At 37.9% G+C, this 72,089-nt stretch overlaps 1 protein-coding gene across 1 annotated transcript; it reads left to right on the forward strand.

Annotated features, from left to right (window-relative positions):
* The first annotated feature begins 2,848 nt into the window (after window positions 1–2,848).
* Window positions 2,849–57,638, forward strand: LOC131050951 (uncharacterized). Its single transcript, XM_057985275.2, has 7 exons — window positions 2,849–3,214; window positions 3,323–3,363; window positions 10,547–10,604; window positions 11,167–11,260; window positions 56,816–56,900; window positions 57,011–57,076; window positions 57,242–57,638. Exons 1-7 carry the CDS (start codon window positions 3,085–3,087, stop codon window positions 57,335–57,337), a joined length of 570 nt encoding a protein of 189 aa, XP_057841258.1. The 5' UTR covers window positions 2,849–3,084; the 3' UTR covers window positions 57,338–57,638.
* The last annotated feature ends 14,451 nt before the right edge of the window (window positions 57,639–72,089 follow it).

The following is a 72,089-nucleotide window of genomic DNA, read 5'->3' on the forward strand; positions in this document are numbered from 1 at the left end:
ATCTACACCTTGGGGTTGAATATATTTTATTTTATCTTAGTTAATCCTTGTATTTAATCGAACCTTTCTCTTGGGTGAATAACTTGATTAAACATTTAAGTTCATAAATCTATTACTTTGAATGCTTTCCAATCATGTACCTTGCGTATTGGGAACCTTCGTTGTTCATCAAAGTAACTTTCAAATGAGATCGAGATATAAGATATATATAGTTCTAGTTTTTATCTATGTTTGATGTGACCTAGCTTTTTCTAGGGCCTTTTTTTCTAGCCAATTCTTCCTTGACTACTAGCCACTAAGAGAAGCATGCGATTCATTTAATATTTAGTCACTTAAGTCAATACTTGTTTACTATTTTGTTCTAATGTATATTCCTAAAAGAACAAACAAAACTTTTCTTTGAAATGTAGGTGGATAATTCTCTTTATCCTTTTGAAATTGTAAGATGACGATTCTATTTTCCTTTGAAACTATAAATTGATCATTATATTTCCCTATACAATGATGATTTTTTTCTTTGCTAAACTACCATTAGTTTGTTTCTTAGATTGCTATTATTTTTTTGTTAGTTTTCTATCCAAGAGATTACTCATTTCCTTGGATTTGAACTCCTTGATGATTTATAGGGACAATGTACAATAATTGTCACTGTTGCAACTATACTAGGCTATAAGTATAGTAGTTCAAATGTGATGGTATTACATGGAAAGGTGAACAAGAGACACCATTGATACTAAATGCTACAATTTTTTTAGTTTTCATATCTCATTTAAGTTATTAAAATAAATTATTTCAATACTTTTTTTAACAACATAGAAACAATGAATCATTGAACAAAAGATAATGGAATTTTGCATCATCGATAACTTGAAATCAATCCAACTTCTAAAAGAAACATCAATCTCAATCCATAATAATTCATTTAAAGAAAATCAACCTCTTGATACCAATTAAACGTGTTAACAAATTAGATAATAGTATGCCTATAACCAAAATTTATATATTTTTTCCGCTTTGGTCATATCTTCTTCAGTGGTCATTGGTTGCCTTTCGCCTTGTCTTCCTATTGTTACCCGTTTGTTTGATGTTTGTCTCCCTGAGGGGGGTCCTCTTATTCTTTCCCCTCCTTGTGGGATTTTAGATGATAGTATTGCTTGGACTATAGTTCGTAGAAGGAAGAAATGTCATGTTACATCTTCTCTCTCTCCTTCTTTTGTTGAGAAAGAGAAGTTCTCAATCTAGGGTGGGGACCCTTGTTTCCCATTGGTTCTTAACTCTAGTCAAAAGCTTTGTTTGCTTGGTTTAGGTTTCTTAATCTCATAGCTTATGAGATTCATCCTTCTTGCCTTGATGGTGGTTTTTGTAAAGGGTTCAGGTTCTTCTTGCTTTATCTAATCAAAACTATAAAATCATATCTATAACTATACGTATACCTATGCGTTTACTCAAGCCTTGACCTTCATCAACCCTCTCTTCTTGATGATAGATGGCATATTCAGCTAGTGTTTAAATATACATCATTATCAACTTGACATCTTTAAAGTTAATGCTATATTTGGTTGGCTTTGTTATAAATACAACTCATGAAAAAATTGTTTACCTTAATAAATTATTACATCCATGAAATTGTTATAAACTAAAAATAAAACATAAAATATTAAAACTAAATTATTGATAGACACAAATATTTATACACAATGCCACTTCCTCACTTGTATATCTATAAACTTGCTCTTGAGCTAACAACCATTTGACACTTGCACATTTAGTGAGAATGAAAATGTCATCACATATTGCCACCTACATCATCTTCCTTGCCTAGATCACCCACCACCAATGTTGATGTGCACCATCTTGGGCAACCAAGGAGCAAAATGATTAGCACACAAGTCTATTGCTATAGTCTTGGTTGTTGATAATTAGTCACCACACCATTGAAAACTTCCACTTAAATAAAAGAGTGATTGTCCATAATAAGGCACCAATGAATAAAAGGAAAAGTGGAGTAGAAGGAATCAAATAACATAGATATTGAACTAGCCTATCATTAGAGAACAATGAAGCTCAATTCAAATCTCTTAGATTGATTATCATTGTCAAGATATCAAAACATTTGTCAAGATATCAAAGCATTATAAACCACCATGGAAAGTCAACTGCAAGATTGGTGTCAATATATTGTTTATAAATTAGTGTTGACATGCGAATATATGCATCACACATACAATAAAATAAAATGATCATATTAGTTAATTTTTTTCATATCGTATTCATTGTTTTGAAACAAATATAGTGTTATTGGGAAAATATATATCTTAATTTTTATTTTATTTTTGAATTTGTTCTTCTTACAATTAAAACTTATTATCAATATTAGATAACTTGTGAAAAAAATGTTTATATTAATAAATTATCACAGCCACAAAATTGTTATAAATCTAAAATAAAATATAAATATGTTAAAACTAAATAACTAACAGACACTAACCTATATTCATAGAAAATAAAATTAATTGACACAAATATTTATAATCCTATAAATAAAATAACATATTAAAAACTCTAATAATTGATAAAACTATAAATATTCACTTATAAATATTGAGAAAAATGATAAGTAATTTTATAAATTGTTTTCTATCCTTTTCATTTGTCTCCAATTTTTTCTGCCAAAATTAACCATATTTTAATCTTAAAAGATTTAAATATTCCTGACATCATAAACTTCAGAACTAACTAATCTTAACTGTAAATTTTCATTTGTTTCCAAATTTTTTTTCTAAAATTAACCATATTTTAAAGATATATATATTCCTGAAAGCATGAACTTCACAAATTACAAGTATAAAATTTGTACCGTGACTACTGACTACTAACCAAAATCCCACCTGCCTTTGAATTATCCATCCATTCAAAATACCTTTAATTCATATTTGTTATTGGGGCTCTTTTAACAAAAGTTCCATTCCATTCCAGAATCAGAACAATGAGGTTTGAATAGAGCAACCATAACTGCCCCAACAGAAGAGAAAAAACCAGGAAAAAAACAAGCCAACAGGTTTTGGAACCGAAGAACGAGATAAAATGTCTGAGTCGGCAGGTTCTTCCTACAGTTATAAACACAAAGGCAAATCCCTCCAGAAATCAGGAATGCTGACGAGGCAACAGCTCCTCCATCTCTTTGACCTCTTTGCAATCGAACTCGGCAAAGCAGGTCTCGCTTAACATTCTCACTTCCGTCATTTTCACCATAAAATTTATAATAATCATAATCGTTTTCATTTACAAATTGGATTTTTGTGTATAACTTGAAATTGAACAGAAGTGAAGAAGCGGATCGCGGATGCCGTCAGGGACAATCAAGTAGGTTTATTTTACTTCAATTGTTGTTTTGATGAGTACAAAGGTTCTGGGAAATAAATAGATCGGAAACCTTGATGGATCAACCTTGCACCCAGATTTTCGAACAGTTTTGTACTCTATCATTATATTTGAAAATCTTATGCTCTTAATTGTTGTATTTCTCGTAAAGTTTTGCTCCGAGTAAATTGTCCCCTTTTTGCATACATTCCGCTTCGGTAATGTACTAATTTAATAGGAGGCGTTTGGAAGAAAAAATCGTAATGATATGCAGTAAAATCGGGAAGTTGCCATCCAGCCATTAGGATGCACCAATGCGTAAGTGATTGTGTATGAGGACAATTTATGCATTGGTGCATCTTTGCTGGATAGGCATTTCCGTAAAATCATCCCTTGAAAATTTCAACTACTCTGCTGTAATTTTTCTCAGCATTGATGAAAAATTCGCCACTTGCATTTGGAGTGACACTTCAAAATTCTTTCAAGGGGGAGTTACTACTGAAACTGAGCTAAGCAACAATACAAGAGGAGAGAGTTGCATCCAAAAATACTTAACTACTCTTTACACACACATACACAAACAAAGAACTAGAGTTTTACTGAAAGACTCAAACTTCTACAGTAATTAACTTACCTGTGTTTCTACCCTTAGTCTACAACTAATCTACTATTACTAGGACATATATAATAGCTACCTACATACACAACAGTAGTCCTTAAGTATATATTAATAATTTGTTACATTTATGTATTGGAGCATTATACTCTAATGCCCTCTCTTAACACTACATTACTAAACCGGACAACATAAATTCAAGTTTAAATCTTCATCTTTATCAGTTTTACCCCTTTCACAAATCAGACAAACTCCATCAAGTTGTCTTGCACCCCTCATGGAGGTGTAATTCCCAAGTTCCCACTCTGATGAATTCTTGATTTCCTGAAAAGGACCTCCTAGGTCTCCTGAATTATTGGACAGCATTCCTAGTGAATTAAACCTCATATTCTTCCTCTGGCATCGGAGAGTCATCTTCTTCAGAATAAGAAATCATTTCCTATTCTACCGTTATCATCTTCATCATTTGATTCGTAAACAGCGGTTGATTCTATCATGTGTGCAACAATTTAAACGTCTGTTACTAATAATTTTTTTTAATGAAATGAAACTAAAATAACTGCTTTCGGTATTCTGGAATAAAAGTTCTTCCATAAATTTTCCTATTCTAGTGAGATGGTGAATTATGGGTTACAGCAGTTAGGGTTTTCTTTCCTCTAACTGACTTTCTTCATCATTCTACCAAGGGAAAAAAATTTCCTACTCTAGGACTAGAGATTCTTTCCACAATTTAGCTACTCTCTCTAATCTATTCCCACTCTTAAGGAGGAATGCATTTCTCACTGATCCATGATCCAGGAACCTCTCCGAAGAGAGTCAGGCCTGAGTCCAAGCTCTAAATTCTCGTAAATTACTTTACCACTCTTTATTCAGTGATGATATATTTATATTTTACACACAAATAGAGAACTAGAGTCCTATTGGAAGGCTCCAACTTATACAGTGACTAGATTTCCTATTTTTACTATTAAACAGCTAATCTACTATTATCAGCACATATTTATGAGCTGTCTACATACACAACAGAAATCCCTAAATATAGACTATTACATTGATGTATTAGAGCTTTATGCTCCAACAGTTGCATATAGACTATTACATTGATGTATTTGAGCTTTATGCTCCAACAGTTGCATAATATACAGTCTAAAAATGCTTCAAAAAAAAAATCAGTACATTGATTTTAGGTTTTGAAGAGACTCTTTTTCTGAGTTACGATACTGGTTTTCTCTCATTTTTTAGCAGAAAACAAGAAAGAACAACTCTTAACACTGCCTGAAGGGTTCTATATATCACCCCAGACATAGGAGAGCATAGAGGAACTATTTTTGACCAAAATTCAAAGCTCTAAAATTGGTCAACCTACTTTGCACGCCCAAGAAGTCCTAGCTTGAGTTGCCTTCTTCAAAATGAGTTGGTTGACCCCTTCAAGCTCCTACAAATCGGCTACAGCTGGTCCACAAGCTCCTAGATCCTTGGGAGGATTTGAAACTGCTGCTAGATGCCTGGAAAAGACTCAAAATCTGCCTTCAATGCCCTCCAACTGATCAAAACTGCCTCATAACTTTTCCTATGTTTGCTCCACCTGCCCCTATATGCTTGGATGATGTCTCCATGCTGCTCAGCTTACTCAACTGCCTCTCCAAGGCCATGTGTTCTTTGTGATGTTGGAGTTGAAAAACCATTAGGGTAGTATAGAAAGGAAATAGGTCATTTAAGACCTTCCAAACTACCCCAAACTGAGTGATTATGGCTTGAAACTGCCCTTCGAAAGTATCCACATCCATTGGGCATCTTTACACATGTCAAAAAGTCATTTAAGAGTTTCAAAACTGTTCTTTTCCTCTCCATTTACACCTCTGATATCTGCGCTTTGTCACATATGCCCTACCTCATGGGTTTTTTGTGCCTATTCATGGACTATCATATCATAACAGTCCCTTTATACCCTTGCTGTTTTCTTTTTAAAGTTTAGGACTGTCACACTTGAGGAAGACTGTCTATCTAGTCCTTGACATGACTAGTTTGTGCTTCTAGCATGATATCACCCCTTGATAACTTATGCTTGAGTTCCTTTTCAAGACATTGTCTGGTAACATACCCCTGCCCTTTGTCTTTTCCATACTCTCCGTAAGACTGCTTACTGCCTTCTGTGCTCTCATGACCATGTATTGATGTTAAGGTCTTTAGACTATGTATGGTATTCGTGTTCCTTAGTGGACTGCCATCTCAAACAGCAAATTGTCCACTTGAAGTTCTTGATGGAGTTGTCTTTAAGTATGTCCCATGGTACTTTCCTTTATAATTTTGACCCTTCTCACTATCTTCTCATTCCTCTGTCATTGTCATTATCTTCAAGAACACTGCCATGACTTTCTCTTATTACTCTTCATTGTATTTTGGCTATCTTATTTCTGTGATCTGCATCTTAAAGACTGTCATGCTTTGCCAAGAAGATCTTCTTGTCAAAGGGTCTCTATCATATTGGGCTGCTTATTACTCTTGGCTTTGAGTTTCGCATCACTGTTTACTGTGCAAGTCATAATGTCATATGATTCATTTGCAGGTCACTGCTATGACAGTCCTTTCACACTTGACTGCCATATGTAACTTTTCTCATCATAGCTTCTTGACCTTTTTGAGTCAAAAGTCTGATTATGAGTACTGAGAACAGTATCTAACTCTTGAGTGTGTTGAATTAGACCTTATTGTTGCACAACTTGCCAAAAAATATCTTTAGACGAGGCAGCTTGTACAGTACATGGCGAGTGGAAGTGGCATTGTAACTCATTTTGGTTCAAGTGGAATGGAACCAAATGTTAGACTTTGATGCTTTTGATGGAGTGTACTATGAAGATTATTAAATATTGATTGTAATTTTCATTGTGTATTGACATATGACAAATCATTGAATTATGAATTTATGAAGTTTTTCATTTTTACAAATTATGAGGTATTTAAATATTTTTCTATTGGCAATTCTGAGCATACATATATTTATATATATTCTCTTACCAGTACCCAAGGAATTTTTTTGCCATACCATTATACTGGGTTTCGGTACTCGTACGAGTCGTACCCACACCCATATTGGAACCTGGTGCAGTCACGACAGGAGTAAGTCCTCAAAGAGAACAGTCCAGACCGTGCAGCTTGAGTTACACAGCAGAAACAACACAATCGTGATGGAGGCAATGCAGATCAGACTTTATTATATCATGAAATTCAATTACAAATTGCCAGCAACATGCGGGCGTACAAGATTCGGCACATAGGCCTGATTACATACATGCTCAAATACTATATCCGGGCTCAAGCAAGCATGCGAGCCAACTCCAGACCTCCTAACCTTCAGATTGATCTTCTATCTTCTAAAAAGTTGATTCTAAATGCTTAATTACATTGATTTATATGATCAAGGATGATCCACATCGGCCCAAGATGAAACAATAGCTGATGAACATGAAGAACAACAAGGTCGGCTCCGCCAAAGAGATCCCTCCGGAAAATCCATAGAAGTGCAGACCCAAGGGAAGGTCGGCCACATGCCAAGGAACGTTGGAAACAACTAATTGAAGCTCCGCAAGCTACGGGAAAGATCCGCAAGATTTGCCAATAGCAATTAGGTCCAGGGGGTTCCGGTGCTCCAAGCCAGAAAATTGTCCCAAATTCTGGAAGCAATAACTTGCTGGAAAAAGATCCAAACGTCCCGCGGACCAAGGATAAGGTAGATGAACATGCCCACAAACAAAATCCAGTTCCGCAAGATCCGAGGAGCAAATGAAAAGAAATGTAGAAAGAAATGCGGAAATTGCAAAACAGGAAACAAACTGAAAAGAAAATGTTTTTTGGTTGATGCAAGATTGCCAAGAACTAGGGATGCTCCTGCATCAGAACCGGTAATCTAGGTTTTAAAGAATAGTTGAAATGTTCTAATCACTTTAAGAAACAATATACTTCACGTCAATAGAGAGGGTTTGAGCTCTTTTATGCTCCTAATAAGTTGAATCATCTTCTCCAATAGAGGGGAGAAACTCATTGAGTTAAGTTTCGATATTAACACAATTCATTGATGAATTAGGGATAGTGACACCATTAGTTTATCTCATTAAATTTTATTGTTAGCCTTGGACATTTCTTTGAATACTTTAGTTGTCAAACTCAGTTTCTTTTAATGAATTTGGGGCCACTGTTATGAGAATGGCAAGGTTGTTTCAATAGTAGTATGTAATTAATGTCATCGCAGTTACCAATTGAAACGACTTAAATTTAAACCTTACAAAGACCATACTTACAAAGTATGAGGCAAATTTCTCTAATTATCCTGCTTATGAACCTTATCTGGGTTTAACTTATATATTTACTTTCTTATTTCTTGATCTAATTTTTCTATCCAATATGATGCAGGAACCTCCAGTTCTAGAAGTTGTGTCTTTTCCTAGAGAACAAGAAAAGTAATTTTAAAGTTTATTTTCTTACAAGCAAGAAATATAGCTCTAGATTTTTTTTTCTCCATAAAGGGAACAATCAATTTATTATAAAGAAAAGAGGCATATAAAGCATTTAAATCCTTAGTGCATAAAAAGGAGGTGAGCTGTTATATTCTTATTAGATAGAATGTTGCATTTGAACAATTGATAAAAGAGGATTTAAAGAGATTTTGATTTACTATCTCTGGAAGAGTCTGTGGATGTAAATTCATTGTAGGATTATTCTCTTTCTATATGCTCTCTAGTTTCTTGCTTCCACTACATCATTGGTGTTAGAATCAAGTTCTTCCTTGTAAGTTGAGAAGTAGTCTAACTATTAAGCAGAATGGTTCAAGATGAGTGAGTTGTTGAAGTCATGGAAATGGCGGAATTGGTCTAAATTGGGAAAGAGATGAGAGGAATGCAGGGAACTTTCATGATTTGGTGAATTCATTGAAATACTTGAGGCTCTTAAAACTAGGGTGCTGCATTGGAATCGTTCTAAAGAAGAGGAAGAAATTTCAAGGACTCAAATGTTGTGCTTGATCCATAGAGAAGCTTATTGAAGCTTTCAGAAACTATGGTACTAAAAGCAAGGTATAAACCTTAAATGTTTACGGAGTGGGTTCAATATCCAAAAACCTATGTTGAGATGGAGAATATTGATGAAGGTAATCCTCAAACTGAAGAATATCTCATTTTAGGAAAGAATTCTCAACACTGCTCTTTGGTGGGGTAATTGCAATTTTGCGCAAAAGGCTTGCACAATAGGCAAATAATTTTCAAATAATTTTAAGTTGGCCTAAGCATATTGGATTGGGTTTCCATAATAGCATAATTGGTGAATGAATTGGAGGTAGGAATATTGTTTATTTTCATACAGGTTTTATCGTTGGTAGTAGGCATACTTGGATTGGCTTTTACAGGAGAGAAGTCTCAAATCTCAGTTCTTAAACTAAAGATTTTTTAAAACCAATCTGGAGCAACAGATACAAGTACAACCAGATTGTTTATATCTGTATTTCACCAAGTACCCACATAATACTGATATTCAAATAGGAAAATATAAATAACACTGGAATAGGGAAGGGGAGCTGAGGGGTGGCAAGGTACCCTATGGAACTAGCAGAAAAATCCCCATTTTTTGGAATGTTATCTTCTACCTTATAAGGGAAAGGGTCTCAACTGAAATGTTCACTTCCTTGTTTATCCTCTCCTTGCTGCTTCCGCCCCTCTTGCAGGTTGCCTCTGTCAAATAAGTTGAAAATCTTCAAATTGCTGAAAGTTGAAAACAATGCAGGCATGGCTGACATGAATGAATTTCATCCTATGTATGTAACATCCCATGCACAATCCTGTCACTATTACTCTGTGCGAACTATGTCACCTTCCTGGTAGGTGAAATACTTGTTATATATATTAAACTAAAAAAAAATTCTCTTTTCTGGAAGTCCCAAAAAAGTTGAAACAATCCAATTCCACCAAGGACTTTTTACGTATGGGCTTAATGCCTTGAACAGAGGCCAAAAACGGCAAGAGGAAACATGTGCAAGCTAAAGCTCAAAGCCTCAAAGCCTCAAAGCATGCAAGAGTAGACTTAAATCATCTCTTAGTGCACAATCGACAAAGTTGTTTTGCTTCCTAAATTTTGTTTCTTCTATTGTACTTCTGAATCCTTGGTCTCTAATTAGCCAGTTACATTCCTTGATAAGCATCAGATATATTGTTAGTCTATTGCATACTACTTATCAATAGGAATATTGTTTTCTTTATGGTTTAAAGTTTAAACCTTCCTAGAAACGAGATTGTAGGCTGTATTGAGTTATCAGCTAATTTGTTTCCAATGAATTTCAATAGAAGTTCTTGTGGGAGAACTTATTGAACATATGGTTGTCAAACAATTGGTATTTCAAATAATGAGTTTGTACTTTGTTCCAAATAAATTTTAATTCATAGCTAATAAGTGTGTTAGTAAAAAAACAAAACATGAAATTATATAACATGAAATGCTACATAAGTAGAAATCTTAAGTTTGTGCAATTCCATTTCAAATTTCACACTATTGGTTTATGCTATTTATTCTCTGGATGGATACTGACAGGAACCAGTGGCTATCACTACCGAGATACAAGAGGAGCTTCTTTTGAAGATGGACATTGGTATGGATATTATAATGTGCAACTAGTGGATGCATCAATTAGATGAATCTAGTAATGTTTTAATTTTTTCTTTTTACATGTTTTGTAGAAGCAATTCTATACAATTCATCTATGTAAACATACAGATTCACAGAATCTGTTTCTGGTCTTTGTGGGCGGATACTAAAGATGTCAACCTTGAAAATATTGTATTCTTCTTTTGCTGTAAATTCTTGATTCTCGGTATGCGTGTAACCTGATCTCTTGTCTCTTTTGTTCCCTATTTAAAGCAAGCCAACATCGTTGAGATTTGATTTTTTTCCAATTTAGAATGACATAAGAAATCTAGTATTTTTGATATCTTTGCCATTCCCCAATTTACAATATAATTTTCTGATTTAAAAGATTCTACTTAAAAGAAAATATCGAGTCTTGATATGACATATATCCAGGTACTTGAATTCTATTGAATGGATTGTTACATTAGCCATATGGTGTTCCAGTGCAACATAAGTTCCCTATAAATAAGTCATTTTGATGCTGTGTGTTACATTTATCTGGTACTTATACTTGTTAGTTGCAGATCCACAATTTGGCATTTCTTGCTTGGGGAAGATTAACACTGTTTATGAGAATGATCGTGAATTAATGCTCCAGTTCTATGACTTTGTTGCAAAGTGAGTTCTAAAGGTTTCTCTATGTTCATTTATGTAGTTCTTGCTTATGAGATTATCATACATTTTCTGTAAAATTGACGTTCTTGAAAGGTACACCGTACTATGATTGTGAGTTGATGCTTCAATTTTTTGACTTAGTTGCATGGTGAGTTCTAAAGGTTTTTCTATGTTCAATTATGTCGCACTTGCTCTTGGGCTTATCATATATTTTGAGTACATTGATTTACTCGAAAGTTCGACCATACTATGATTGAATCATAATCTTGTTGTCCAGATGAATTTTACATAATGCAAAATAACTTATACATTAGACAATCATAGATACGCTCTTGAAGAGCTTTCAAATAACTGCAAATGTTTTTGTTTTCGTAGTTTTCCAAACATCTAAATTGACTTCAGAAAATATTCTTCCTTCACCCTTGACACAATTTCAGTGAAGAAGTTTTGTAGAGAGAGAGAAGCACACGTATTCATCTTTCAGCTTGGCTACTCATATAAAAATAGCTAACAAGTTGTGATGATTGTGTAGTGGTTTCAAACATTGTTTTCATTCTATATTGTCAATTAGATAAACTTTGCAATGAAATTGGATAGATACCCTAAGGGCTGTAATACTTTGATAATAATGGCTTTGACTGATGCCACAACCCAGGTCATGAATAAAATCAAAATTTCTATTGTTTGAAGATATATATTCTTTTCAATGTTCTTTACTCTCCTATCTCATAAAATGAATACTTGAAATAATGAATAGAATTAATAATGCATACTAAATAGAGGAGTAAAAGTATATCTTTATTCGAACATGAAGTGATTAGAAGTAGATAGAGAGGTCAACCAAGGAGTAGAGTTGATCTGATTAGATTATGCTGCTCTCCTTGATAGTACAAAATCTATTTAAAGGACCTAATGTTTGCCAAGAGGAACATTGTTGGTTGAAAATTTTGTAATCAGGGGATGATTACAAAATGTGCTTTTCAGCCATAGTGTGATGAGATTAAATCTCTTCTCGCAAAGGGGAGGCTGCCTTCTTATTGCTTTTTACCAATTAACTCTTGACTTAGAATTAAAACTAAACTAACTACTTGGGCATTACAATCATCAGTTCCTCTTATTTCAGGATTGATGTTTCTCCTATTCTCTTATTTCAGAATAAGTTATCTCTTTTCAAGACTTGCAAATAAGAATGGTAATAAATAATAATAACTAATAGCCACAAGATTATACAAATTAGATAACAAAGATGCAATATATAGCAGCACAAAGATTTCCAAGTATATTGCAGCTCCAAACTTATGAAGGAAAGAAAATTTGAAGCTCAAAGACTTAAAACCTTCTCGAATTAAAATGCTGATCACTATCTCTAAATCCAGTATTACAGCTCAAAGACTGTAAAAATCAGATTTAAAACCACTTTAAACTTAATAGCCACAACACAATACCTCAAGCTAATTCTAGGTTATGTAATCACAATGACACAAGAACACTGTAATCTCATAAGAAAATGCTCCAATTCAAAGATTGAATGCACAATTGCTCCTTTCTATTCACTTGAAATTGGTTTGCAAAATAAAATTGAAGTCCTACAGAAATTGGCAGAGTTTTGTTGTTATGCATAAAGATGATTATTTACAAATGCGCACCCTCATATATATTGGGGGGGGCTATGAGAAAAATTTAGAAAATGTTCAACTATGACTTATTCAATAGTACAGTCCTACTTGACTTTGACTTGTACTATGGCTACATGTATTTACATTTTTTTGAATATGTAGAATGTCAAAAAAAATTTACAAAATGCATATACTAATGACATGAAAATAAATTGTTCGGAGACACGCCTTCAACATCAACATCCTTTGTCAAGTTGTCCTTATATTGTTGCAAGGTAGCTTGTGCTTCGAAGTCATCTGGTCTTGATATAGGGAATATGACATCTGGAATGGAGTTGCAATATTGAGTTGAAGAATCCCTAGAGAGAGAAAAATTCTGACACAATAGATCAAAAACTGCAAATCGGGGTTTAAAACTTGATTTGGAACAAGAATGGGTCAAAACATCCAAATTGGGTTTCAAAACCTGATTTACACTTAGGTTGGATAAATGTGCATTTCGGGTTTTAAAATCCAAAATGCATGTTAGTGGGCAAAGATGTGCATTTCGGGTTTTAAAACCCGAAATGCAAGTGACAATGCATAAACATGTCACTTGGGTTTTGAAATCCGTTTGACATGTAAGTTGCAGTGAAGGTTGCACATCGGGTTTTAAAATCCGATGTGTATGTGATGCAAAAGGTGCACGTCGGGTTTTAAAACCTAATGTGCAAGTGACAATGATAGTGGGATGTAAATCGTGGTTTAAAACCCGATTTGCATGTGATAATGCATAAGATGTATTTCGATTTTTAAAACGATTTACTTGAAATCAGAAAAACTAACTTGCCAATTTTTGAAGAGGCAAATTAAGGGACCCAAATGAGACAATTTCTTGACGCATGAGAGGGTTTAACAAGCGCCTCGACATGTGTGCTTAGAGGGTGTGGGCTATGAAATGGACAAATTTCGTAAGGGTTATCCCACAATTTGAGTGAGTCAAAATCGAGGATAACCAACATTACTGCTGACTAACTCTTATAACTACCCAAAGTTGACAAACATTTAATACACTAAGTTACCGGACTCATCCTTGAGAGGCTAGAATTGAGGTTGGGTATGGTTTTGATTCGGGCTTGGGTTCGTCTAGGGTTTGGCCTAGGGTGAATCCTGAGTGAACTCGGGTGTTTTTGATGCCATGTGCATCCAAAAAAGGGCCCCACAATTCAAAAAAACAATTTAAAAACTAATAAAGTCTGTCCAACCCTAATTTTGCCCTGCTTTGCCTTCTTTTGTCATTTCACCTCATTTCTTCAACACAAAATTTGCATTCTTACCATTTTTTCCCTCTAAGCTGGTTTTGGAGATTGCTGCATTTTTTTTTTGAAGATGAAGGCTAAGGAGTAAGACAGACACCAAAGGCTTAGGAATCATTGGACAAAGGTGAGTAAATTTTCATTTTTTTCAAGTTTTCAATAATTTTTTCAAGATTTTTCAAGTTTTTAAAAAGATTTTCAATTTTTTTTAATTTTTAAAAAAGTTTTGAATATCGTTTAAAACTTTTTATGCATAAGGGGCTATAATGCCGTCTTTTTTTAATTCTTTTTCAATAATGTTTTCCATTTTAGGTTCATTATTCATATATAATGGTTGGAATTGGAAGATCTAGTTTAGTTGCTCGAGGCCAAAATGAAGAGACTTTTTTAAAAATTGATGCAGCTTCACCACTTTGGTGTTATACAACAATGATTAAGCAAATGTTTGGTGGTATGAGTTTTCTTTGGTGGTGTAACCATTGCAACAAAGAGCATACTAGCTCATACTATAGAATAAAAGGTCACTTATGTGCCATCCCTAGACATGAAATAGAAGCTTGTTTGAGGCCAAATGGCAAAGGGCTACCACAAGATCTAATAATTATTTATATTAAATAACAAGAGGAAGCTGACATGAAAAGCAACAAATCAAAGATTGATCATCCTTTTGCCAAGAAAAGCTTGAAGAAACCTCCTGGTGGCTTGACACAACCAGCTGGTCCACATCCTTTCATGCAATGCCACCACCTTTTGAATCGGAGAATGTTTTGGTTACATGAAAAATAGGCCCATTGGATAGTGTTGTGTTGTAAACACACACTCCCCATTGCAAATGGGGACCCCTCTTTTTTGCTTGTTAGCTTAGTTGTTTAGCTTTGTTTTGCTTAGGTTTGGCAATAATTTTAGTCTCTAGCCTTAGAATGAAGGGTTTTGTTTTGTCAAGTCTAGGATTGAGTCAAGGAACGAAATTGTGAAATCAAGTCTTGTGTAAATATGGGGATGAGGTAGAGAATTATGAAATTTTGATTTGGGGAAGTGAATGCAAAAGTTTGAAGTTTGAAAGTAAAAATTGAAAGAGCGAGAGTGTGAAAGTGACGTGCAAGGAAGTGGTTTAAAATTTGCAATAAATTCCAATTTTTTTGAGATACATTGTGCAAAATTGCAAGTGTAGGCTTCCAATCTTGCTCAAAATTGCAATTAAATGGGTGAAGTGCCAATACAAATTGTAAGATTGCCTTGCAATTCCGCTTGGATTTGCAAGCATCATATACATTTCCGCTTGAAATTGTAAGGTCACTTTGCAACTTCGTTCAAAAATGTAAAACCTAAGTGAATTTTCATTTGAAATTGCAAGCATTATGTTAAAATTAGCTTGAAATTGTTGAGTGAACTTGCATTTCCATTTTCAAATCGTTGAACAACCTATGAATCCCGATTCAAAATGTTGAATTCCTTGCATTTTCCATCCAAAAATGTTGCACAACCTACAATCTCTGCTCAACATTTGTGCGACACAAACTTGCATTTCTGCCCCACATTGTTGATCCACCTCGAAATCCTGCTCGGCATTTTGCATTTTTTGTGCATGCACAACCAAGATTTCCGCCCAACATTGCAAGACACCCTTGCAATTCAGCCCAACATTGCAGGACACCCTTGAAATTATGTCCAAAAATGCAAGACAATATCAAAATTCTGCTTGGAAAAAATGCAAAACCACCTCAAACTTCCGCTGGAAAATGGATGAAATCCTGACCAAGAATGCATGCATAAGGCAGAAATCTGCTAGGAAATGCAAGCCTAAGTCAAATTTCCACACATGAATTGAATTCCAAGAAAGTGAGTGCTCAACCTTACATACATATCATTCAAGACATGGTAAAATCAAGATGCAGAAGGCTGACCTGAATGGAAAAACAAAAATTGCTTAGAAATATTCAATTTTGTTTGCAAGGAAGAGGGCCGACTTGAAGGATAGAAGTTGCAATTAAAAAAACAAGCCAACCCTTGTCAAGGGGTGCAATTACCTAATGAACGCCTATAAGGCAAGATGGGAAATCATTTCTATATCATTCAATGCAATTCAATTCAAGAGCGAATTAGGAGCAGAATAGGGAGCAAATTCACATCAGAGGAGAGCAGAAGTGGGATATGGCAGCAGATAGGTACGAATGTGGACAAGACAAATCAGATCCAAGCAAGTGTTGAAGGAGACAAATGATCTATCATTAAAAGACCCTAGAGAGAAGTGATTCTTGCAGAAAATTTAAGAATTTTATGTGCAGACCTGAATGTATCTATTCACAAATTGAGCAGATCCAGGTTTCAAAACAAGAGAAAACGCTTTAAAACTTGAAGTAAAATTGTTTGAAATCAATTTCCACAAGAGATTCCAAGCTAAGTGTTGCTGCTGTCAGCAAAAAGGAGGCAAATTGTGAGGGAAAAACTAGCGATTTACATGCAGACCTGGGTAAATTTCCTTCACCAATTTGAGCATTTCCAGTTTAAAACATCATTTCAGAATTTTCCAAGTCAAGAATTCCCAGCTTAAAAGTGAATTCCATATTTATAAAGGAAAAATCAGAAGTTATTGAGATTAATTTTCTGGAAAATTTTATGCAAAGAGGTGAAAACAAGGGTTTGTGATGCAATTTTTGTGAATTGTTGATGACATATTTAAATACAAACGAGTTTGTTCCTTTAAGATGCAAATGTGTTTCACAATTGAAGAGGGTTTTATCTTGAATTTTTTTTTTGAAGTGCTTCAAGATGAATTAAGAATGCAAGATTTTAACTTTCATTTTTCTAATCATAAATTTCTTGCATTTCACTTAAGGAATTCCATAAAATTAATATAGGATTTCATTTGCAGCTTTATTCCAAGGATTCTTTCCCTTTTTTTAGGTGATGCAAGGAAGCGGATGGAATGATGAAGAATGATAGAAAAGAAGAACTCAACTACGTAAGGCAAGATGATATGAAGTCATGAAATTTGCTAAGGGTGAAGAGACAAGAACGAGGAATGGACATGCGAAAGAGAAGACCAAGGAAAGCGTTTTAAGGAAGTAGTTTTCGCTCTTGTGCAGATAGTTTTAGAAGAGTACCAAGATGTGAAAAGGTCAAGATCAAGAGCCTTCAAGAATGAAGAAGAGGGATATCAAGTGCAAAGATGGGAATCTGAAATGAAGAACAAAATGAACATGTTGAAGGACACAAGTTAGGATTTGAGAGAAGAAAGTTTCCAATACGTGCACAAGCTGAGGTGGCGCCTACCCACCTCCACCAATCAAATAATCCAAGGACAATATGTCCAGATTCATTGAACCTGACTCATCCAAAAAGGAAGAGATGGATGTGTAGAAAAACATTGAATATAATATTACAATTCATTTTCTCATTGGTTGATACCAAATGTATGAGGTGTTAGTTATAACTACCTCCACTTAGGGTTTCATTGAATAATCTCGTCCATTGATTTAGAATCAATTTGGGCCCTTCATTTTGTAACTCAAAGTCTATATAAGGCTTGGCCTTTTCATTTCTAAAGGTTAATTGTTATAAATAGAATAGTGGTAGGAATAGTAGTAGTAGTAGCGGGAGATTGGAAATTGTTGCTAAAACTATGTTGGAATCAATACATAATTTTCATTAAAGATATGGTGGATCTTTGTATGAGTTTCAACATTTTGCATGGTTTCTACTTCTTAAATTTTAGTTAAAGTTCATTGATTGTAATGGTAAGTGTGAAGATATTCGATGGATTTCCAATTCATACCATTTGTAGTTTGTTGATTGCAAATTGTAGTGTATGGTTAGTTTGAACTTATTATGATCTTAGTTCGATTATGGATGTTCATTTGGATTGCGCTAGCATTGGTATTTGGATGGATGTTTATAATATAAAAATCTTTTATTACCTTTGGAGATCACATTAGTTTTGTGTAGTTGTTATCATGGCAAAGAAAAGCTTGATTTAAGGAATCCGTCTATCTAAACTACTATCCACTATCATTATTGTTCATAGGTCTTAGATTAGATTCTCTAACCCCGATCCTTTTGATCTTTGTTTGGTAGAAGTTTGAGTTAGTTTAGGAAGAAAGCATCACCTAAATTGCTATATCAATTGTTCAAGTTCCAATTGCTTTGTAGAAGTGAAAAGCGTAAGTCCCTTTGTGAGAACAACAAATCACATCAATTCACCGAGTCTATCCATTGCAACATCAAGATTTAACATTTGTAAACCTTGGAATTACCTTATTTGATGACATTGTCTAGCATTTGAGGTTTCCTTGTTCAAGAGAGGATAGAATACTTGGTATTTTATTTTGTGTTGGAGAGTGTCGCAAAACAAACATCAACAAATAAGACCTTCAAAAATGAAATCAGAGAGGTTGCAAATCAAAGCATTGCTTGTTGCTGTCATGTCCCCTCTTTAGTATGACATGACACTTTACGTGGATTTGCCTATTCCAGACTCTCGTAGGCAGATGGTTGTGGTGAGAGAGTCATTTTGGCGTTTATTTGGTGAATGGATGGCTCATTATGCTCTTGGAGACATTATATTTTATTATTTGGGGCCAAGATGTTATATTTTTAAATTGAGGTGCACTTTTTATTTTATGAAGTAACTTTTTATCTAAAAAGTGCAATGAGGCTTCTAGAAGATTCTATTATGGATACTTCTAGAAAGTCATGGATACTTCTAGAAAGACTAAGAGGCTTCTAGAAGATTCTATTATGTGTATAAATAGACCCCATGGGTCTCTCATTTGGCATCCAAGTTTATTTTTCTCTAGTGCATCTACTTGAGCATTTGTGGAGCTTGAAGGTCTACAAGTATTCAGCTGAATCATTGGGAACGATACCTCCCAAGTGATTGCATAACTGAGGGGGTGAAAGATCCTCTGAAGGGTTGCTCTTCGGAATTGGTACTCAGCCAATTCAGGTGTGCTTAATTGGAATACTATCTTGTCAGGGTTCGATTTAGAGATCAGTTGCAAACTTACATCTTTGTTCATGTATCAATGAATGTCATTGTCTATCTTAGAAAGTCTGAAATAGTGATCAGAAATTAATTGCAACAGTTGTATACTTCAAACTCCCATATTTCTGAAGCATGTATGACATCTATTTGACATAATGTCAATTCTAGTATTGATGAAAAATTGAGTTGTTCCCTTGGTAGTTAAATTGATATATGTTTCCTATATACTTTGCAAATCAGTAAAGTGCTTAGTTGTAGATTGTATGTAACTTGTTGGACAATATTCCTTGAATCAAAATCATCAATTCTTCCATACATAAGCAAGGGATACTACAGTGGTATCAGAGCGGTTTCCTGCCAGCCTGATAGGGTTTATGCGGTCACCGTACAATCAAGTTTACAACAGAGGTAGCAGGGCTCTATTTACACCAGGTAAGGACATGGGTGATAGGCAATCACAAAGCCCACCTAGAAACAGGAGGGATGATGAGATTATGCAACGTTTGGAACAAATGGCCACAACCCAGGATAGAACCCTACAGAACATTGAAGCTTTGATGCGCCATTTGGTTAGGGGGAATAGGAGAAATGACCATAATGATGACCGTGATGACAGGAGCATAGCAGGATCACAACACGAACAGGGAACACGGTCTACCACAGCAAATAGACCCACACGTCCTACATTCCGTCCGGAAACACCACCACCCACACCTAATGATTTGGAAAGAGATATTAGAGATGAGCTCAGACTGGCAAGGCAAGAGTGGGAAGATTTACCAGGATATGTACAGAATGGGTGGACTTTTGACAGGTATCTGAATTATAGGGCTAACAGACAGAAACAGGTGGAAAAACAGAGTGAATCGCAACAGGTCACTAACAAGTTGACATTACCCACATTTGATGGAAGTGGGAAAATGACTGCTCGGGCATGGATTCATAAAGTGGATACCTTTTTATCTTTGAAGACTATGACAGAATTCGAAGCACTCAGGTATGCCACTTTACACCTGGACGGGGCAGCTCATGATTGGTGGATGCACGGCATGATCACGTTGCAGCACAATCAGGTAACCACTTACCAGAAGTTCGTGGATAAGCTGATAGAAAGGTTTGATAAGAAGGATCCTGAGGTATATTTCCGGGAATTAGCGCAGCTCAGACAGACAGGAGGTTTAGAGCAGTTTATTAATGACTTCCAAAAGCTTGCAGTAATGGTACCTGATATTTCAGAGCGGAGGCTAGTCATTTTATTTACAGAAGGGTTGACTGAACCACTCAAGGGGTGGGTTAAGGCCTTTGATCCTCTCACATTACAGGAAGCCATGAAGAAAGCTCGTAGCATGGAACTTGCAGCGCCAGCAAATAGGTTTGGTTCGAAGGGCTCTTCATCATTCAGAGATAATAGAGGGGCATTCAACAAAGGTAAGGAAAAGGTTGATGACACAAAGGGCAAGTCAGCTGCACCTCTGGATAGGGAGACACTTAATGACTTGCGTAAGAAGAAGTTATGCTTCTTTTGCAAGGGTCCCTATGAGTTTGGACATGACTGTCCTATGAGGCCTAAGGGAAAGGCCAACAGGGTGATGTGGGCTTATTACGAGGGCTCAGACTCAGATAGCTCAGAATACCATGATCCTGATGATGCAGAGCAGGAACAGGAGGTAGATAATGCTGAACAGAAGGAGGAACCAGAGGCACGTCTATCTAGTATTCAGAGAGAGGGATCTTTCAGACTTAGAGGTGTCTTGGCTGGACAGAAGGTTATTACACTATTAGATACAGGTGCCATGCATAATTTTATTGATGCACGCTTTGTGGAGAGACGTGGACTCATCACTGAGGAGTTTGAGGGATTGAGAGTTAAGGTGGCTGATGGATATACACTTCGATGTGACAGGATGGTGTGTGATCTACCCCTACGCCTGAACAACTATGAGTTCAAGGCGGATTACCATGTGGTCAACATGGGTGACATGGACATAGTACTTGGGATGCAGTGGCTACATTCTTTGGAGGAGGTTACACTGAGACTGAAGGATATGGAGATACGATTCGAGGTGGATGGCAGGACTCACGTGCTGAAGGCTATCCGTAATGGTGATATTAGGACTATCTCATTTAGGCGGATGGAGAGATTAGCCAGGCATGATGATATAGAGTGGGCGGCAATATGCACCTTGATGCCTCCCCAGGAGGGGCAACATAAGACTGAATATCATCCGGATATTCAGAAATTGAGAATCAAGTATGAGAAGGTATTCAGCGAGATTCCACCAGGTAGGCCACCAGACAGAGGCATTGAGCACATTATCGAGCTGGAGGAAGGCGCTAAGCCTGTCATGATCACACCATACCGGCACCCAAAGCGACTCAAGGATGAGATCGAGAGGACCATCAAGGAGTTGCTAGCAATGGGACACATCCGACCCAGTAAGTCACCTTTTGCATCTTTTGTTGTTTTGGTTAAAAAGAAGGATGGTACTCTTCGGATGTGTATTGATTACAGGGTGTTAAACAAGAGAACCATTAAGAACAGATATCCTATCCCACGCATTGATGAGTTGATAGATGAATTGCATGGGGCTTGTTATTTCTCAAAGATTGATTTGAGATCAGGATATCATCAGATCAGAGTGAGAGAGCAGGACATTGAGAAAACTGCTTTCAGATGTCACTGTGGGCATTTTGAGTTTGTAGTCATGCCTTTTGGTTTGACTAATGCACCTGCCACTTTCCAGTCCACGATGAACAAGGTTTTTCACCATCAACTAAGGAAATTTGTACTGGTGTTCTTTGATGACATTTTGGTATACAGCAGATCATGGCAGGAACATCTTGAGCATCTGGAGATAGTATTGAGCATATTGCAGAAGGAGTCCTTGTATGCTAAGGAGTCCAAGTGCGATTTAGGCATGACTGAGCTTCTATACTTAGGACACATCATTAGTGCGGATGGAGTGCGGATGGATCCTGAAAAGATCCGCGCTATTGTTGATTGGCCTCCACCAGAGAACCTTACACAGTTGAGGGGGTTCCTTGGTCTATGTGGTTTTTATCGCAGATTCGTCAACGGCTACTCACGGCACGCAGCACCCATGACGGCTTTGTTGAAGAAAGGGGCATTTGTGTGGACTCCGGAGGCATAGGATTGTTTCTTGAGATTCAAGGAGATAATGACTACATGCCCAGTTCTAGCACTGCCTGATTTTACGAAGCCATTTGAGCTTCAATGTGATGCATCGGGAGAGGGAGTTGGTGCTGTACTCATGTAGGACAAGCACCCTATTGCTTATGAGAGCAGGAAACTTAGGGGGCCTGAGCGATCATTTAGCATTTATGATAAGGAGATGTTGGCAATCATGCATGCCTTGGCCAAATTCAGACAGTATCTTGTGGGCAGCAAATTTTGTATTAAAACTGATCATAACAGTTTGAGGCACTTTTTGGGACAGCGGGACCTGAATGATCGTCAGCAGAAGTGGGTGAGTAAGTTACAGGCCTATGATTTTGATATCACATATGTTAAGGGGACACAGAATGTTGTTGCAGATGCTTTATCACGTAGGCCACACCTCACTTCTATGATTCAGATATCAGAGGATTGGCAACACTTGATTGTAGCAGAATATGCCAAAGACACATGGGCCTTTGATATAGTGGAGGGGACAGCGATTGACACCAGGTACACTCTTGTAGATGATTTGATCATTTACAAGAACAAAATTTACTTAGTCCCAGAATCGAAAGTGAAGCGGTTGATTTTGAGAGCACTCCATGATTCACCTATAGCAGGCCATCCCGGGTATTTCAAGACTTATAGGTTAGTTCGGGAGCGGTTCACTTGGAAGGGGCTTAAGGCTGATGTTTTGCAGTATGTGCGTGAGTGTCTTGTTTGCCAGCAGAACAAACAAGAGCACACTTATCCAGCAGGGCTCCTACAGCCACTTCCTATTCCTGACAGGAAGTGGGAGTGCATCTCCATGGATTTTATCACGGGCTTGCCCAAGGTCCAGGGGCGTGATTGTATCTATGTGGTGGTGGATAGGCTGACAAAATATGCTCACTTCTTCCCTATCACTACTACGTACTCAGCAGCCCAGGTGGCAGAGGTCTTCTTCAGGGAGGTTTTTAGATTACACGGTTTGCCTCAGAACATTGTGAGTGACAAGGACAGCCGCTTCATGAGTCACTTCTGGTGGGAGGTATTCCGGTTGTGTGGCACTGAGCTTACACCTAGCACCAGTTATCACCCACAGACCGATGGTCAAATGGAGATTGTGAACAAATGGGTGGAAGGGTATTTGAGGAATTATGTGGCAGCTCAGCAGCGAGCTTGGATCAGATTGATATATCTCTGTGAGTATTGCTACAACACTACATACCACATGACCATACAGATGACACCCTTCAGGGCACTTTACGGTTATGAGGCACCCAGTTTTTTGGATTTAGTGTTGGGTGACAGTCGAGTACCTAGTGCAGGTGAGTTACTACAGGAGAGTAAGGACATAGTTGCGACTCTCAGAGACAATATTGCTAGAGCTCAGAACCAGCAGAAACAATATGCAGACCAGAAGAGGACTGAGCGCAGTTTTGAGGTGAATGATATGGTTTACCTCATGTTGCAGCCATACAGGCAGTCCACTCTCAAGAAGAGTGGTGCAGAGAAACTCAAGCCACGTTACTATGGACCATTTAGGATTATCAGGAAGGTTGGTGAGGTGGCTTATGAGTTGGAGCTTCCCGCAAATAGCAGAGTGCATAATGTATTCCATGTGTCACGCCTCAAGAAGGCGTTGGGTCAGAGTGGTGCCTTCTGCAGTATTACCTCCCTTGGATGATGAGGGGAAGTTGATCTTGGTTCCAGAATCCATCTTGGATAGCAGAGAGAAGCAGCTTCACAGGCGAGTGATCAGAGAGTACCTGATTAAGTGGAAGGATCTACCTGTTGAGGATGCTACTTGGGAGGGTGAAGCCATTCTGCAGCATCCTGCATTGAGATTGCTTGAGGCCAAGCAATTTCAGGAGGGGCGGAGTGTCATGTCCCCTCTTTAGTATGACATGACACTTTACGTGGATTTGCCTATTCCAGACTCTCGTAGGCAGATGGTTGTGGTGAGAGAGTCATTTTGGCGTTTATTTGGTGAATGGATGGCTCATTATGCTCTTGGAGACATTATATTTTATTATTTGGGGCCAAGATGTTATATTTTTAAATTGAGGTGCACTTTTTATTTTATGAAGTAACTTTTTATCTAAAAAGTGCAATGAGGCTTCTAGAAGATTCTATTATGGATACTTCTAGAAAGTCATGGATACTTCTAGAAAGACTAAGAGGCTTCTAGAAGATTCTATTATGTGTATAAATAGACCCCATGGGTTTCTCATTTGGCATCCAAGTTTATTTTTCTCTAGTGCATCTACTTGAGCATTTGTGGAGCTTGAAGGTCTACAAGTATTCAGCTGAATCATTGGGAACGATACCTCCCAAGTGATTGCATAGCTGAGGGGGTGAAAGATCCTCTGAAGGGTTGCTCTTCGGAATTGGTACTCAGCCAATTCAGGTGTGCTTAATTGGAATACTATCTTGTCAGGGTTCAATTTAGAGATCAGTTGCAAACTTACATCTTTGTTCATGTATCAATGAATGTCATTGTCTATCTTAGAAAGTCTGAAATAGTGATCAGAAATTAATTGCAACAGTTGTATACTTCAAACTCCCATATTTCTGAAGCATGTATGACATCTATTTGACATAATGTCAATTCTAGTATTGATGAAAAATTGAGTTGTTCCCTTGGTAGTTAAATTGATATATGTTTCCTATATACTTTGCAAATCAGTAAAGTGCTTAGTTGTAGATTGTATGTAACTTGTTGGACAATATTCCTTGAATCAAAATCATCAATTCTTCCATACATAAGCAAGGGATACTACAGTTGCATTTATGGCAATGGTTTTCCTTTCAACATTGTTAGATTACCTTATTGATGGCAGATGGTGAATACCCTTTACAATACACCTCCTGATTATGTTAGTGCCGGGTATGAAAAGGTGCGAACAGCCTTATTGGTGAAGGAGAAAGTTTCAGTAGAGACATTAATGAGAATGATCAAAGATGCATGTCCAGAAATATGTGTATCCATTATTTTTTATGGATGGAAAGATTGCAAGAATAGATCATTAATCAATGTTATAGCATTGTTCCCTAAAGGGAAGATGTTTTTGAAGGCAGTCGATTGTGAGGCAAGTACAAGATGTGGGTTTCATTGCCAATATCCTCATAGAATACACTGAGATGGTGGGGCTTGAAAATGTTGTCCAAGTCATAACGGACGATGCTAAAAATTGTAGGGCAGCTGGGTCGATAGTGGAGGCTACATATAATCACATTTTTTGGACACCATGTGCAGTCAACTCAACTCAATCTTGAAAAAGATTGGCACACAAATAGATTGGGTCAAACAAGTCTACATGGAGGTCAAGGAAATTCAAACGTTTGTGACTAATCATCACATGTCACCTGCAACCTATTGAAGTTGGAGAGAAAACCAACACAACTTAAAAATAATAAATGCACAAAAAATGTTAAGTACTAAAGTCGATCAATGATGAAAAATAAAAAATGGTTACTTGTAATAGAATTTTGATTGCAAGAGGCTGGAGGAACAAATCATCTTTCTTGTGGAGCTACCACCATGTATAACCATCTTCCTTTTATAGATCTTGAAGAGCACAAATACTATGATCTTGTCTTGAGATGAACTTGTTAAACTCTATCCTGACTTTATCCTCTATTTGAGGATCTGAGAAGATTTTTCAGAATACCAACTTGTACCCATTAGTAACTTCACTATCTCTATATGGTGCAGGTCTCCTTGGCAAAGGAAGTATATTTGTGCTATAACATTTGGGACATAATGCAAATGTAAGGAGTTGTAATGGTGTGTTCATCTTGTTCTAGTGGCAATGTGTGATTTTTTCCACTTCGAAAAAATGTTTTTTCGAGGTCATTCTTTTGTGCTATTATGACTTTTTTTTTTTATCATGGAGACAATTCCATCATAAATTTCCCCCAAACATGGTTGATCTGTATTAGCAACCTGATCATGCTAATGATAGACTCAATGAAAGTCAAGACGTAGTTAACAGGAGCCCATCAATCATCATCTAGAATCAATGACTTGACCTTTTGGGCTTTCTTTGAATTTGATTGCTTCCAAGTGCCCTATTGGTGGCTGATATCAATATAATAATTTTCTTTTTAACCCTATTTTGAAACTTATTCAATTCAAGTATACTTTAATTCTTTTTTTTTTTGATAGATAAATAACTGCTAAGGGGCAGCACCCCTTATATTAAAAGAGAAAGCTTTTAAGTATACTTTAATTCTTAATTAGCACTATAAGAAAACAAGAAGCAACACAACAACAACAAGGTTTACATGGAAACCCTTGTGGGAGAAAACCATGGCCAATATATTGCTTGTATTAATTTTCTTTTTTACAAATTTTAGAGGCACCGACCCTTCATTCAAAATGTAGTCACAAGACTTACAACTCTCTTCTTAATCTGAAATAATTCTTTCTTCAATTCTGCTATAACTTGATCATAAATCTGCCAAAGATATGGTCACAATCTTCTATAAAAATCTGTTATGAACTCCTTAGATTCTCTTCATTAAATCTGAAATAATCTACTCATGTATTGCTCTTCCTCAATCTGGTTTATATGCTTGATATAATTGCTTTTCTCACTCAACACACACACTCTTCTCCTCCATTTCCAATCTCTATAAATATCTTTATCTCTAAGGGTCATTACCTTTTGAGTAGAAACTTCATTGAAGAGACATGTCTTTTTATTTTTTTAATTGCTGCTTTTAGTCATAATAATATTTGTATCCCCACACTACCACAAATCGTATCTCTTTTCTAAATCACACCTTAACAACTTGCCACCTTTTGGAAAATAATTACTAAACATATTGCTATTTATTAGTATATACTTCTTTAAAGAATTGGTCAGCATATTAATCATATTTCTGAATCGTAGTCCTTTGGAGAACAAATCACTGATGTTATTAACCCATTCAAGTGTCATAAAGGAAGTTGCTGCTGTATATAAACATGAATATGCATTAAAAGTAAAATTACTTGTATATAGGTAAATTTTTTGCTCGATTTGTATATAGGCAAATTTTTATAGTTTTAGAGGATTGTATATATAATAATGATGATTTTAATTTTTAATTATTTAATGATATAGATATATTAGTAAAAAATAATATTAGTAATAGTGATTTTATTTTACTATAAAGTTATTCCTTTCTTTTTCTAATATGAAAGCATTCCTTAATCTCATATATAAACAATGACAAGAAGGAATGTGAGGTGTAGAAAGCCAGACTCCACAACCTTTGTCAATATCTTTCCTTGCTGCCTACCCTGAAAGGAGAGCTTCAAATAGGCAAAGGACATCCATCAAAGTGTCGAGGATGGAGGAATTATTTTAGATGCATGGAAGATGATGGATTTTCAGAAACTTGAAGTAAATGCAATTGACAGTTGTAAAACTGGATACCATCACCTTTGCTGACATCCTCCTTGTCAGTGCCAAAATAAAAACCTTCAACCATGCCATGCAGGTCCATGAAAAGAATATCTTAATATAGGATGTAGGAGTTTTGGGAGCTCTCCAAACTTCTTGGAGAAACATGCTATTTTTAGATAGCCTCCAAGTTCCTCTAGTTCATTGCCCTAAGTCCTCAGTGACATATTGGTATGGTCAGAATTGTTGTCGGGTAATTAAGCATTAAGGTAAATTGTGTTAACATTGGCAGTTAACCCGTCGGTTGTCGGCAGTTGGCACCGGGTAATTGACCGACTCCTTTATATTGTATCTGTTTCCAGCCATATATTCTGTGTACTTCTGTCATTTATGCAATGTCTTAACCTGACACCCTACGGGGAAAACATTTGGCGCCGTTGCCTAAGTAAAAACCTGGGAGCAACGGGAAAAAGGACGTACTACATGGCACATGGATAATGGGACAACCATTACCAGAAGGAATGAGTGACCTTGACAGAGAATCCAAAGAATTGTTCGAGGGGAAAAAGACACTCACGAAGGATTTCTCCTGCATCCTACAGGCGACAATCGAAACACACGTACGGAGGGAAGCCACCGCCGAAGATGTCCCAGAAGGTGCTGTGTGGAGTTCGCTCAGAGTAAGCCCCGCTGTGAATCGGTTGATGAGCGAACTGCCTAACCTTTTGGCACAAGGATTTTTGGCTCTCCAAAACCGAAGGGAAGTCATCTACCGAGAGAACCAACGACAGCAAATTCTATGAGAATTTAGGGAGCGCGAAGAAGATGAGCGCAATACATGAACTCTGACGGTTAGAGAGAATAAATAAGAACACCCCATTGTAATGAGTATGTCAGTGACATACATTATGTACGAGGGATGAAGTAATAAAAGTTTTTTTGTTTTGTGCACATGGTGTGTGCTTGTTGTGTTCGGAAGTGATTTATGCCCAATATACTAAATAAAGACAAAAATAAAAAGATACAAAGTGACGAATGGGAAGTGGCACAAAGAGAGTTGAATCTCAGACAACAGATAGAATGAAGGCGTAGGCTAAGGCAGCTTACCGACGGACGACCGGCCGAGGGGTTGCTCGAAGGGAACCCAGGAGGTGTCATGGAGGTTGCGGAGGCAGAGATAGATGGAGAGAATTACACTCTCTACACTGTTGTAGGGTTGCCTGAAGGGAACCTAGAAGAAGTCACGAAGGGTGCCGAAGGAGGACTCTACAGTTTGCTAGAATACCACCATAGGATAAGAAGTCGCGAAGAGTTGGTGCAACAAACAAGGTGAAATCTAAACCTGATCGACGCTACCAGATACCTCCTAAAGAACTTGTCCATTTCGGAGGACAACCAAAGGGAGACAACCAATCGGAGGGAGACGACCGAAGGTGACGGTACGACCGAAGGTGCCGAGGGAACACAAGGGTATCGTACGGGAGGCAATTTGTTCAGTTCGGGGTCAACAACCTTCTCCGGAGGACCCACGAGTGGAGGGTCAGGTGCAGGAGGCGGAGGCGGCGGATCACCAGGTACAAGCACACAAGGCATCAGAGGAGTGAGACCCAGTGGTGGGATGGCAAGTAAACAGAAATTGCCAAAGTTCACAGGGGATGGTAAGGAAGACCCCGTACGACACTGCTGTACATGTAAAACTATTTGGTCCGCCAACGGAGTGACGGACCAGGATGAGTGGGTACAGCAGTTCCCAACCACGTTACGTGAAGATGCCATAGATTGGTACTCTGATGTTGACAAGCAAAAACTGGCCACATGGGCCAATCTACAGAAGGAATTCAAGGAGGAGTTTCGGTTGCTCCGTGATGACAATGAAATCGTAGCCGAGATATACAATACCAAACAAGGTCCCAAGGAGATAGTACGGGCATACAGCCAGAGGCTGAAAGAATTGCTAGGTAAAATGGAAAGCCAACCCGCAGATGGGTTGAAGAAACGATGGTTCGTGGAAGGGTTGAAATCCTCCCTACGGAAGAAGATGAAAATTGTACCCTCGACGTCATATGACGATGCCTATAATAGGGCGATGGACCTCGAGAGCGAACACAAAACGTCAAAGAAGAAGAAAAGTAATAAATACTCATCCGATGATGATGAAGACTCTGACAGGGAAGCAACAGTGGTGGCAAATCGAGTAAAAAGGTGCACGTGCTCCAAAAGGATATGGAACGAATGCTGAAAGAATTCAAAGCCATGAAGGGGAGTACAAGTAAGACTGAAGAAAACGATGTGTGGTGTACGGACTGTAGGAGTGACAGACACACCAAGGGGTCCTGCCCCAAGAAGGCTTTCTGCGACATTTGTCAGATTGCTGGACATTTGACAAAGGAATGTCCCTACAATATGAAAACCAGGAGCCAACAAGTTCTCTTCATGCAAGAGGAGCTGGCCGCCGGAACTTCGCAAACCGCCAACAATAATGCATCATCTGGCGGATACCAGAACAACCGGCGAGGGGGGAAGATCAATAATAACAATAATAATAGGGGCCGGATCCAATATGATGCGAAGGGACAACCAATGATCCAATGCCGAGCCTGCAATCAATGGGGTCACTTTGCCAGGGAGTGCACCTCAAAAGAAACTCCACAAAAACTATGCAAATGGTGTGGGCCTGGAGACCACGATGATGGAACTTGCCCAAAGTCTGGAGTGAACCTGCTCAACATTGACAGGACGGAGGAAAGGGTATTGTCAATCACACGGTCACAGGCAAAGAAGGCCACATACCCAGACCCTCGCATGGAGAAGCAGTGGGCACTGGAGGCGAAGGCTGAAGTGGCGAAGGAAATGTTGGCACAGGGGAACACTCAGGAAGCGGCAAGTACTTCCTGCTCTGAGGCTGAGGAAAATATCCTAAATCAAATGCTGCAGATTGAAGTACTTGTGAAGATGAAGGACCTCCTGGAAACGATGCCACAATTACGTACGACACTCCTACGTACGGTGCAAGTAACTCCACATAGTCGGGTGACCTGGAATACGGATGTTCCTGGTGGAACACCAACAGACCCATTGGTCCTGACACTATACAGTGGTTGGCACCCGATGGTGGTAGAAATGGGAATACTTGGCACCATTTTGACTGACACCATTGTCGATGGCGGGTCGGGAGTGAATGTGCTTCCGGAAGAAACCTGGAAGAAGCTTGGCAAGCCGACACTATGGCCGTCAACCTTCAACTTACTGGGAGCGTATCAACATGGTATCAAACCTCTTGGAACGCTCATGGCGCAATAAGTGACCATCGGGACACAACCATTTGTCCTCGACTTCGTGGTGATTCCGCTCACCAAGAAAGGATACGACGCCATTCTTGGTAGAGGGTGGTTGGTGGCGGCCAGAGCGAATCACAACTGGAAGCGTAACATGCTATCCATGGAGAAAGCCGGGTGAAAATTTATTATCGACCTGAAAACACAACTCGTGAGTGAAGAACTCGTGTCGGAATCGAAATTGGATGGCGAGGGCGGAGTTGACAAAGGAAAGTACGGAAGGGAATCGGATAAGGAAGGCGTCCTGGGAATCCAAGGATGTTCGGAAGATGTGATCGATTCCCTTAATGGGCTATTCCATTGGCAAATGGAAGACTACGAGCTGCCGTATGGGTGCAACATGTTGCAGGTTGACAAGGAGCCGGACGAAAATGAATGTCTGCCAACGTACGGGGAATACACGGAAGGGGATGCTCCTGTCAACGAGACACCAGCACATAGGTTTGACATGACGAAACGTCGAAACCAATCCGGTACGAAGAGTTCATAAAACCTACAAACCTCAACACGGAAGCAGAGTCAAGGAACATTCTGGTTGGCGACGACTGGAATCCAGTCCTGAAAGCCGCTGCGTTTAAAATATTCATGGAATACAAGGATGTATTCGCCTGGACGTACAAGGACCTCAAAGGGGTGCCGCCAGAATTTTGTACACCAAATTTCACTTGTACCTGGGGTCATACCTGTATGGAAGGGGCCATACAAAATGAATAAAAACTATGCTGCGAGAGTGAATGATGAAATCGAGCGTATGCTCAAAGCCGGGATTATTTTCAAAGTGCAGACCAGCGAGTGGGTATCGCCCATAGTGATATCCCTAAAAAAGGAGGCAAACCAAATCCGAATCTGTGTGGATTTCAGATGCCTTAACGCGGTCACCATAAAGGACCCGTTTCCAATACCATTTACGGATAGCATCTTGGAGGAAGTGGCCGGTCATGAAATTTATTCATGGATGGATTTTCTAGGTATAACTAGATATCCATTGCCGAAGAGGACAAATTAAAAACGACCTTCATAGTGGAAGATGGCATGTAACCGAATGCCGTTCAGTTTATTCAACACGCCAGCGACATTCCAGTGGATAATCCTTCACATATTTGACAAGATGTTAGTAGGAAACTTCAGGGTGTTCCTTGACGACTGGTCCATCTACAGTAACCAGGATGCACATCTGGCCGCACTTGGCGAATGCATGGAGAGATGCAGGCGAGCCCGCCTAGCACTCAATCCCAAAAAATGCAGATTCATGGTGCCTCAAGGGAAGCTATTAGGACATAGTGTGTAAGGCTGGACTCAAGACTGACCCAGACAAGATTCGGGTGATAGTGGAAATGGAGGCACCGACAGATGTCACGGGAGTCAAATCCTTCCTAGGACACATAGGGTATTACAGGCGGTTTATCAAAAATTTTGCTCAAGTATCCTACCCTCTGGACAAGTTGATGAGGAGAGGTGAACGGTATGCCTGGGGGACGGCTTAGGTAGAAGCCTTCCAAGAATTGAAGTCATGGTTGGTAGGTGCGCCAATCCTGACATATCCGAATTGGGACAAAGAGTTCCATGTACACGTCGATGCATCAAATTTTGCCATAGGGGCCACACTAGCGCAGGTTGGCGATCACGGGCTAGATCACCCGGTATACTTTGCGAGTAGACTCCTGTCAAAGGCGGAAAAAAACTATAGTACGACAGAGAGGGAAGCCCTGGGGATGGTGTACTCCGTCCAGAAGTTTAGACATTACTTACTGGCCACGCCGTTCACATTCTGTGGACCACTAGGCATTAATGTACCTGGTGAATAAGCCAATCGTTCAGGGGCGAATCAGTTGATGGGTGCTGCTGCTGCAGGAGTTTACATTCAACATTATTGTACGACCTGGGAAAAGCCATGTGATAGCCGACCAGCTATCTAGAATCAAGTCAGGGGAACTGGCGGAAGGAGTAAATGAAGACTTCCCAGACGCCCACTTATTCCGCATTGCTGTTCTTCCTGCCTGGTACACAAGCATCGGGGAATATCTGTCGACATCGCAATTCCCTAGAGAGATGCCACCAGGGGAGCGAAGGAAGCTCGTACTAAGGAGTAAGGTGTTTCAACTCATTAATGGCCTTTTGTATAAAATGGGACCTGACTAGGTCCTACGACGATGTGTCCTGGAGGAAGAAATTCAAGGTGTTTTACGGGAAGCACATGAAGGCTCGGCAAGAGGGCACATGGGGCTCGACACCACAACCAGGAAAGTTCTATTGGCAGGGCTATGGTGGCTGACACTGCACAATGACGCCCGGGAATGGGTGATGAGTTGTGACACGTGCCAACGGGCGGGGAGGCCACTGAAGAGGGATTTTATGCCTCTCAACCCGTCCAATGCCCAGGAACTGTTTGAACGATGGGGGCTGGATTTCATCGGAACTTTGAAGGCAAGTCGAGCCCGACGGTGCAGATACATCGTGGTGGCCACATAATACTTGACCAAGTGGGTCGAGACATGGGCTTTGCCAGACAATTCGGTCGTCAGTACGGCAAGGTTTATCTACGAGCAAACCATTACACGGTACGGGATTCCAATCCAATTGACGAGTGACCGGGGAGGACATTTTGTCAATCATATAATCTGGTTGCTCACGACGGAGTTCAAGATATTCCACTCCTTATCAAGCCCCTACTATCCTTGAGCGAACGGGCAAGCCGAGGCAACAAACAAAATAATTGTCTCTGTGATTTACAAGTCTTCCGGAGTGGAGAAGGAAGATTGGGAAGAACGCTTACCGTCAGTATTGTGGGCGTACCGGACGACATATAAGGTCACCATAGGACAGACCTCCTTCCAGTTAATGTTCGGGCAAGAAGCGGTGGTGCTAGTGGAATTCATGGTGTCGAGTCTTCGGATCGCCATTGACAACAGATTGGGCGACATGGAGAGTCTCCGAGAGCGGTTGTACGCCTTGAACAAATTGGATGAGCGACGAATGATGGTTCAGTGGGCGACAGAGACGGCACAACGGAGGCAGAAAACGTGGCACGACAAACACCTGCGAAGAATGCAGTTTACTCCCGAACAACTTGTGCTGAAGTTTAACGGACGCAATGAAATAAAGCCTAGCAAGTTCAAGATAAAGTGGTTGGGTCCATTTAAGGTTCGCGAAGTCTGCGCGAATGGAGCCATTAAACTATGGACACTCGACGACAAGGAAATACTCGAGGCAGTCAACGACTCGAAATTGAAGGTGTACTGGGAACGATGGGAAGGCCCAGACCGTGAAAATTGAAAAGAAAACAAAAAAAATAAAAATAAAAAAATAAAATTGACTTCTCTAATGCCTTCGCCCAACTCAAAAGTGTATTGTAGTTCAAAAATAAACTGGGGGTCTGGGGGTAGTGCCCCAAGTGGGGTCGAGGGGCAGCGCCCCTCACGGGATTCGGGGGCAGCGCCAACACCAATTTACCATCTTCAGAACCACATGGAAGTCCCTGGCGCACATCATTTTTGTGATATTTCTCTTACAAGCAATGTTTTTAATTTCGGCGAATATGAAAATGGGACCTAGTCAGTAGAGACATAAAGGAAATTCTCGTACGGAAATCATTGCCAGACCGACGTGTTGTGACCCTTTTCACACATTGCCCCATTGCAAATGGGGACCCTCTCTTTTCCTGCTTTCTAGGGTTTTGTTAGTGTCCTGTGACCTTTTGCTGCAGTTTCACCAAGCCTTGTCCAGTTCAGAGCATTTCAGTTCCTGACGATTGAAAGTTAGTTTTTGCAAGTTATGTGATTCCGAAATGTGAACACCACCAAAGTGCTTAGAGAGGCCAAAGGACGAAGATCGCAATTGATTTGGACGAATTTGGACAACTTTCTATTTTTAGAAAGTTTGCTTTTTTTGCTTTTTCCTATTTTTTAGGAAGTTTCGTTTTTGGCGTTTTTAGCCCAATCCCCGGTATGGCTATTTTTAGAAAGTTTCCCTATTTTTTAGGGATGTCTGCTTTTTGCTTTTTCGGGATGCAAACCTAGGGTTTACACTTGCACCACTGACGAGCTTCGACCAGAACTCGAAAATTCCAAGTTTTGACCTAAAAAGCTAAATCCCTAGATTTTAGGCATTTTTGCTTTTGCGGGATGCGAACCTAGGGTTTACACTTGCACCACTGACCCGCTTCGACTGGAACTCGAAAATTCCAAGTTTTGACCTAAAAGGCTAAATCCCTAGATTTTAGGCTTTTTGCTGCTTCAGATGATCCACCTAGGCATGGATTTCAAATTTAAAGTTAATCTGGTTAAATTTGATTAAGCTGTGAAATTTTGAAATTTTTCTAAAAATCCTCTAAGTCTGGCTAACGAAGGGTTTTTGAAGATACAAAAATGAGGCCATCCAGAAGTCTGCCATGTGTTGAAGAGGCCATGATGGCCAACACTCGAAAGTCCGCCCATGAGGGGATCTGTTAAAGTCCGCCCAAGAGCAACCACCAAAGTCCGCCATGTATGCATTGGGAGGTCATGTGGGAGCACTCCCCAAAGTCCGCCACTGTCTTGGAGGTCATGTAGGAGGCACCTTCAAAGTTCGCCATGTATGTGTAAGGTGCATAGGGGTATAGCCCAAAGTCTGCCCAAGCATGCCAAGTGATGGAGGAGCCTAGCCTGAAGTCTACCATAGGTTAATAGGCCATGAGGAGAGGTGCTTGAAGTCCGCCCAAGGTCTTAAGTGTGAAAGCACTCTCCAAAGTCCGCCTAGGCCAAGAGGAGGGATGCCTAAAGTCCGCCATATGTTAGGAGGGTCATGAGGAGAGGTTTCCAAAGTCCGCCCAAGGTAGGGAGAGCCTACAAAGTCCGCCCATGAGCAACCACCAAAGTCCGCCCAAGGTAAGAGAGCTATGTGGGAGCACTCTCTAAAGTCCGCCCAAGGTAAGAGAGCTATGAGGAGCCTTGTTCAAAGTCCGCCTAGGCCATGAGAAGCCAAGTTTAAACTCCGCCATAGGTTAGAGGGCCATGAGGATATGTGCTTAAAGTCCGCCCATGAGGAGATGTGTTGAAGTCCGCCTTGCATGGAGCAACCACCAAAGTCCGCCCAAGAGAACCTTCCAAAGTCCGCCATACCTTGGAGAGGTAGGCAAAGTCCGCCAAAACTTGGAGAAGATGAGGATAAACTTCCTAAAGTCCGCCTACACATGGGAGGTCAAACAAAGTCAATATGATGTCATAAAAATCCACAGAGATTTCAAAATTAAATCCAAAATGAAGAAAATATCTAAGGATTATTAAATATCTTAAAAACAAATCCAAAATGGAAAGTTTTTATTGAGGAAAAGAATATTGAATGATTATTGAGATATTAAATCAAAGTGGAAAGTTTTTTTTGAGATATTGTCTTAAAACTAGGAAACATGAAGTTAAAATTAGAAGTATGAGTTGGATGATTTTAAGGGTTTCTACTTAAGATTTAACCTTGTCTACAAATACTTCATTATCAACTTCATTATTACACCAAGAAGTTCAAAGTTACCAAGGAGAGCTTAGTAAAGTATGACAGTTTGAAGATCATCTGGAGAAAATTCTAGATATTGCTGGAAGTTGGATAATATTTTTTGGCAAAAGTTTTACAGATTTTTGGAAAAAGGCAACTAGCACGAGGAAGAATTATCTAAACTTTTCTGAATTTTCTGAGTATTCTGGAGAAAATTCTAGCCTTACTTCTATCCAAGTCGGAGGTGAAATTAAAATTATGAATTTTCTGAATATTTTCCAGAATTTAATAAATGATTTTTTCAAAAATTTTGGAGGAAGAAAATCATTTTTTTTGGCTAAGTATGAAATTTTTTGAGAGTTTTGACACTTGGTGGTAACCACAACCAGCCTTAGGACTGAGGGTTTTTAGGTGGAAATTCAATTTTTATGGCCAAGTATGAGAATAAAAATGGAAAATTTTCCAACACTTAGCCATTTCGCAGCACCGTTATTTTCAAAACTTTGCAAATTATTTTCTAACTTTAAAATTTCATTGTTTGCCTGCAGGCCCTAGACATTATGAAATACCAGGTAGACAAAGATGCTCCTCCAGAGTCGAGGATGACTTCAAAGTGGAAGAACATCAGTGACACCAACCTCAGACACATCAATTTGAGGGAATTTAAGAAGCGAATGTTTGGTCTGGACAACCTTGTGCCTACAACCATTGCGCGAAAGATGATGAAGAGTGGTATCGTGCATGCTGCTGGCTTCCTCCCTACCATGCAGTGCAACGAACTAGTAGTCGAATGTGCCAAACACTACAACCCCATCAATAAGGACATTGTTGAACCTGATGGAAGAGTGTTGGCAAATGTCAGCGATGAGGCCGTCAGAGAGGCCTTCAGGATCCCAGAGTACCACAACACAGTGTATATGACTAAGGACGAAGCTGACAGTCTGTACCAGGACCACCTAGAGGAATATGATGCCATAGTTAACCATTCCTGGCTAGACAAGCCGAGGAAGGGCACCTCCAAACTCCAGAGAAAGAGCCTAGTGCGAGCATACTTCAAGGAGGACATTGGGGACATGATTGACCTGCTCAATAGAATAATAGGAAATCCTCAGGGAGCTCCATTTGAACCCTGGATGTATTAATTCATTAATGAAATAATCAATGGAGTAAAAATGATAGACTGGGCCCAGATGATCAGCGACAACCTAGATAGCCAGCTAAGGAACCTGGAGACAAATAGGACTTTTTTCATGAGTTCTTACTTGTTTTATTCTTTGGTCAGGACCTCTAGGTACAGAGGTCTCACTTGTAGAGGAGAAGTTGGGAACAAGGAGAACCAGTTTCCAGTATACGATTGCTATCCCTAGCTCCACATGGAGGAGAAATTCCATTTCAAAAGGGTGAATGATACCTTCCTGATGCATATTACCCAAACACTTCAAGGTGGCCTGCACCAGAGGCTCTCTCAAGAATCTATGGACTTCATCGATCGGTTCGGGCCTCCATACAAGCTTCCAGCTTACCCTACCAACCAAGTGGTGTTGCTCGAGGTTGTGAGACAATTGGAGGAGTATATAGTGATTCAAAGGGATAAGCAGAAGAAGGCAGGGACGTCCTCACTTACAATTGGTAATTGGCTGGAAACATGTCCATCATCACAGGGTGCTGCAACCGCTGAGAAGGAGCTGGCCTGGTATCCCTTCTATCAACACAAGGCAAGAAAAGATTTCGATCCATTCCATAGGATAAAGAAGATCGAAGGAACAACGTTTGAGCACAGACTGGATCTAGAAGACTACTGGCCTAATGCAGCCGATAGCTTCGAGATCAGGAAGAGATTCTGGTCAAGGATCCCGTTGGGTATGGTGAGAGCAACAGAAGTATTCAGAGTTGCCGATCAGGTAGAAGAAAGCCTAGAACTTCAGCAGCCGGGCTTTGAGAAGATGAAAATGAACCCTTAGTCTTAATAAATTGGACAGAAGGAGAGAAATCAGATCTAGGAGACCTCATGAGGTCAGTGATTGAGTATTCAAGGTGGTGGGCGTTTGAAAAGACAAAATAGTTGAAGGCCAAAGGTGTGACCTTGACTTATGAATTAATGGGAGTAGATGATACTCTGTCCGTCAATCCTTGTACCTCCGTCGGTGATGCTCGAAATCTAGAAAGTGTTGGGTCTCGAAAGAGGAAGGAGTTGGTTGGAAGCTCCACAAACGTCATAGGGAAAAGGGTTGTAGGTGAGAGAAGAGAATCTAGCGAGAGTCACTCCATCCTAAGTGCTGCTTCCATTGCACCCGATCAGAGTGCAACTGGGGAGCAAGAGATGAACATCTGTGTGATTGATGATGAAGTAAGAGTGCTTTCCCAACCAGTTGAGGAAGTAGTGGAAAAGGTCTTCTAAAGTCCAGACAGAGAGCAAATTGAAGCACCTACAATCTTCTTGATGGCATACCAGCAAACCCAGGAGAGGCGGATGATGAGTTTGATTGGAACACTGTAGAACAATCAACCATTCCGGATTGGCTGAGAGCAAGGATAAAGGCCAAGGTTCCCAAAGAGGCCCACTCAACCGAGGAGGTCACCGCAACATTCCTGGAGAAGGTAAATGAACCCGCCATAGCTAAACTGCCCAAACCCGCCAGGAAGTTTTCCCTAATTTAGAGAGACAGTGCTGGATTCAGGACAGTCCAGATAGCGGTGCCCAAAGAAGGGAAGACTAGAGACAATGTCACCGCAGATGATTACAAGGTTACCACCATGGAGCTGGGAAGCCCACCCAGGACCAAGAGATCCAATATTTTGATGACTCCTGCAACGTTCTAAAGACGAGGCTGGCTCATGAAAAGGAAAAGAGGAAGAAGGTTGAAGAAGAAAACCAACAGTGGAAGAAGTATGTTCTCCATCTTACCAGCCCACTCAACCGTGAAGTTCCGGCTACTCTGCCACAACCTCTTCAGCAGGGATCAATGAAGGACTATGATGATATGAAGGGCTCGTACACTCAAGAAAAGGAATGGATTTCAGACGCTTCGGTGCGTGCTGACACACTGGTAGAAAACTTAGTATCGGCACACGAGGCAACTTCTTTATTGATTGATTGTATCTAGGATCTAGCCTCCAATTGGGAAGAGGTGGATGAAATTCAGAATGAAATACTCCCTCATCTGAAGGTTATCCGAGGCATGTCGAAGAGAAGCTTAGTGGATGCAGGCATCATACAGACAGGAGACATGTACGACTTCGGCACATGGTACTATACTCTGGTCACTCGGATTGAGGTTTTGAAGAAATACGAGACCAAGTGCTTTGAGACAGAGGCAAGTGTTAGAGAAATCTTGGGCAAGGTATTCCGTGTGGCGTCAGAGATTTGGAAGAAGGAAAGCCTAAGGGAGAAGCATTTACAAGCAGAGAACTTGAGAGCCAGGATTCAGGCAAGCTTCTTCAGGGATTCAGGGATGATTGACAAAGGTGATCTTTCAAAGATTGCAAACTTCCTTTCCATCGATGATGCCTTCCTCACCCAAGCAGTTGAGTGGGAAGGCATCCTTGCCACATGTATCGATGATGTGGACCTCGGAGGAGGTCAAGCTCATTGTGTCCAGATACGTTGAATCTCTGAAAGAAGAAAGTGGCCACTCACCCTAGTGAAATTAGCAGCTGCGCCATGTGTCACTCTTCCATTTGTTTGAACTGATAGTATTTCGGGAAACCCTAATTAGGGTTTAAGACTTTCAATCTTGGCCCTTGATCGCTGTTTGATCTCAGCCATTCATTCATTTTGAAAAACTATATAAGGTTGCCTCCTCTCATTTGGAGAGTGAGGTTTTTGATGTATTGTTGCTTAAGGTCATTTCCAGATAATATATTGCATGTGTGCTGCTTTTTAATCTCTATTATTTGAATGATTTGCATGGTTTCAATTGCCTCAACACTTAGAATTAATTTAGATTTGCTTTCCATGTTGTTAATTTGAATGAAGGATTTGATAAGTGTCAATTGATGGTGTATCTTCGCTCATACTTTTGGTAAATGGATGATTTCCATTCTACTGTGTAAAGTTAGTCTGAGCCCATCCCCTGTGCATCCCAACATCTCGATCATAAGCACAACCCATTGAAGATTGCACTGGCCTTGTGTAGTGGTCCCTAGTGTGGCGAAGCAAGGTTTGGTTTCTCGAGAGCACCCAGTTGATATCGTCTCTAGAATTCGTAGGATTAGATTAGCCTTCTCAAACGCTGTCCCTTTTTCCCTTTCTTTTGAAAGCCTAAATCTCAGAAAATTCCCCCCCAAAAAAAGAGCCTAAAATTGCTAAATCCATCTAAGTCCAGCAGTTCAAGATACTTGTTAAACGTAAGTCCCCCTTGAAATTTCAGCATACACTACCCAAGAAGCTATTCCAATAAAGTCGCTTGTTCGCACATATAGACCTTGGAATCAGTAGTGATTTTTCAGTAGAGGATAGAATACCTTCGGGTATCCTATTCTAATGTTTGGTAGATGATAAAACAGACACCAACACGACGGAAATCATTGCCAGATCGACGAAAATCATTGCGAGGTTGCCGGGAAGCATTGCCCAGTACGGAATGTTACACATTAGTACGGAAAAAGACATATTCGTATGTGGTAATTCCGTGCAGACCCGTACGGACAAAAGCGTCAAGCGAGCTACACAAATCCGTACGGCCACAAACCTATGCATTTCTTGTACGGAACAATTCCGTACAGCTCCGTACGGACGTAACTCCAGAAAAGAGGAAAGATATACAATCCCGTATGGTCATTGGTGTATGAAAAAGACCGTACGATTCATTGGTATAGGAAAAAAAGGGAATCGTATGAAGGCAAATTAATCCATGGGAAAGAGAAAAGTCCGTAGGGTTTTGAATTGATGATGTTTTGATCTACAGGCCCATATTCCGTACACCATTGCATCAGGGAAAGAGGTCGAAACTTGCCACGTCGTACACACTACGGCAGCTGTACGACCATACTGTACCACCATAACGGAATTGGCTATACGCGTACCCTAGGAAACAAAATTCAGTTGATGGAGCAGGCAACTAGAAAGTTGAAGAAATTAGATTGGCGAAGGAGGCTACAGGAAACTCAGAGAGGACAACACGGAAAGGATTCGATGGGTGATCAACAAGATGCGAGCCGGGGGAAGGCTGTGGTGCAGGTTGCATGCACACACAAAGTCACGCCGGACACTGTGACATTTGAGGGACTAGCTGGCAGTACGTGCAGACAATGGTGGGAAACGGCCCTAACCCCAACCGACATTGAGGTCAAAGTGGCCCTTGCCAAAGCATGCATCCATGACGCAGTACAAATGCCCATCTTTTCTATTAAGGAATTTGAACCATGCTTGCGCACTATGATCAAAACCTATGATCCAGAGTTGCGTACGTCGTCATTTAAGTTTCAACATACAGATATCATAGTTTCTTTCAATCCGGATGATTTTGAGAGGGTTTTTGGCATTCTGGATAAAGGGAGAAAGATTGACAAAAATACAACAAAGATGTCCCAAGAACGGAAAACGCAACTGTTAAAAGAAATGTGCCAGGATGACTTGACGACAGCCGACTGGACAAGGATTCTCGCACCGCAGAGCAAAGGGTTAAAGAAAACATTACTAAAACCTGGCATCTGGCAGTGCTTGCTCGATTTGATGCAGAGTTGATTAACTGGCGCAAGTAGGGCGTCAGATGCAGCAGTACCTATGATTGCACTGATGCAGGACTTGAAGAAAGGTACGGTATATGATTGGGCGAGTTTGTTATCGGATAGAGCTCACGATTTCCTGGTGCTGAAGCACAAAGTTTTTTACATGCTGTACCATGCCATTGGGTTGTTTTTGGACTCCTTACGAGTCCAGTTACCAGCCAATCTGAGAGGGTGGCGACCACGAGACTGCATTGATTCCTTACAGGCAGCTATTTTCTATTGGACAGAGTTGGACACACTCATGGCTGGTGGAGAGTCAAACCAGTAGGAAGAGAAGAAGGCAGGTCCCTGTGGTGGTGTCGGCTAGTGACATCGATTCAGGACAGGCAGAGAGTAGTGCAGACGAGAGTGTGGAGTCCGAGGAGACATCGAGGTGTTCCGGAGGGGACACTACTTTCCGACTCTCGGAGCTGGCCGAAGTAGAGATGGCGACAGGGACCCCTGGTACGGAAGAGGGCGATTATGCAGTGTCTTTTGGCCAGGTACCACGTGGAACCCACGGGCTGCCAGTAGGGGGTGTGGCATGACCTCCTGGAGAGGGGGTTCGGGCAGGGCAATTGCTATTCACACCAGCATTCCTACACGTGGATGGGGAATTGACACCACTTTCCTCGTCTGGGGTGACGACAGGAGTCCTCCTTGGGGTGGCCATTCCAACATTCGGGCAGAGGCATCCTTGTCCTATAATGCAGACACCTGTAGTGACCACCATTCCTTGTATTCCAGTGCGCTCACCTGTCACAGATCAGGAAATAGGGACGGAAGGCATGGGGCAGGCAAAGGACAGTGGGGAAGTAGTGGAGGACACAGACACATGGTTGGACCGGTATGCCGCCACACCCATAGTTCCGGTAGGGCCACCACCTGCTACACCTCGCCATCCTACACAGACTGAGGTAGTTGATTTGGGGGAGCATCCTACGCAGGTAGAGGTAGTCGAGTTGGTGGAGCATCCTGCAGAGCTGGTTTTACCCACTAGTGGCAAGGAGGAGATACCTTCACAGATGGGCCTTCAGGACGGAGGTGTAGGGAGGACCCAGCCTATTGCCGTAGCACAATTTTTTGCTGAGATGGAGGGAGCAGTTCAACGGTTGGTAGCCTCCACAGTTGAGGAATCCATTGTTCAGCCAGCCTTGGAGAGCCTACGTGAGTTTGCTACTACGGGGGTAGGAGAGGCATTCCAGAGGTGCTTTGAGGCACGGGGATGGCCGACCATAGACCTACGTGAGATGAGAGCAGAGTGGCAGTTTCAGGAGGTGGTCGGAGAGAGTCGAGTGCAGACTTTGGTGAGACAGATTGAGCAGGCTGTGCGGGATGGCTATTACCAACTCCGAGAGGCTCAAATCCAGGCAGATAGAGCTACGGAGCTGGCCGCTTGCATCCTGTCGTTGGAGACGGAGTTGGCCCAGCAGCAGGCCCGAGCTTGCCGTGCGGAGGAGGTTCTGGACACGGTGAAGAGAGAATTGAGCTCTGTGAGAGTAGCACTGGCGGCTGAGTCAGAGATGAGGACCACAACAGAGACTCGCGATACTAGCCTTGCGGGCAGAGTTGGAGGCGAAGCAAAAGGAGCTTATGGAGGCTGTATTCAGGGTGAAGTGATCACAGGAGCACCAGTTGGTGGCCGAGCGGGACCTTGCTTATCGAATTGATTAGGTGATGCGGTTGCGGGCGCAGTTGGCTTCAACATCAGCGGCCCCTTCTTCAAGGACGCCCTCTTGCCCTCCCCAGTGATTTGTTGTTTTGGGTTTCAGTTTTGCTTGTACATCATTCCCATTTTGGTTGTCTGTTGCCCGGAGACGACATTTCTTTTTTGGGGGAATGATGTTGTTGGGTAATTAAGCATTAAGGTAAATTGTGTTAGCATCGGCAGTTAACCCATCGGTTGTCGACAGTTGGCACCGGGTAACTGACCGACTCCTTTATATTGTATCTGTTTCCAGCCTTTGGACATGCTATTGTAGTTGAACATATTGCTATCATTGTATGTACTGGTTTATTATGAATCAATAGAACACTTGTGAGTTCCATATATTCTGTGTACTTCTGTCATTTATGCAATGTCTTAACCTGACACCCTACGGGGAAAACAAGAATTTTATATTTGTTTCATTTTGATACTTTCTGCAACTTGGGTGAATTTTTAAACGATTAAATAATTATTGCTTAAGGTGTCATAAGTAGGAAATATTAAAAAGGCAACAAAGTATAATTATCATTTAAAAAAGTGTTTTAAGTTGTGCCTCCAAGGGGACACCTAGGCACAAGGGGGTCTTTGCACATAATAAATTATTATTTAATGTGAAAAAGGAGTTTGTCGAGGAAAAAGGGAAATTATTATTTTCCCTCCAAAATGTTATAAATGGAGGTTGAGAGCTCGATGTTGAGGTTAGCCATGTTCTGATATTTTCTTTTACTTTAGACAGAATCTGTGGTCATTCCAATTTTCTTGAGGATGGAAACCCTCTTAAAAATATCGGCTTCGAGAACAAAAACTCCCCTAGCTAGTTTTAGGTGGCTTCATACAGAGGTCATAGCTGTGCTGGCAAGTGTAGTTTTAGTTGGTTTCTTTGAAGATGGAAATATTCAATGTGTTATGATGAGTTGTTTTGGATTTGCAAATACTACTGGAATTATGTGTGAGTTTATCATTGTTTTGAAGTGCTGATAAAGGGGCTGTACATCTTGCCTGGGGCCATACCATTTGAAGTTTGATGAACTTGTGAATGATAGCATCTTTGTCCCCTGCTGTTTGGACCTCATTTGACGAGGCTTTAGCAGACCATCAAGGAAGAGTGAGGGTCTTATCATGAGCCGTACCCCTCATTACCAGGCTGTAGTATGCATGAGGGTGAGGGAATAGGATGTTGGTGTGCTGCATTTCTGTGGAGACTTGCATATTTTTTGGTGGAACCAATACTTTGGGAGGGCAGATCAATCCACTTTGGGGTGGACTCTTGTGATTGACGTGAGATTTTGTGACTTTGTTCCCTGTTGTTACTATTGCATCAACTGCAAAAAAAATCCATTTTCAGACCTGTATTTGGTCTGCTATCATTTTCAGATTCGTAAGAAGTCATTTTGGTGTGTGTGGGGTTTTCTTTTGAGTAGTTTGGAAGGCCTCTTGTTTGCTATTATTTAGCTTATTATGGATTATCTTTTTTTTCCTTATGGGCTAGATTTAGCTAAATCATAGATATTTGTAGAGAGTGTGTTTAGCATTCAAGTCCTTCATTCTAAATTCGTGTATAGAATGTTGATGAACCTTGGAGCATTATGGTAATAGTTGGTTCATCCTATTATATACATAGTTTACGTTTCAAAGTTGCTATGATTATTAACTATTTTCTATCTAGCCATATACAATTGTCATTTACTTTATCAATTCATTTGCATGTGGACTATGTTACTTTATTAAGGGCAAAGTATATTCTCACAATATGCTTATAGTGGCTGTAGGTTGATAGGTCTGGTTGTTTGATGCTGTTTCTGGAATAGACTGTGTGTAAGTTTTTTGATAACATTTCGGATCACACTTCGTGATCCATCATCAGGATGATTGAGAGCTAAAGATGCATAAAATATTGTGACTTAGTTAAATCACCCAAGGTTTGGACTAACCTTGTACCTGTCACTAACACATTGATTAAGAGAGTAAACTATCTTAATAAAATAGCAAGTATGTTTATAATTCTACTTTCAAGTGCAATACATTGTCTTTCTACCCCTATTCTAAGGTGGAAGGATTCACTATCAGAATGGACGGTATAGCTGGTTATAAAAATATATATTTGATGGATGTCATTGCCCTTGCTGCCTTGCATGATGCTGTCATATTAAAATTAGATCATAATTTACTGACCTGGGTTCTCTATTGCTGAGGTTACTTGACATTCCATGAATGATGTTGTAACATATTACAACTGTGGTAGTTGATATCACTAAAACCCGCTAATGTATGGCATTATCTAAAATTAGGAGTATATTTAACATTGATGGTAAGAATGCTTGTGATATTATGTAACACCAACCTGAATGAAGGGGAAGAGACATGATTATATTTTGAGGACAATTCATCAAACTTAGGAGAACTAAATGTGACTTTGATCCCGTTTGGAAGTGGGTATGTAGGCAGTCCTTGGGTGAAGGATGCTCCTATGAGCTCAAGTCCATAGGGGAAAGTTTAGGGAATTTAGTCAAGGTTTGGGATTCCTAAATTTGTTTGACCTTCCCTCTTCAATATGCTTTAGTCTAAGGTTGGAGTTTGCATTAGATGGCTATGAAAGAGTTAAGGGAACTTGATAACTCATATCTAATAGCTATGTAATATTAAGATAACGACATCTAATGAGATGAATAATGGGTATTCTTATTGATATGGATGGTTTGCCTACTTCTAATGTACACCTATATCTATGTTTAGCTTAGGATTGAGTTCCTAGGGGTGGCCTTTGCCAACTACGAGAGTAAGTACTACCAATATGGTATGGTCAATGGTGTTCTATTTAAATATTTTATCTATGGATTTAATCATGTAATGAAGTAAATTGACTTTAATTACTTATGAGTTTATATGGGTTTATTTATGTGTTTGGATAGAGGCCATTTTATATGGATTCAATGAATTATATGTTGATAAATTGACCCTAGACATATAAGATTATTGAATAGTTTACCAATTCCCTCTTGGTAATGTAACCAAATTAATTAGCCATGGTATAAAGTATAAACCCTTCCAATAATTTGTTAGATCAATGTCTTGATACTTTTAGTGTCACAATGTTGATTTGACATCAATACACGATCTAACTTCTTGGCATCACAACTAGGGTTGAGTGAGGGACTCTGCGAGGGCATAGGTAGAGGATATTTTATCTCCTAATGTAGTTGTCCCATTCATCACAAGGTGATCATCGAAATTGTAAAACCCGTGACCTACTTATAGATAATCTTATTGTTTGCTCCAACATGATAGGAGTAAAGGAGTGTGCTCTACCAAAAGAAGTATCCGACTCTATCATAGGTTAGTTGGCTTTTACTAGTAGCATGAAGGTGATGAATGGCCATGCTACTCTAGAGGCATAGATTGTTTTTGCTAGTGGCATGCAAGTGATGGCCGATGCCCATGCTACTTTAGTGGCATGGATGGTTACTTCTAATGGCATGCAGACAATGGATGGTAGTGCTACTTTAGAGGCATGGATGGTTTTCGCTAGTGACATGCGAACCATAGAGCTAGTGGCATGCAAGTGATGGATGCTCATGTTAGGATAACTGGTGGACAACTGAGAGGGAGGGTGGGGGTGAATCGGTTGTCAATAGATTATAAAACTTTAAGCACACAAAACCTTTTACCGGAATGCATAAACCAAATACCGGAATATCTGATATAACAATTAAGCACAAACATAAATCACAGAACAATTACCAACCATCCACAACACATAACACCAAGATTTGTACATGGAAAACCTGGTAAAGGGAAAAACCACGGTGGGAAGCCTACCCTTAGTTAGATAATACTTCTGTTGTAAGTATGTGATTACAATAAGAGGGGCCTGCACATTCAGGAAGGCCAACAGCCTAGAGCGCATTGTTCATCACAAAAGGAGCCTCACTGACTGCAAAAGAAATCTAGACTACAATCCGGAAAGATGAATGAACTGCAAGAATAGCATCTCCTATGCCTGAGTACAGTTCCAGTTAAGCTCAATACCAGAGGTCTTAAACCTCTTACACAAACCCAATTCGATCACCTATGATCGATCAAAACCTCTGCATATGATTACAACTTTATTCGCACATAGGTAATCCCATAACCCACATACCACGATCTGCAAAGAGATCTTACATTATATTTATACCAACCCGGGACCTAAACAATTAAGTCGGCCACCTAAAAGATAAAACAATAAATCCGTTACATAATCCCACAAACCAATGATAAACCAAGTCGGTCTAAGACCAAAACAACATAAACCAAACAATAAATCCAACTGGTAACGCATCGGGAGCATCAACCAACACGTTACACAAATTGGTCCATAACCTAACAGAATAAGATAGAATAGGTTCGGTCCTAAATGCAAACACCACCGATCAACTGGAACACGAACAAGATAACCATCAACATCCTGATAACCTTTTAGAAGCCACACCAACACCACTTATCGGATTCACCAAAAGATCTTCAACAAAACTCTGCTGGTAAAACCCTTACCGGTAACCAAAAGGCTTACTAGAACAAGTGATAGCTTCCTGATCATCAAATCCCGAACCAACTGAATGTGATATGCATCAGGAATACATGAATAACCAATCCAAACCAATTCCAACAACTGGAACATACTGGAGAAGATCTCTAGATTAACATCATAATCCAACCATTCTACCGGAACCCGGTAGACAGCAAAACAACTAGTGTTGACATCAATGACAAACATCAATGCAACACATAATCAATTCCTCCAAATTGCCAACAATCTCTCCCTTCGGCATTAATGGCAACACTAGATATGAAAAACATCTAAGTGCCAAGAAATGCCAAACAAGTCTCCTCCAATGGAAGACATCCAACAATCTCCCCAAAATGATATGACAGTGAAGTTCTAAACCAACAGACCAAACTCCCCCTGTGAATGATATCCCTATTAAACTCTGTTCTTCACATAAATATCTCTCCCCCTTTGACATCAATGCCAGAAATATGACATAAACATCAAAGAAAAATCATAAATCCACTGAACAACACAACTGACTACTCCCCCTGAGTAATAGCACCAACACATCAATCCATAATGAATGATAGTTCTGATAATGCATGTCGGACTGATGCCAATCAACATCACTCAAGTCTCTACCGGAGGGGCAGAAACTCCCAATCTGTCTCTGAAGTACTCAAATGATTCCTTAGGCAAAGGTTTAGTGAAGATATCTACAATCTGCTCTTTAGTGTTCACATAAACTAGTCCGACTTCATTTGCTTCCACCTTCTCCTTCAGAAAATTATACTTGATAGAAATGTGCTTTGTCTTAGAATGAAATACCGGATTCTTTGATATGTCAATAGCAACAGAGTTATCACAGTGAATAACTACCGGTTCATTGCAATCTACCCTTATATCCTTCAACATTTGCTTCATCCATAGAACTTGTGTACAGTTAGTAGCAGCATCAACATACTCAACTTCAGTAGTAGATAAAGAAGTACATGACTGTTTCTTGCTGATCCATGAAACAAGTTTTTTTCCAAGAAAGAAAGCTCCACTGGATGTGCTCTTCCGGTCATCAACATCTCCAGCCCAATCTGCATCTGTATATGCACATAGTGTAAAGTCATCATTTTTAGGATACCACAAACCATATTTAGTTGTTCCTTGTAAATACCTGAAAATCCTTTTCACCTCACTCTCATGATTCTCTCTAGGATCACTCTGATATCTTGATACAATACAAACTGCATTCATTATATCCGGTCTAGTTCGAGTCAGATATAACAAACCACCAATCATAGATTTATACCTTGTAGGATTTATTGGAGCTGATGCATCATTCTTTGTCAATTTCTCACTTGTAACCATAGGAGTACCAACTGTTTGGAATTTTTCATACCAAATTTCTTCAACAACTCTCTAGCATACTTAGTTTGACAGATGAAAATACCTTTATCAGTTTGAGTAATCTGCAAACCTAAGAAAAATTTCATCTCCCCAATCATAGACATCTCAAATTCATTCTTCATATTATCAAAGAATTCCATACATAACTTATCCTCACCTCCAAAAGTGATATCATCAACAAAGATTTCAACAATCAATATGTCATCATTAGTGAGCTTGTAATATTAGTTACTATCAACATTACCTTTAGTGAAACCAAGCTTCAAAAGATATTTGTCCAATCTAGCATACCAAGCTCTAGGGGCTTGTTTCAATCCATATAAAGCTTTCCTTAATCTGCAAACCATGTTTTTGTCATCTGAAAGTGAAAATCCATCAGGTTGCTCAATGTAAACTTCCTCTTCAAGATCTCCATTAAAAAATGCACACTTAACATCCATCTGATAAACCTTGTATTTCTTATGGGCAACATAAGCAAGAAATAATCTCACAGCTTCAATCCTAGCTACCGGAGCAAAAGTCGCATCATAATCAATTCTTTCCTTCTAAGAATATCCTTTACATACCAATCTAGCCTTATTCCTCACAACTTGTCCATCCTCATTCAATTTATTCCTAAAGATCCACTTAGTTCCAATAACATTCCATTTTTTAGGCCGGGGAACTAAAGTCCATGTGTTGTTCTTTTCTATCTGATCTAATTCCTTTCCATAGTTCTCATCCAACATTGATCTTTACAAGCTTCAATAACTGATGCCGGTTCAACTTGAGAAATTAAACATACCTCATTAGCTGCCAACCTTCTTCTTGTCATTTCTCCTTTGTTCTTGTCTCCAATGATCTGATCATTTGAATCATTTAACCTTACGTACCTAGGAGTCTTCTGACTTTCTATTTCTCTGCTCTGATCTTCAGTTACTGTTGAATTTTCTGATATTGCCGGGGTAACTGGTTCAACATTCTGTTCCGGTACAGGTGCTACCGGTTTAGTTATGATCATCTCAACTTCCAGTTCTCTCTCATAAGTTTTGATTTGACCTTTGTTCTACTCATCCACCTTGACATTAGCACTCTCCACAATTCTCTGCAATCTTTTGTTATAACATCTATATGCTTTGTTTTCATTAGAGTAACCAAGAAATATCCCTTCATCACATCTAGGATCAAACTTTCCAATGGAATCATCTCTTTTAATATAGTATTTACTACCAAAGATTTTGAAATATTTAACTGTAGGTGTATGACCAAACCATAACTCATAAGGTGTCTTACCGGTGTCTCCTTTGATATGAACTCTGTTGAATGTGTATACCGCCATGCTCACAACTTCTCTCCAATAAATATGAGGCAGATTAGCTTCCATCATAATAGTTTTAGCTGCATCCAAGATAGTTCTGTTCTTTCTTTCCACAACACCATTCTGCTGAGGTGTCTGGGGTGGAGACAACTGTCTCCTTATCCCATACTTCTCACAATAACTGTTAAATTCACCAGATGTGAATTCACTACTCTGATCTGACCTTAAGCATTTAATCTTCAACCCTGTCTCTGTCTCAACTTTAGCTTTAAAGATCTTGAACTTTTCAAAAGCTTCAGATTTCTCCCTTAGAAAAGTAACCTACATCATTCTAGGATAGTCATCAATGATTAGCATAAAATATCTATCACCCTGAAAACTTTTTATTCTAGCAGGACCACACAAATCAGTATGAATAAGATCAAGAACATCATTATATTTGTCTTGTATATTCTTAAAAGAAGTTCTGACTTGCTTTCCCATTTGACATTCCTTACATACCGGATTATAGGGCTTCACAATCTTAGGTATATCTCTAACAGCCTTAATTGAATTGATCTTTACAATGCAATCAAAATTCACATGACACGACCTCTTATGCCATAGCCAACTCTCATCAATTTGTGCAATCAAACCTGTCTTCTCACCGGAGTTCAAATGAAAGATGTTACCTTTAGTCTGAGTACTGGTTGCAATCTCCAAACCAGATCTGTTAATGATTTTGCATTTTCCATCTTTGAACTGTAATTGAAATCCTTTATCCACCAACTGTCCTACACTCAAAAGATTATGCCTTAAACCTTCAACATAATAAACATTATCAGTGTTATGCTTACCATCCAATGATATAGTTCCTCTTCCTCTGATCATGCATGCTTTTTCATCTCCAAATCTAACCAGACCACCATCAAATTCTTGCAATGATAGAAACTTCCTTTTATTTCCAGTCATATGATGTGAACATCCACTGTCTATCACCCATTCATCCTTGTCTTCAATTTTAGCAGCAAGGGCCTTTTCCTCATTTTGAGTAACAGGTGTGAGAGCATCTTCCTTGATAGCCAAAAATACCCATTCCTTTCCACTGCCAGACCCACTACTTGAATCTTGTGCTGGTTCATCATCAGAATCAGTCACACCTTCCTCATCCGCATAGTAACATGATTTGTCTTTGTTCCTCCTGTACTTATGCTTGTTTTGATAATCATGATTAGGCCTAAAAGATCTTCTAGCTTTCTCCTCAAACCTTGAATTCCTCTCAAGACATCTAGATGCAAAATGACCTATCTTATTACATGCAAAACATTTAAAAGGTGATTTTCCTTCATACTTACTTCCCGCCGGACCTTTAGGTACTCTTCTAGCAAATAGGGCTTCAAATTGCTCAAACTCATCATCTTCTTTCTTCATTTCCTCCAATTTCTTCACATATAAAGTTCCAATCACTCTAGCCAGTTGATAATGCAGATGTATGAAAAGAAGATCAGTCTTTGTAGCTCCTTGAGGACCAAATTCTTCAAGCCCAAAAGCAGATAACTTTCCAACTATAGTATCCCTATTAACAGAAGTGTTAGACATTGTTCTCAGCTCATTAATCGTAGTGGCCTTCATCTTGTAAGTCGGTGGCAAAGCTTTCAATACTTTAGAAACAATCTCATCTTCGCTCAGAGATTCACCACAACACTGAATTCCCATAACAATTTCATTAACTCTTTCCATAAAAGCAATAATCCTTTCATTTTCTTCCATCTTCAGGTTCTCATACCTCTCCCGGTAACCATCAAATTTAGCAATTTTAACAGTAGGGTCACCTTCATTCAGAGTCTCCAACTTATCCCATATAGCCTTTGCAGATGATTAGTCAGTTAATCCCATTATTTGCTGATCAGAAAGTGCACTCAAGAGTGCTTCTCTAGCTCTACAGTCATTTTCAATGTTCTTATCCAAGTCTGCCGAAGGAGGATTGCCAGATGCCAGATTATAAGGAGTATAGCCTTTCTCAGTTAGCTCCCAAATCTCTTTCCCAATACATCTCAAATAAGTCTCCATCTGAATCTTCCATACTCTGTAATTTGTTGAATCAAGCTTAGGGGTGTCTCTCTGGAAAATAGCTGTAGATGAACTATTAGTTGCCATAGGATCTTCCTCAAGTGGTTAAGCTTCTGCAGAGAGGACCAAGATCTGATACCAATTGTTAGGATAACCGGTGGACAACTGGGAGGGGGGGGGGGGGGTGAATCAGATGTCAACAGATTATAAAAATTTAAGCACACAAAACCTTTTGCCAGAATGCATAAACCAAATACCAGAATATCAGATATAATAATTAAGCACAAACATAAATCACCGAACAATTACCAACCATCCACAACACATAACACTAAGATTTGTACATGGAAAACCCGATAAAGTGAAAAACCACGGTGTGAAGCCTACCCACAGTCAAATAATACTTCTGCAGTAAGTATGTGATTACAATAAGAGGGGCTGCACATGCAAGAAGGCCAACAGCCTAGAGCGCATTGCTCATCACAAAAGGAGCCTCATTGACTACAAAAGAAATCCAGACTACAATCTGGAAAGATGAATGAACTGCAAGAATAGCATCTCCTATGCCTGAGTACAGTTCCAGTTAAACTCAATACCAGAGGTCTTAAACCTCTTACACAAACCCAATTCGATCACCTATGATCGATCAAAGCCTCTGTATATGATTACAACTTTATTCGCACACAGATAATCCCATAACCCACATACCGCGATCTACAAAGAGATCTTACATCATATTTATACCAACCCGAGACCTAAACAATTAGGTCGGCCACCTAAAAGATAATACAATAAATCCGTTACATAATCCCACAAACCAATGATAAACCAAGTCGGCCTAAGACCGAAACAACATAAACCAAACAATAAATCCAACCGATAACGCATTGGGAGCATCGACCAACACGTTACACAAACCGGTCCATAACTTAACAGAATAAGATAGAAGAGGTCCGGTCCTAAATGGAAACACCATCGATCAACTGGAACACGAACAAGATAACCATCAACATCTTGATAACCTTCTAGAAACCGCACCAACACCACTTATCGGATTCACCAAAAGATCTTCAACAAAGCTCTGCCGGTAAAACCTTTACCGGTAACCAAAAGGCTTACTAGAACAAATGATAGCTTCCGGATCATCAAATCCCGAACCAACTGAATATGATATGCATTAGGAATACATGAATAACCAATCCAAACCAATTCCAACAACCGGAACATACCGGAGAAGATCTCCAGATTAACATCATAATCCAACCACTCTACTGGAACCCGGTAGACAGCAAAACAACTAGTGTTGACATCAATGACAAATATCAATGCAACACATAATCAATTCTTCCAAATTGCCAACAGCTCATGCTACTCCAGAGACATGGATTGTTATTCCTAGTGGCATGTGGGCCATAGAGCTAGTAGCATGCAAAGTGATGGATGCCAAGATCCACCTATATTCGGAGTTTAGTATTGGCATTAGTGTATTAGAGGAATTGTGTGTTTCCTATGTGGTTTTTGCCCAAGGTAGTATTTTCTAGTTTTGATTATTAATTCAATTCATGTGATTGATAGTATAGGTGCTAGGCTTGGGTCTATGGTATAACCTTAAGACATCTTGATTATGTAACTTATATGATGGTTGACGACCTAGACGATTAATGGGTTGTATGAATCTTATTACTGGCCTTAGGTATTGTGAACACTGTTATAAACTTATACCTATGGCCTTGCCAGTGAGGACATCAAGTAGTATGGGATACTTGATTGTCATCATAGATTGCTATGGATTGGGAAAATGATGGGACCCATGGTGTAGTATGATATGCACCAACATTCCTTTTCTAGATGAGATCTATTTATGAGTTTCTATGTTAGTGAACTAGATAGTGGGATGATGCATACCGAAGGTTGCATCCACTTCCATTGTGTTTGTTGGTCTTCATATGAATATGTGATGTAATGTGTAGAATTTTCCCATTGAATATATGTTATGTATACTTGAACTAGTTGCTATTGTACTTGTGATGTGCATGAACTAGTCACCGTTGTACCTATGATGTGTGTATGAGCTAGTCACTATTATACACATGATGTGTGCATGAACTAGTCACCCTATGTATAAGTGATGTATGCTCGAGCCAATCACAATGTGAACTTGGGGTGATAGAATGATATGACCCTTGTGTGAACTTGGGTGTGTTTGTACACTAATGATTGATATTGATTGGCATGGAATCAACATGTGTCTAGAATGTGATGATATCGTTCTATTGTAATTAGACTAATTTTGAAAGCTTATGCTTAATGAATAATCATGGTTTAAATCGAAGATTTAAGATTTCATACAAGAGGAGAGGATGAATTCTCTCTATGATTGGTTTACAGACTATGAAGCCTCTTATTCCCTAAAGGGATATGTAGGTAGCTCATCTTGAATGAACCCTTGAGATTTAGGTTTGGGTTTAGGGATGACCCTAACATTGGGAGCTTACCACCAAGTGTAAGCATAAGTGGTGGTGTAGAGTTGTCACCACCATGGTGATTGGAGACATTACAAAGTCGGCTCTTCTAAGCTAGATAGAAGATGGTCAGTCAATTAAGTGAAAAAAATTTGGTTGTAACTGAGGGGCAGTTATTATAGTATTAAAGAAATAAATATTTAAACACATTCACCAGCCATTGCATAATACAGATACCTCTTGGTGTAATTATTAATCAATTTATTATTTATAAAATTATAGATTATTTATTTCTAGTATATTGAGAACTAAAATATATTTATGTTTATTATTTTTAATATATTTATATATTTATTATGACTATTTTTAATATTATAAATATTACAACTGTACTCATTGTATTGAATTTGGAGATTTTATTTTCCATATCGACATATCTGAACCCCAAACCCAAACTAGCAACTTATGTTTTAGGGAAATACATGACGAAGCATGACTTTGGACTGTAACTGAGAGGAGGAAAAGAACATATAGCATACATACTAATGGTTCCAACATGGCACGTAGTCTTAGCCGAAGAAGGACATTTTGTAAGGGGCAGTCCATGCTCCCATTCTTTGGACAGTATATACTATAAACACTCTATTCAATCATTCTCTGGATAATCAAAGTCCAAAACGCCATTTTGACACAATATATTAACATTCATTAATCCATTGTGATCGTAGGGAAACTTTTTCTAAAAGACACATTACAGGGTGGGTTTAAATTCATATTTTTTTTAGGACCTTACAATTTCTTAACTTTGTCTACCTGTCGTAATTGTATTTTCAATGGCAGCATATTCACCGTACATGTTATGATTATGTGTGGAAATAAAGGGCTTTGTCCAACCTGTATCAACCAGGAGTATCATATTTATTCTTTGTAATTTAATTGAATCTATTGTGTATGGTATTCCTTTACAGGAAACCACCCAATATATTTGGTGTTCTTTGTATGATCCATTGAATGTCCGTGCATATTTCTTTTGTATCGATCATGGGATTTGGCACTTCATTCTCAACAAATTTCATTTTGAATAGATGTAAACTGATAGGAAATAATCTTTGATCATTTGATAAGCTTAATTCAATTTAGTGCTTGAAATGGCAGAGAAGAATTGGCTTGTGATGAAGCAGAATTGGGGCCAGCTGGATTCTCAGAAAAAGTCAGGCAGCAGCAGAAATTACAGGAACAGGTAGGGACAATTGAATTGCATTCAATTATGAAATATGCAATTTTTTCTTGATTTTGAAAGTAAAGTAAGATTTTTTTTATCGTAACACGTATTTTGCATTTTTTGGGCAGCAATTAATGATGCTGAGACAGATGCGAGAATTGCCGATAGATGATCAATGCTCGGTTCTTAAAGCTGTATGGGTCTCTCTTTGATTTTAGTGTGATATCCAATTTAGGAAGATGAAGTAGAGTATTGGTAATTGGATCTTTTGAAATTAGAAACAAACATGGACGTATAGATAATATTAAATTGTTTGTTTATTTCTTGTAGCATTCTTGATATAAGCTTTTGTTATGCAGCTGCATGAGCAGATGGAACAAGGGCAGTATGAAAATAGTAGTGCAGTTATGACACAAGAGCAAATTCAGCATCTGATCAACAGAAAATTAGAATGATTTTAGAAGCCGAGATCAATTTTCCAGTAGGTTCCATTAGTGCAGAGAACGTTTGAAGCACGTTCCTCTTGTATTTGCAAAGAAACTTTGTAACTAGCATTCTTTCTTTAGGACCTGCTAATGAATCACTTTTTTTTGCATCACTCTCAAACATGTCCCATGCTCAGTTTTTAAGAATGTTGCTAATTGAAATAAAATCTGAATTTTTTTCTATCAAAATGTTGCCTTGTAAGTGATGAAAAGTAACAACTACGCTTTCCTCTGTTTGGTTACATGTCAATGAAATTTACTTTAAGCAGTCCATGTTCGTATGATATGCCATTTATATGCTTCAGAGTTTTAACATCAGGCAGTCTATTTTTTCAGATAACCAGTGTGCCTCTCTTGTGGACTTTTTCGATTTCATCTTGTTCTAGTTGGTTTACATTAGTTCTCCGACTGGCCATGCTTCTTGCCATACCTCTAGTGGCTTGACATATTATTTTTATAAGGAGATCTCAACCTCAAATATGCTTTCCATAGTTTCCACAAGAAATGATGTATATGGGGATAATTTAGTAATAGTGGACATATTTTCTTTGTTAAATGTTGTCATCCTTGAGAGAGCTTATCAGTAGTCTCTTTGGCTCTTAACAGGCCTTTTTAAAGTTATCTCTTGGCTATTCAAAACTATGCATTGTAGGGATTAAATTTCTCCTTTGAAAGTGGAATTTCATTCTCTAAACATCTAAGTTACTGGGTGCACCCCCTTGGGTCCTGATCTCGTACTGAACGGGTGTGGGTACAGGTCCTGTGATGGGAGCGCCCTGAGTGTGCCTAGGGTCTTGCCTAGGCACCCTAGGCATATCCAGGCTGCTCCTGGGCGAACCCAAGGGATCCCCAAACCAAAAATTAAATAAAAATAATTTTTTATACAAAGATCATTTTTATAAACAAAAATGTGTCAAATACCTAATTTTTGCCATTAAGTGATAAAATTGTGAAAATGGCATTTGTGTGGTTTCAAAGGCCTAATTTGGGCTTGGTAGCTGGGGTTCTACCCCTTGACCTCCATCAAGTTGATAATTCTCTGAGCATCATCATGGATTAAGGTGCTAGCTTTTTTTGTCTTAAAATGTGTAAGACACTGTTTGTTGAGCCCCGAGAGACCTATCCATATTGTTTATATTGTTAGCTTTTGTTGTCTTGAAATGCGTAAGACATTGTTTGTTGAGCTTCTGGGCCGTTGGTTGCCTTACTGTAGATGATGGCATTAGGACTGACAATGTTAACTTTTTTTGGTTTTCATATTGAGCATTGGTGTGCGTGTAGGCTTGCTGACACTTATTTATAAACCCTTGTATATAAAAAATAGAGGAAAAAAAAGATAGGATCATGTAAATCTATGGAGTTGATAAAAATTTGTAGAGTGACCATAGTTACTATCCACCAACAGGATTCATACCCCATGGCGGTGGTCTCTTTGCACCACACTCTTGAATTTTGATGGAAGTAAAGATCAGATTTCATTATAAGCAGTCTTTTCAAAATAAGGACTATTTCCCCATTAGAATATTTGTTAATTGATCGCTTGTGGGTAATATAGTAATTTGATTGATAGTTTGGGTTTCCACATTATTGACATCCTTCATTTTGGGTGGATCTTACAAACTTTCACCGACAGTGTTCCTATTGTACTATACTGGGACATAAACCCATCTTGGCATTTGACTTGATCCGTTAATGATCTTTCATGTCATTTTGAAGAACTATTATTTATTTGTCAATTTAGACAATTCAAAGATTTGGCTAATAAATAAATTGAGTAAAAGTTAGGTAAAAACAAAAAATTTATATGCTATAAATAAATTATAAATTATTATTTTACTTCTACCCATATTTCTTTTTAAAGATTTATCACCTTAATTGAAAGGAAAATATTAAAATTGTAAATAATTTAAAACCCCTCACAAGCTATCATGTTCATGTTTTTAATACAAATAATACATACAAAATTACTAAATATATTATTTTATGTATAATGATTGATTGATATCAATCAAGGTTGTGTTTACATAATTATTTTTCAGGTATTTGGATAAAGAATAAACGATCCAAGTTTTATTTAATTATAATAAATGAAGATTTTATGAACTAAGGGTATGGTTGCAAACGTCTATATAATCTCTTACAAAATCACAAACCTTTTTATTTTGACTCCTACCTTGCTTAAGTTATGATATATTTCAAGTAAATTACACTTGGTTCCATCCAAACCAAATTAAACCCTTCTTTGTATACTTTTGAAGAAGAAGAAATTTGAGTATTATATTGCTTTGAAGTACAAAATATATAAAGAGGTGTTTATAAATGGTTTCACTATCATTATAAAGACTTGACTTGAAGAAGTTAGAACATCTTCAATTTTGATAACTTCTACTAATGTGAATAATCACCTTGTTTAACTATAAACTAGTTTTGGTTAAGGTAAGTTGGTTTTGATGGGATAATAAACCCAATACATAAGATAGAACAATTCAAAGCCAACACAACAAGTTCTTTGATCCTCATTGATTTTTTTTTTTGTCATAGTGCCCTTGGCGTCCATTTGCTGCCTTCTTGCCTACAAGGTTTTTTTTTTCTTTTGAATTTGTGCATATGTTGTTGCTTTTTTGTGAGTCATATATCATCGGAAAGTTGCTCTCACTCTTTATTTGTGCAGATTGTCTCTTGATATTTTGCCATCGGAACATTTTATCTCCTGTCAAGTCAAATAAGATATTTTTGCTCCCAAGCTAGTATCTTTCTATCTTTTCCTCCATTTTTTGTGATTCTTGTGGAGTTGGAAATATCTCTTGGAGCTCTTCCAAGCTATCCATGCACTTTTTCTAGATTTTCCCCCAAGAAGTTTTTATTCATTTTTTTTGTTTTCACATTTTAGATGATTACTTGACCATTTTTGCTTCTGGAAACTTTTTATTTGTGTAGGAAGACTTCATTTAGGCTCTTCTACATGTATTTCCAAAAGTTTATCATAGTGGACATTTTGAACATTTTTTGAATGCACTTTATTATTTGTAGATACATTGAGATAAAGTGCCACTCTTGTGTATGTTTTTTAAGGATTTTGCACAATTTGTTGCACCTTAATTGTACTCACACTCTATTACAAAGTGTCATTGGGGGCTTGTGTGGTGCATTTGTTTTGCCATCACACATTTGTCAAGTGAGTGTCCTACTGTTGGTTTTCATGCTTCCTTGGTTTCGCTTTGGAGTGATCTACATGTATAGTATTTGTTTTTATGTACTAGGTGGATGCAACAATTGATCTTCCATGTATTTCATTGAGATACATAATTTACCATATAGACACTCTTGTATTCCGGTTTTGTGTAGATTACCTATTCTTAGTTGATTAGTTCTTTGGACTATTGGCACTTACTTATACTTTACTCTTGCATGGTTGAGTAGTGTCATTGAAGTTGCTTGTGTAGATTCATGTGCCATATGTATCTTCAAATGATAGATGTTTGTTTTTGTTTTTCATTTATTCATTGTTCGAGTAGTGTCGTTAGAGACACTCATGCATAGTGTTGTCTTCTTGATATTGATCATCATCTTCATTTTAGAGGAGGTTTCTCATTCACCACTTTAGCAGTCTTTTCTTTTATAGTTTTCTACAACTTCTTCGTGCTTTAGAGGAGGTTCTTCATGTTCCTTTTTTTGGGGACATTGATTTGAAGACTCCTTAGTCCTTAATTCTTTTTTCTCTCGTTTGGAGAGGAGTTCTTTCCCTACATCGTTTTCTCCGGTTGTGTGAGATATTCTCATTTATACATGGGTACCTCATCAAATCTTTTTTTGTTGGGACCCATCCCTTATATTCCATGCATATGCATTTAGCATTTTCAACTATTCCCTAAGTTGTACTTTGGGGGGGTATTAGAGTAATTAGGTCTTTCCATAAGTTCTATTTCACTCAAGCTAAACGTATGAGTGCTTTTCCTATTTATATGTTATGTTATTTTTTAGCTTTTTGTTCCTTTATAAGGTCACTTTGTAACATTATTGTTCTCATTCACTTATTGAGATAGTTAATATGATTTATCTTTCTTGATCAATTGTCTTTTGGCCTCCATAGTCTTGCTATCTCTCTCTCTCTCTCTCTCTCTCTCTCTCTCTCTCTCTCTCTCTCTCTCTCTCTCTCTCTCTCTCTCTCTCTCTCTCTCTCTCTATGTGTGACAAGTGTTTGATTGTAGGCAATCTTTAGGAGTTGTGGGTTTGAGGGATCAACTCCACCGAACTCTAGAATCAAATATATCCTCTCTTTATGTAGAGTTAGTTTTCCCACTAATTTGAACCTATCATGTTATAATATTCCATCTAACAACTTAGTAGTAAAATTATTCTTGGTATATTTATATATGATGGCAGTGACCTAATCAATATAGGTGTCAGAAAATATAATTTATAGGCATCATCAATATATGATGGCGGTGGCCCGATCAATATATTATTAGACACAAAGAGTGGGTCTCAAATATAATGCACCAAAAAATACATTATGCCTACCCTTCACATATTCACTTTCAAAATCACATGCCTACAACCCGCTTATCCACTTTTTAAGTTTATCATTTAGGTATTCTAATTGAGAAAGTACTTAAAGACTTTTATGACTAGTCTTAACTAAAAACTTTCCAAACGCCAAGTATTATCTCAACTTCAATAAGGTATGTGTGATTCCTAGCACTTCCTTATCATAAATAGAAAACTTCTTTTCTACCTATATTAGTTTCTTACTTTCAAAGGCAATAGGATGTTGTTGTTGCATCAAAACAATTACACTTACCTCACTAGAAGCATCACATTACAACAAAAAAGGAAGTGAAAATTTTGGGACAACAAGCATTGGACAAGAACACATTAAATTTTTTAGTTATTAAATTCTACTTGATAGCATCTATTGATTTAAATGCTCCCTTATTAATCAGGTCCATGAACACTATTTGTAGTTGAGAGAAACCCTTGACAAACCTTCTATAGTAGTTGCATAATCCTAAGAAATCCCTTAATTGTGATATATTCTTGGGGTTTTCCAATTCAAAATCACTTGGATCTTCTATTGGTCCACGTTGACTCCTTGTTCATTAATGACATGTCCCAAACACAAAACATCCCTAAGCCCAAACTCACACTTTGATTATTTGGAGAAGAATGATTATTGCTTCAATATGATCAAGATTAATCCAAATGCTTTGGGCAATCCTCTACATTTTTATGTATCAAAATATCATCAAAGAAAAACAAGGAAAAAATTCTTAATTGCTTGCTAAATACCATGTTTATGCATGATTGGAGGGTTGTTAGGGGGAATTAATCAAGCCAAAGGGCACAATTAGAAACTAGAAATGTATACAGTGGCACTTGAAAGTAGTATTATGAGCATAGTCATATCTCATTATGATTTGAAGGTATCTTGAGCACAAATTAATATTCAACAAGTACACATCTCCATGCAACTCATATATCAATTTTTTGATCTCGGAGATATGATATCTATTCGTGATTATTTTCTAATTTAATTATTGATAGTCAATATGCATCCCCATGCTACCATCCTTTTTCTAATAGTATTGTTGAGGCAAATGGACTATAACTCGCCATGATATGACCCATATCAAAATTTCCTTTATTACCTTCACTATTTCTTCCTTGTGGGTCCTAGGGTGATGGTAGGTAGCGGTTATCACTAAATTGTACCCCTTTCAAGCTCAATCATGTGCTTTAACCCTCAGTCAAGTGAAAATCTTGGGAGAATATCCTTCAAAACATTGTCATACTTGTCCAAAATATCTTGCAAATCAATATGATAAGTATCCTTCTTGTTCATAGATGAGTATTTTGGTGTGACCAAGCAATTAGTTGCCTTAGCTACTTGTCCCTTCCTAAAATATCTTTCCACTCTTTTAACAATAATTACTTGGGGGGTTCCATTTTGGATTCCCTTGAGAACTAATTCCTTTCCTTCACTTTTGAATTTTAATTGTTTTGATTGGTAGTTCTGTGAGAATTCTCCCAAATGTTTTAGCCACTATACTTTGAGCACCATGTCTGTATCTATGAATCTAACCACATAAATAATCACATATGAAATGATCTTCAAGTGTCATTTTAACTTCCAAATTATTTGTCCACACAATATGGTAAACCCATTAATAACAATCACATTGAATTCCTTGAAATTTTTAGCTATTAAACTCCTTGCCACCAAGCCCTCATCTAAAAAATTGTGGGTTGCTCCATTGTGAATCTAAGACAATGTTTTTTTGCCTACTAGCACTTTACAAATCTTGAATGGATTGTACCTTTAAGTTCATGAGATCTAGTTACTTATTTTATTTCCTCATCTAACCTAACATCAATATAATACTTGTAGAATGTTTTGTGATTGATTCTTGCTTTTGGAACTTCTTTTGGCTTATAGGTCTAAAATTAGCACAAGATTCACTATAAGGTAAGGAAGGATCCAAAGCAAGGGACCTTTTGATTTCCTTTTGAAGAGTGGAAGGCTTTGATTTCTTGACTAGTCCCTCAAGTGGCTTTGCCAATCCTTCTATGAATAGAACCATGATCCTTTTCTTAAATACATTAGGAAATTTGACAACTATCATTTGAAAGTCACCATATCAGTGTTCTACTGATATGTAGCATTTAAGTTATGTCGATTATTGAAAGTGAATTTTTGGATCAACCTTATCAAAATTTTCAATCAACCTTTGGTGGAACACTTCAAAATTAGTGATGAGAATGTTTTCTTGTGTCACTATGTCATGGTACCACCATTCATGGGCCACCCCTTCCAAATGGAGTGAGGCAAACATGATGGTTTCTTCTTAATACATTGGATTTAGAGACATGAAGCATTGATTTTTTTGGATCCAAGCAATGGGTTGAAGACTTTTTTGTTCCATCAAACATGGGTATAGGAGCCTTTCCTAAACATTGTTGTGATTCCTTATTAGCTTGATTTTGAATTTGTTTCATATTGATTTGATGACCATTTTATAATTTGATATTGTAAAATTAAGAAAATAATAGATCATCTTGAATTTATTGCTCTAGGTCTTTATATTTAGTATGTAGGGTTGAAAAGTAATCAATCAACTCTATTTCATATTCTTATAGTTGATCTTCTCTTCCTTGTAGTAATTTTAGTTGGAAGGGATTGGGAAAAGAACCAATTATTTGATTAAACTGTGATGCACTTCTTCTTATATGTGATTCTATAGTTAAGATAATTTTGACCTTGCACAAATTGCACCAACATTGATATCATGTCTTTGAGTGCTTGGACCATTTATATCTACATTGAATCCAAATTGATCGTTGCATTAAACATGGCTTGAGCATTCTCTTCCCTTGGGAAATCGCACCTTCCATTTGTCATCTTGTTTCCTCCAAATTGTGTAAACACTCAATAGATAGGTCGGTAGGATACCACTATAATATTCTCAATTAGGGTTTTATATTTATGTTGATTTAACTTCATGGGACACCGATGGTTGAAGCTTAATTCCAATTAGATGTAAGATAACATACTTAATAAAATATGAAGAAATTAATTGTAAACTCTTACAAAATGAACATCCAACACAATAATTCACAATAACTAATTACTCAAAATATACTTATAGTTGATTCAATTTATAGGGATTTTGAGAATAATATCAACAATATTGTTATCAAGAAATATGATGAATCTACAACCAATGATGCTACAAGATCCACCTCAAAATTACAAACTGAGGTACTAAGAGAGCTACCTTAAACTCAGAAAAAACAAGCATTGTAAGAGTCACCCAAACAACAAATAAATGAGTTCAATTACAATCCCTATGTAGAATTGCTTGTAATTGGTTTAGGGGTTTTCATCCTCAATTTTTGGTGATAATTGAACAAGGCATCCAATATGTTCAAGTAAAATTAATAGATAAGAAATCTTGTGTTTTCTCAATCCCTTTCTTGATTAAATACAATAATTTTAAAATTGTTCTCCCGTCCCTCTAAAATACACTGACAAACAATCTGTGGTTGACACTGTTATTTTTTAAACAATCAATTTATCATAGAACATCCATGGCCCCCATAATTTGGGCACCCAATTTAAACACTTCATTTTAATTGTAGTTTCTCAAATATTGCTAGCTTCATTGCTTAGCTACAAGATACTATTATTAGTAGTTTCTGGATTTGATTGTGTGAGTTTTTTAATTTTTTTTTACCATGAAAAAAAAAAACTCACACAATCAAATCCAGAAACTACTAACAATATTTGAATGGATTGTGGAAATCTTATAGCTTACTAGATACTAGTTATTACAGGTGTCTCTATTATTGCTATTTGTAGTGTTTGGAAAGGCCATTGCCTCATTTAGAAACATCAAAGACCTTTGGAGGAAGCGCATTGTTTAAGCAACTTATTTAATGAGATAAAATTCTCACACTATTTTAGGGAAGCAAAAAGTGACAAATTTTATTGCCAATAACCAGGTAGATTAATATTGATTGACAACATTGTACAATGTGCTTCTTGACACCTAGTTAGGCCTTAAGGGACAGGTAGTTTTTAAGCTACAATAAGAAGAACTAGCTTTGGCTACATGTGAAGATTTTTGATGACGACTCGTGTTTATTTTCTTATCACAATAATGGTTTGTGTGATTGGTGTTTAGGGGTGGTGTATATGCTAGAAATGATCATTACCAAAGCACGAGAATGAGTTTTTAAAGTTGGGAAGTCTACACCTTCTTTTGTCTCATATCCTTTGTTATGTATCTTGATTGGGAGGACTATAGTGTGGTAGAGTTTGGGGTAGTCTTTTTTCTATTGGTGCTGATTTGTGCAACCATGGCAAGAGACAAGGCTCTTTCAAGCCCTTTTATCATCAACTTTGGGGTAGAGTTAAATCAAATCACAAATTGGGTACAATTTTCCATTGTAAAGAGTTTCTTACACTTGGTTTTATTAAAAGCTTCTTGGTTGAAACCAATTTGGGAGACTCTAGCACTTCTAGATTGAAGGCCTCCATCAATGAATATTTTGTGTCAAAATTAATGGTTGTTGTACCGATTGTTGAGAAACATGTTTGACTACTTGGAATCTACCTGCCAATGCATCTTAGTGGACCATTTCTTGAGTTGAGTGGGCCAAATAGTTAGGAGCTAAAGGAAGTTGGCCTTGTAGTGATGTCAACTATGATAGATATCATCATGTAAATAAAACACTTACAACATATGAAAAAATATAGGGAGTGAAATCCTATAACACCAATTTGAAATGAGTTGTGGAGAATTCAATGATGGACTCTCTAGTGTGTACTCTTTCCCCACTTTGGAGTCAAGTAAGTGTTAGGGTTTAGGTGGATTGGAGTAATAAACAATTAAATATAATGCAAAAATAAAGAGAAAAACAAAAAAAAATAACAATAACACACATATTTAACGTGGTTCATCCAATCTAGACTACATCTGTAGAGAAACAACTCCCCACTTTCTTTTATTATTGAGTGAAGAGAAAATTACAATCCGATTGATATTTCAAATCACACAACCACTTATTTACCAAGCCCTTTTTGGCAGTTTACAAAGGTCGGTTTACATGTGAAAACAATAGCCGACTTTGTCACGCCCCGCCATGAGGCCCAGAGGACATAACAACCAAGAACATGAAAATGCGAATATTTTTTTTTTGAATCAATCAATATAACATATACAAATGCTAAAATACAGTTAAACAAAATACATAATGAATCATTTAACAAATGTCCTCCAAGCCCCATAACGGTGTTACACAAGGTTATACATCATCTCAAATAATTACTAGGAACTGCTATGAATTACATTACAAAAAAGTACATGGATACAAGATTCTTGTTACAATGCTCGAGAATTTACATGAGAAATACATATACAAAATGATAGATCCATAATATACAAATCTCCAAAAGTCCCATGCAGGGAAGTATAAATAAATCTGGTACATTAATGATAGTCTTCAAATCTTCTCCGAGCCAACTCGAACATGAAGCTGAAAGGGCCAAATCCAATGGGTGCGAAAAACACTCCACCCAACCATGTGACATCAAATAGGTCCACCCCCTAGGTCCACCCCCTATGCTAGAAGGTATCAGTTAGACCCACTAGACAGAAGCAAGACGTACAAGGGTACCAACATGATTCACAGGAATATCAGCACATCAATACCATCAAGGAATCGGTTATACTAAACATGCAAGAGGCTCACATAAATAGCAACCAAACACCAAGAAACACATAAATAACAACATAACATCGATGGGTAGATGATACATAATGAAAGTTTTGTCTTCTCATCAATATCATGGTACCCGTTTCCCTCTCTAATTTGATAATATGACTGTCCTCTGTTTCCAGCTCATTATTTCTCATTATTTCTGCAGCTTTGTGTCTATTGGGGGGTCTCGACTGTCAGTTTTTGGATTTTATGGCTCTACTCCATTTGCTATCTCCATGTTTCCTTTTTATTAATAGTTGGCATATGGTTGTTCTTCTTACATCTGGTTGAATTATGTCTGTTTAGCTGTGATTGATTGTATTTTACTGCCCTTTAGCCGTCTGGTTGTCTGTAATCTGATTAATATATTCTTAATAAGACAGAATTTGATGAATAATATAACACCAATAAACATAAAATAAAAATATATTGATTAGGGACTGTTGGAAGTATTTAATTTAATGTATAGTAATCTCTACGTTATAATTAATGGGCCAAAGAAAGTGTCTCCTCCTCTTTGTTTCCGTCCATTTTTATCAAACATTTTTTGATTGATATGACAGCTTTTTACATAGAAACTAAGTTTGATACGCCCATTATAAGCCAATATATCTCACAATAAAAATATTTGGATTTGCAAATTAGTTAATTTAAAGAAAACAACACAATATTTTTTCCAGCCATTAAATCTATAATGGAATTGGATTCTCCATTAAAATGCAAGGTACACAAATCCATTTTAAAATTGGGTTTTGTGATCTTATGTCTTCCATCATTTTAAAAAAAGGCAAAAATATTACATTGGATTAGGATTTGGACAGTTGCATATGTTCACTAGCAATTGTATGCTTACCTCTAAAGGTAGAATTGATAGAGATGTGGTCAAATAAAAGATCGCAATAATATAATGTTATACTTAGTTATGAAAGGAGAACACATAAGTATAAGTTCATTTATAATTGATTAAATCATAATCATGGTATAAATATAAAAATTGAATAAAACAATTAGAGTATTTAATTCTATGTATATAGATGATGTAAAAAACTATTGTACATGTAATCTAGATGTCTTTGGATTGGATGTGAATCTTCTTATCTATGTTTCAATTGGGACTCTATGCAAGATTTGTGCTTTCTTTTGGGTTGATTCCACAACTCTAGATCATTGTTGCACTTATGGATCCATCCTTTAATACACCAATTTGATCTTACGGGTTGTGCACTTCTTCTCTTTGATTTACCAAATCTTTTTGTCTATGCTTTGCTCTAAAAATTGGTTGTATTTGAATGCCTTGGCAAGGTTGGCATAACCACCAAGGGACACATTCTCCTATGCCAATCCTCAAGAAAGATTGGCTTTATGGTTGTGCAAATGATTGAGATATAACAAGTAGTGTCCTAGAATGAATATGCAAACTTTGATTCATTTTAGTACACCAAACTAAAAGATTCTTCTAATGATTGTTCCTTAAATGCTCTAAGATAAGAGGGGATTGGATATAGGATAAAATAAATGCAACTGAATGCATTCAAATGTGGATACATAGCAATTAATCACAATAAAATGTATTTGGTTGGCTTACAATGACGTGAAATAGGTAGGAATTGGCCAAAATTTGAGTTTGAATTTTGAAAATTAAAAGGTTAGATTTGTAGATGTGGGATTAGTGTCACACTTGAAAAAATGATCTACTATAATGAAACAATAAAGTTTGTGCAAGGAATGAATGTCTAATCAGAGGGTGCAATGCATGTGATCTTTACAAAAAGATGTGTAGAAATGGACAAGACATATAAATCCATGAGAATATCTATGAATGGGGATGGGTGAAGGTTAAGGGATTAAGTCCGACTTTGCAAAAGATTGCACCATTTATCAATATGCAAATGTATCAATCCATTCTCTCAAAATGGACAACTAAATGGGAAATGACATTAGTATATAAAATCACTATTACAATATCATGTCTTATTATTTATTCACTTTTTTTTCATAAATTAATTTAGCTTTTTTTAAATATAGACTATGTATGTGAAGGAGAATAAAATAATATTTGAATAAATATCCTAAGATCTATTAACTTAGTTGCAGTATTTAAATATAATAAATAGCCTTGAATCATTAGATAAGATGGCCAGATTTTAAATAGACTAGCACACATTTCAAAATGACAAAGAAGGGTAAGTGTTACTTTGATCTTAGTGTGGCTTGGTGTTGTTGGACTACAAATAATCAATTTATAACCTAAAATGACACGTTGATATCAAATTTGGCTCTTTAGTGCTTTGAGATATAGTAGACTAAGCTCTATTTTGATTTGGAGAAAAATTGTGATATGAAAACAAATTCAATTCAACTTCACAATCAAAATTGAGCTTTGTGTGTGAAATCAACTCATGCTACATGAAATCAATGCAACAAGACTTGAGGTACTTACTAAGGAAGGGTCATGTTCTCCTTGTTCAAGTCGTTGGGTGAGCCAATTCAAAAAATTGTGAATAAAAGATTGAAGAAAAAATAATGCAAGATGACTAGTTTCCCCTAATATATCTATGATAATATTCAATGCTCTTTTGAATTATCTATCTTGACATGTGCAAGAAGTGTCCATTGCTTTCTACATCTAAGATGTGTAAAAATGATTTAAGGTTTTCCCTTTTATTCAATACCCTAGAATATAATTTGAAATATTTTATATTGAAGTTGGAAATTAATGACTAATAGGAAGCTCAAAGGAAATGAGAAAAAAAATCTTAAAATTAAAATTTAAAGCATCGAGTTTAATTTTATTTTACAAAATCAAACTATGTATAATTTTGTGATGCAGTTTTGAATTCGAGTGGGCAGTGATTAATTTGTGGGTTGAATCTATATTTTTGGGATATGGGAACTTGGAATCAACCAAGGCTCTTATAATTTGCCAACCTTTTCATAGAAATATGTCACTATACACTACTCATTGCATAAAGTCCAACCCAATCAATGTGAGTCCAAAACAAAGGGAAAAGTGCAAGACATGCAATTATCACCATTATAATGTAGAATAACAACAAATATTTTGACTAGATAAGCACGAGAAGGGCCTAGACCCATTACATTTCAACCATCAAGGCAAGGATTGAATCTCATGAGAGTTGAGATTGGGAAAAAGAAGAAGAAGAGAGAGAAAGCTTTTGACTAGAGTTGGGAACTAGTAGAGACAAGGGTCCCAACCTTGCACAACAAATGTTAATTTTATGGCACCATATTCAATTAGTTAACTACCTTATGGTGCCATATGTTAATTTTATGACACCATAATCAATTAATTAACTACCTTTTTTGTTGGACATGTTTGAGTTGCTTTTTCATTATAGTAATAATTATTTTATTTGCGACCATCTCTATTAAATGTATAAATATGGTTAAAATGATGTTTCATATGTTTGTAATGTCTAAAATTGCATACATTGCAATTTTGACATAGCAAATTCTACTCATTTTAGTGTCCATTCTCATAGCTTATTTTGACTCATTTTAACCTATCCTATAATATCTTCTCCTAGGCTAGATACCAAAGTTTTATGTTTATTTGTCTATTTGTGTTTTATGTGATAATTTTTATATTTGTGTGTTCTTTGTAGTTTGTTTCATTTTTTATAACCTCGAGTTCTATTTTTTCTTGGACGAAATAACAGTTGCATAAATGGACCTACATAATCATTCTATTATTTCATGACATGCAAACTTTATTTCAAGGCCAAATAGTGTCATTTTGAATTCCATTTATTTGTAACCTTTACTTTCCTAGGTCTATTGAGATTCCAATAGTCTTTTTCCTTACTTAATTTCTAGAAATAGCCTATAATATGCTTGAGATTTTAAAATTGGATTTTGTTGCCCTTTTCAGGCATTACTCTAGTTTTCTTGTTGATTATTCTATACTCTCCAATTGTAATGCCCCAAACTTTTGTCCAAGCTATTAATAGACAAAAATGGATGAACATTTTTTTGCAATATAAATGTGACTTCAATATGCCACATTACATCCCTATACTCAAGATGACATGATTGAACATGATGGTACTCAATGTATGTGACACCAATGCTCCAAGAATATAAACACAAGAGGAACACTTAATTATGCTAAGTGGCAAAGTCATCATAATGCTCATACGAGAGAATATAATTTCCTCTATGATGGAGATTAGACACTAGTCCACAATCATGTAATCTCACGAACATAATGAATATAATTAACGTGACACCTACTTCACTAAACATACTAAGATGATACAATCGATGTACAAGAGGGTGTTGGAAAGATATCTAGAATCACTAAGATGACCTACTCAAGTATTAGTTCAATTAGGATATATATACTTAGATCTCATCTAATCCAACTATTAACTATTCAATGACATATTAAGGCATACATTCCAACATAAAGGAGTGGATAAATTGCAAGGTAAAACTT

The sequence above is a fragment of the Cryptomeria japonica genome, chromosome 2 (genome assembly GCF_030272615.1).
Source record: "Cryptomeria japonica chromosome 2, Sugi_1.0, whole genome shotgun sequence".
NCBI classification, from domain to species: Eukaryota; Viridiplantae; Streptophyta; class Pinopsida; order Cupressales; family Cupressaceae; genus Cryptomeria; species Cryptomeria japonica.

Coding starts and splice junctions, on each gene's coding strand:
- LOC131050951 (XM_057985275.2), top strand. CDS start 3,085: ATGTCTGAGTCGGCAGGTTCTTCCTACAGTTATAAACACAAAGGCAAA. Junction 3,364..10,546: donor ATGCCGTCAGGGACAATCAA/GTAGGTTTATTT, acceptor GGATACTGACAG/GAACCAGTGGCTATCACTAC. Junction 10,605..11,166: donor TCTTTTGAAGATGGACATTG/GTATGGATATTA, acceptor TGTTAGTTGCAG/ATCCACAATTTGGCATTTCT.